This window comes from Carya illinoinensis, chromosome 1 (assembly GCF_018687715.1).
Source record: "Carya illinoinensis cultivar Pawnee chromosome 1, C.illinoinensisPawnee_v1, whole genome shotgun sequence".
Taxonomy (NCBI): domain Eukaryota; kingdom Viridiplantae; phylum Streptophyta; class Magnoliopsida; order Fagales; family Juglandaceae; genus Carya; species Carya illinoinensis.
Genome location: NC_056752.1, coordinates 34644245 through 34705192, shown reverse-complemented (window position 1 = coordinate 34705192; position 60948 = coordinate 34644245). Strand labels below are relative to the sequence as shown.

Genomic DNA, 60948 nt, shown 5'->3' with positions numbered 1-60948 from the left:
ACGTTTTATTCATCAACTATCAGAACAATAACAGTCGAAAATTTACAACACGTCCGTGAGAAATCATGCAAAGAGAAAATCAAAATAATCCGCCAGCTACGTCAGGCTCGATGGGGATCTTTATGGCACCATCGGCAAAAAGGGTGGAATCGATGGGGTCGTCGAAGAGGCACCATCATAGAACTATAGAGGAGCCACAGGACACGAATCGCTTGGAAGATGACCTAATGGGGAAGGAGTTGGAGGAAGCACTCAAGCTCCCAAACCACGCAACCGTCAAGAACAACCAAGAAGGGGGAACTACCTCAGTCAAAACCACTTTCACACGGCGTGAGGACCTATATGGAAGTGACAAATAAAGGCCACCCCTTTGTGGACTCCCCCAAAGAAGGCAGGGCAGCAGGGAGCCTGAGTTGAAAGTAAAACCCTTCGTGATCTCCATAAAAGCCCACATGTCGGTGCAAGGGCCTCCTCTTTCTCCTCCCCTAGCCAGCAAAGAAGTGCTTGAGCCTGAGTAGGCTCAGAACGTCAAAATTATCCTTCGATAACGGGGCCTAGGGGAGAAGCCCGGCTCCACCCCAGATAGGGGGACGAGCCAAGATGTACGGATAAAACGTGAACTACACAAGGAGCTTTAAGATAGAAAAACCCATCAAATGACCCAGCCACCGGGAGGAGAGCATGCCTTCTTTTCAAGGCATCTCCTGGTAAGAAATGATGACATAGCTTCCGGAAGAACATTCTCTAGAAGCCTAGAGAAATTGCCAAGCACATGTCTCCACAAAAAGCCCACTTCAAGATGCAATACCAGAAGGCTGGCATAAGGCCAGGAGATCCATCAAAACAAGAAATTGCCAGCGATAGCATAAGAGAAATATAGAGCTTTGAGGTGCTTGGAGAACATGAAGGGAGAACTAATGGCAAATGACGAGGGCCAAGAGGGCTATTTATAGGCAGGGGACAATGGTTCACTTTCCGAAGTTCAAGGAACCTACGCATTGAGGGCCTCCTCAAATCTGGCACGAATCTCGTGAAAAGCCTTACACAAATCCCATGGTGAACATGAGGCATTATCCAACACCATAAATACGAGGAGACCAACGGGCGTACATTAAATCGCTAACTACTCGGGATCATTGTAGATTCACAAACGGCACATCGATCGTCGAACTGTTCTCATGGGAAGACTAAAATATAGCGTACGGTAAGGGAACCAAAGGGGGGCAAGAACGCAAGGCGTCTCCTCAAAAGGAAAATGTCTATAGCATATGAGCGGATAAATGAATAAATGATATGAAACAAAAAAGGAAGCACAAATATCAGGAGGTAATTAGGACACAAAGAAAATATTTCATTAAATCAACAAGGCATAAAAGAGTAAAGGGACACATGACGTCCATAATCCTTATGAGTACAAACCCTGAGTAAAAGGCTACAAAAAGAAAAGAAAAAGATGACAGCGCCAAGCAAAGTCAAGATCAGGAAGCTCTACGATCTTCCCCAGAGTCAGAAGGGCACGTCCAGGTAGATCCCAGCTCTTGTCCAGGCTCAGCGGAGTAAACCCCGACCTCCTCCAAACTCCCTCCCCTTGAGTCGGCACCAACATCATCTCTAGAAGGGAGGTTGGGAGGATCATCATCCTTTGGACAAAAGGCATCTGGAATCAACTCTCACTTTATCTCGCCAGCATGGTTGAGATCAACCGCATCCGGCTCGAGGTCTCTGAATTCAATCCCCCACAAGTGCGTCTCTAACGCCCCGGAATCCCTTTGGGGATTAAGGATGACATGATCACGCATCCTCTCAAGGCCCTCCAGGTACTCGTGGGAACAGGCTTCAATACAGACGTAAAAAGCCTTTCCCAGTTGTTGGTTCAACCGTGTGGACTTCTTACACGTGTGACAAGTCACTCCGTAGGTCCCGGATGACCACGTCCTGGGTGGCAATCCTCTCGCGGGTCACCCCCAGGTAGGGGTGAGTTCGGTCCGGTCCGGGGAGGTTTTGTGGACCGGACTGGACCTATTCGGTCCAGGTTTTCCCACCCTGGACCGGACCAAACTCCCTCAGGACCGGTCCGGTCCGGTCCTATTCGATCCGGTCCGGTCCACGGTTGACTCTTTTTTTCTTTTTTTTAATCTAATGTCATTTTTTTTAATACTTATGTAATTATATTGTAATATATTTAATATATATACATATAGTATACTATTATATATATATTAGTAATATGCTAATACTATTAGTCTATTAGTAATAATACTATAACTAATAACTATATGTAATGATAGTAATACTATATGTAATACTATATTAAATAATAGTAATACTCTTATTACTAATACTCTATGTAGTTATAGTGATTTAATACTAACATATTATATATTAAGCTAACTATACTAATACTATTATAAATTTACAAATATATGATATATTATAATTTATTCTATAACTTTTATAATATGTTAATACATTAATATATATACTAGTATTATATATATTTTTTGGATCAGTTATACTAGTACTATATATTATAGTTAATAGTTATATATTAAAGAATATAGTAATACATTGATACTAAATATATATAGTTATAGACTTATAATGATTTAGTTATTATGAATTTATGATTAGTATAACTATATAATTGTATTAGTATTAGACTATTAATAATTCAATTTGGCTATATTATATTAGTAATATTAGTTATGTTGAATCAATTAGTTAGTATAACTATATTCTACATCATTAGTATTAATATAAATATTAGTATTAGTTATAACTATATAGCCTATATTAGAATTGAGTTTTAGAGTATATAATAGACTAATAGTATTAGTACAACTATATAAGTATATTGTATAGCTATATATTAGTTTTAATTATAGTGATTAGTATAATTATATAATAGTAGACTATTAGTATAACTATATATTAATATTAGTTACTGTTATGGTGATTTAGTATATTATAATTTATATATTATATTTATACTATAACTCTTATAATATATTAATATATACTAATACTATATATTATAGTTATATATTAAATAATATAATAATACATTCATACTAAATATATATAGTTATATTTCTAGTGATTTAGTTATTAACTTATTATGATTAGTATAAGTATATAAATTATAATAGTATTAGACCATTAATATAGCTATATATTGGTAATATTAGTTATGGTAAATCAGTGCTTTAGTATAACTATATAAGTATTAACTATAATGATTTTTATATATTCATTAAATATAAGTATAGTGATATTTAAATTATATTAATTAAAGTGATAAATATACTATATAGCTATACATAGTATTAATTATAGTGATTAGTATAACTATATAAATTATATAATAGTATATTAGTATTAATAGTAGACTATTAGTATATGTCACTATAGCTATTGTTGAAGTATTAGTTATAGTGATTTAGTATAACTATATTAGTATAAGTATAACTATAGTCTATATTAGACTATTAATATTTTTTTATACCATATATAATTATATAATTAATTATATACAACTATTATATAAATAATATATATAAATAATTTTTTTTTTTAATTTCTATTCGGTCCGGTCCGGGGTGAAAAACCCTCGGACCTGGACCGGACCGAATCCTCTCGGTCCCTTAAAAATTGGACTGGACCGGACCGGTCCCAATTCGGTCCGGTCTGGTCCAGTCCAAACAGTACCGGTCCGGTCGGTTTTGCTGGTCCGGACCGGACGATACTCACCCCTACCCCTAGGTTAGCCAAAGCCTCATCCTCACGAATCTTGGATGTGGACAATGGAGCTCTCAGGTCTTCCACAATGGGCAACAAGGCTGAGCGCTCATCTTCTAGAGTTCTAAATCGGTGGGTGTCGAAAACCCGGAGGCCCCTTAACTTTTTGCTCTCTGCGAGAAGCTACTCTTAAACTTTGCTTAACGATTCATGCGCTTTCACGGCTCACTCCCTAGCCATGGCTAGCTCCGTCTCCAAGCAACTCATCTCCTTCCTCTCTTGCTCCACCAGCGACCGAAGACCTAGGTTCTCTCTCTCTATAGCCTCCTAGCCGTTCACTATGTGCTCGGCAGACTTCCTAACTTCTTACGGATATCGAAGTTAAAAAGTAGGATGGAACTGAGAGAAAGAACACAAAGCATAGAATGTGAAGTAAGACAAAGGACCTTGGTGAGGAATCCCAGCAGTAGATTGGCCTCCCATTCTAGAGCCTCCTCCTTCCAGACCTCACCCTCTGGCCTAGGGGAAACCAGAGTTGCTTCATCCACTGCCTTTGAAGAGTGCAAATCCCCTCCCGCGGGCTCATCTCGAGCTTCCTCACAAGGCCCTCGGCTAGAAGAAGTAAGAGCACCCTTACCCACCAGCAGGGCAGGATGCATGACGAAGGGTACTCCATCCTCGCCCCCAAGATTACTCAGGTCTCCTTCCCTGGGGCTCCCTGCTGCCATCACAGCTGTCTTGGTATCCAGCGGCGTCAAAGTGGAAGGTGCGCCCACCATGGCCCCTTCAGGACTCAGCAAGGTAGAAATGTTGCCCTCGGCTGTTGGTTACAATTAAAAGTGTATCAGTGTCGTATAATTATTTTAAATAAAATTGAATAAATATAAAATTTATATAAAAATAAAAATAATATTTTAATAATAAATTTTATTCTTTTACAAAATAATTACACAATATTTACATATTAGAGAACCGTACCAAGCATTACTTCAAAAAAGGGTCGGGTTGAATCGATTCGTCTCTGACAAAGATATCCCCGAATATCGTATCCGTAAACCCCTAGTTCGTATAAATTTACGAACTTGAAAAAAAACCGCCTCATTCTCAGGGGTCTCTCAATCCTCTCACTTTCATACTTCTTTCAATCCCGCTATGTACGGACAGCCCTCAGGCTTCCGTCCTTCCGGCGGCGGCGCTGGCGGCTGGGGTTGGCAGCATCCACCGACGCAAGCGCAAGCGGCGGTACCTCAGAACCCCGATTTCTCTTACCAAAACACCGGCTATTACCTCCAAGCTCCCAACCCCCTTCTCCACCACCACCTCCTCCAAAACCAAAACGTTCCAATTCAAAACCCTAGCTTTACTTCCCAGTTACACCAAAACCTGAATTTCTCTGCCCAAAACCCTACGGTACAAGTTCAGCCTAGGCCTCCTCCCCAGAAGGGACCCAAGCCAAGATTCCAGACCCCTATTTCCTCGCCGAACAAAAGAGAGCTTCTCGAGAAGGTCGACCGCGCCATTGATGAGGCACGCCGCAAAACTATCGAGGCTGGAGAGAGTGTGACGGCGTGGAAAGTGTCTCAGGATGCTCTGTTGATGCTCAAGGTCGACTCGTGGAGCTCCTTGGGCTTTCCAATGCAAGGGGTTCCGAATCTTTTCCGCCTTATGGTAACGGAGGGAAAGGTAAGGTGGAAGCGCGATATTCCACCAATTTTTGTTATTTCTTTAATGCATTTTGCTTCCATTAATTCTTTTTTATTTTTATTTTTATTTTTTTTGGTTATTTAGATAAATGCATTTATCCATTGCTTTGTTGGGGTTAGAAGAATAACTTCATTGCATGATTTGGAAGTGGCAATCTGCGAGAATGAGGGTGTAGAGAAGTTTGAAGAGTTGGAGTTGGGCCCTTTGTTACGACACCCTCTTGTCTTGCATTATTTCTCTGTGAACTCAGATGTGACTGAAGTCCTTAAAATAACTGGTGAAGAGATAATTTCTTTCCTTTGGAAGTTCATCTATAAGTGTAAGTATAAAGAGATTAAGGTTGAAGAGTTTCTGGATTTCATTGCTAAGAAGCGATCAGTTGCGGGCAAGGAAAAGCTTGGGATACGAGTTCAAAGCTTGGGGTATGTGATACTCTATCCTACTCTATAATAAAAGGCACTAAATGTGTAATTAAAAAGAAAGTCTAGGAAGGTGAAGTAGTATGTTCATTCATGGACATAAAGCTTTCACAAAGCATTGCACTTTCTATAATGACTAATGCATTTTCTATGTTAGGTGAGATTTGTATGATACTCGAAGTTTGCAAGCTGTTATGTCATAGTTCATGTTGACTCTCCGCTAATTTTGTGTTTGGTTGTGCAATTGGTTTTTTTCGAGAATGTTGCTTTGTGCCCAAGATTGCTATTGCACAAATTGGGGTATGGCCCTATCTAGTGAAATTCAGCCTTGGGAAATTTGTGACAGTATCATCAACATTCTTCATTTCTTTTATGTTACTTTCCTTAAATTGTTGTCACTATTCTTTTTTCCAGTAAACTTCCCTTTTCTAAACAGTTCAAAATACTTAATTATATAATTGCCTTCTGAAAGTAATAGTGAATAGTACATGACAGTGTTGTCAAAGGCAAGCCAAATACTTTGAATAGGTTCTCAGGCATGGTGATGTGCCACCAAGGCCCTTTAAGCTCCAATGCTAGGAACCTTTACCAAGGCATTTTGCCTTTAACACTCATGTGAGAACCTTTTATAAAATCTTGGGTATTCAAGGTGACTCTCTAAAATTCCTACATTTTAGGGATGGACAAAATGGTCCCGTAAAAAATTCCTGTCTACAGTCCAATAGAAGAAAAACCTTGTCCACTTGATTAGTTTGCTTTGTTAAGCCATTAAGAGAAAAACGTATGGGCCATTAGAATTAATGAAAGCAATCTGACTGGGAGAAGATTTTTGGAAACTAAAGCATTCTAAGGACTGGAACCCTTCTTCTTCTCCTTTGTGTTTTACACTTTTCTAGGTTCCACAAGCACATATACCTTCTTTTTTCTTTTACTTTCTTGTAAAGTTGATTATTGTGCCTATCTAGGTTTTAAAACCATTTAATCTTGCTTTGTGATGCTGCCTTAGACTTTGCCCATGATAGTGAATCGAAGTTCTTTGTTTGCCAAAATCTCTTTAACATCTTCTTCTTCTTCTTCTTCTTTTTTATTTTTATTTTTTAATTTTAATTTTCCCTATCAACAGAAATATCTAACATAATATCCTATTTTGTCTCTAAGATTACACACAAATCTTGGTTTCTAAGAAAGCAATTGAATATAATGGATTTCATGTAGGATGTTATTACTCTGTTATAATTTGAGTTTGTAATATGTATACCATGTATCTCTTGTATATGAACCATGTACTTCGGCTATGCCTATCTATTGTTATTATTTATAGAACTTGCGATTACTTACCAAAAATAAAAAAAGGGTACCATGTATGCTTAAAAATTCCCCCTAAGGGTTGGTTCAAGTGATAAGAGCCTTGGTCTTGGTGATATGCTCCCTCTAGATCTAAGGTTTGAACCCCAAACAATTTTTAGAAGCTATCGGACTAGAGGAATTTTCCCTTGAATTACTTGTGGTGTACTTGTAGGAAACTCCTTGCTGAGGGCTTATACACCCTCAAGATTAGTTGAGACATTGTTCTTGACACCTGATGCCAATAAAAAAAGTAGCATGCTTAAACATTGGCACCTCTTTACTCCGAAAAGCACCTTTGAACATCTCGTCTTGGGCTTATGAAGATGTAACGCCTCAATGGAAGAGCCAAACTATATGGCCTATACTCCTAAGGACAATCAATGATATAATTGGAGTCTCATTGGAACCTTGTAAAGAGCAAGAACCTCTCTTTCCCAAGCAATTTAGGATCTCATGCACCACATATTCTTATCCTTATCATATGGAGTTTCACAATCTCCCCCCCTTCAATTCCTGAAGTCATCGTTAGGCCAGTCCATCATAAATAGCACGACTCAAGTCCCACATTTTTTATTGGGATAGGCTTTGATGCAATTTATAATGCACCAATGGAAGGTCAAAATTGCATGATCTATACTCCAAAAAGACTAGTCAATTATATAATTGGAGTCCCATTGGAACCTTACAAAGAGTAAGAACTTCTCATTCCCAAGCAATGTGCGATCCCATAAATCACTTACCCTTATTCTTATCATATGGGGTATCACAGATGAGTTGATGCCTAGAGGTTGCCATTTGCCTTTTGACAACATTTGTTCATGTATATGTGTCATATATGGGTCATGATTTTTTTGAGTAATGCTAAATATGAAAAAGGATGTGCAAGCTCCGGTCAGTCCTTTTGAAGAAAAGGGGGGCCCATCATAAAAGGTAGAGTTTTTCATGTATGGTCCTAGGTGTGCCCCACTTTTTTTTTTTTAATGGGACTGAGTGGGGTTTGCACACTCGAGAACTATACAAGCATTTTCCTTTCTTCCCCTAACTCCAATCACCATCTTTAGTTCTGATTTTATATTCTTGGTTTCTAAACTTGGCCTTAAAGAAGAATCCGACTTCGTGTTCTGATTGTCCTGTGTTAGCTAATCCACCCCTACTTTATTTCTGGTGTTTGCAAAGAAAGATGTGTTTTTGCTTTATTTGAATTTTAGTTTGTACGGCTCATCATACTTGTTGATTGTGTTCCTCTGACATATATTCAAAACTTTGGCTGATTGGGTGGATCCTTATAGATTTGCATAATTTGTAGTCCAGGCTTGAATAGATACTGCATCCACCTTAGACTACGTGCTTTCTTTGATCTTTCTTGAAAATTTGATTATTGTACCTAAGTAGGCTTCAAAACCTTTTATCTTGTTTTGTGATGTTGCCTTTAGCTCTCTTGACCATGGCAATAATTGTACTATTATGTATTCAGGACATCTAATTCTCCATTGGCTCTTATATGTGCTAAGTCACTTAAGTTTGCTTTTCCATTGACATCATTGAACTTTATGATCATAGGATGCATATTTCTGTTATTCGGAAATCGGGGAACTTAGAGAATGCCACGTTAAAGAAATCTGTAGAGGCATTGAAATCAGAATCTGATAAGAAATTCAGGAAGCGTCCTATTTTGTCGTCGGTTAAGAAGCAGCTGGATGAACGTTTCAATTCTATTTCGCAACGTATCGAATCATTTTCATCAGCAGAGAAGGATTTTTGTGGCAAACACACAAGATTTGTTTCATCAAGCTCAGATGATGAAAATAGTGATGATTGTACTTCTGATGATGAAAGGACTGACAATGCCCCTGGCAACCATTTTAACTTGCCATCACAAAATGCTAAAAGTTCTGACCGAGCGAGTAGCTGCCCTTACCCGTCTCAAATTGAAGAGATGGCACGGCTTGGGTTGAAAGGTGAAATATGCGGGAACCCTTGTCATGCTAGTGGCAGCCCAAGGCACAACGAGAGGAGTGGATCATCTAGAAAGAAAAGAAAATTGGGAAAAATGAGCTGCACCACATCTGCACCCTTTGGATCATCTGAAAAGAAAAGAAAATCTGATAATCTAGACTGCACCATTTCTGCAACCTCCAAATTTTCCAAGAGGTTCGAGGTAGAAATAGATGTTCATGGAGTAGATAATTACCGAAAGACTGACAGGTCTAGCAAGGTGAATGAAACTGATTTTTCAATTACTGATAACTCTATGAGGAGCTTTATTACAACCTGGAAGGAGGGTTGTCAGGAGTGTACGGTGTCTGAGGTATGTTCATTATCTTTTACAGATCATACTTTGCATCTGTCCATGGCTTTGTATGACTTGCCTGATGTTGAATTTTAGTTTGGCTTTATATATGCGCGGAAACTCAATTCTTTGTAATGATTTCACAAGGTTTCTGAAGGTTCTAACACTTTTAGCATCATACTACCTAGCATATTGGATTTTTCCTTGGGGGTCTCTCCTTTGATTTTATTGAAGTTTTAAATATATTTTTTTATTGAAACCTGCACTCCAATTTCTTGGATATCTGGGAGTGGATCATTCATGCATGGAAGTTATATTCATATCCTATTGGGTTGTTCCTAGACACCTGGTGCCAATAAAAAAAAAGTTATATTCATATCCTATCGGGACTAAAACTTTTTACTTCGTCACATAATAACAAATTTAACCAAGAAACCCACAAAACTACCAATCTTGGCAATCACCCTCTAAACTACAAAAAAATATGTACTTTTGCTCTTAAAAAAGTCTAAATTACCCCTAATGATTTTCAAAAAGGGAGTATAACTGTATTAAATTAAAAGAATTATAAAAAGAAAGAAGAAAAAGAAAAAAGTTAGACAGAAATGTAAATTAAAATGCATTGAGTTTTTTAATTTTTAATGAAGTGCATTTCTATACACTTTTAAGGTATATTGCAATTTTTTGTACTTTGGGTTGGTGACTTCCAAAATTGATAGTTTTGGGGTATGATTATTGTTAAGAATATAACATAAATAATTAAATCTACCTCTTCCTATTAGTTTAAGTTTTTGGGACAAGTGGTGATTACGCATTGTATTAGAGCAGAGGTTCTCAAATCGAACCTTGACTCTACACTCTACCCCATTTAATTAAATATTTTATGTATTGGGCCACCCATTGAAGGAGAGTTTGACCCACATGTGAGGAAGTGTGTTAAGAATATAATACAAATAATTAAATCTATCTCTTTCCATCAGTTTAAGTTTTTGGGACAAGTGGTGATTACACAATTACAAATGGCATGGTAATTTATGAGGGTTATGTGTATTTTCCCAAAATAAAATAGACTTAACCAAGCAATTACTTACAAGAGCTGTAAAAGTACTTCCCTATGATCAAGATCACCAATATATTAGGATCTATTGGAGTATTCATTGGCTTTGTAAATCTTCAAGAATGCCTCCCACATCATAGTTGTGTGGAAGAAAACTATTGTTTGATAGGTAATATAACTTTATTAATCGATGCAAAATGTGGAAGAAATATATGAAACTCCTCTCCCTCTCTCTCTCTCTCTCTCTCTCTCTCTCTCTCTCTCCCCTATATCTATTTTTTCTATTTAACCAAAGGGAGAAATTGTAAATTTCTCCTCTTTTCTTTCAACATATTTTTTATTGTGATTTTTGTTGAAATATGGAGGTTAAAATGTGCATGTTTATTTTGAATTATGCCTGTACTTATATTTGTGGTGCTACTGTTATGTTTCTAAGCAGGGATGGTCTCTTTGGTCCTCCTCAGTTTATTTGTGCTTATAAAAATGAATGTAATTTTGCAGGTGTTCAGGAGGATGCTTGACTTTTATAAAACACAAGGCCGGCGAAGAAAGAAATTCAAATTGATGCTTTCATCATTCCCCTTTGTAGGATTACTAAATGTTGCTGTAAGTTGAACAATTTGGATGTTAATACCATACTTTTGAACATTAAATTATCTTGGATGAGCAAACTCATTCATTGAAGGGATGCAACCCATAGTACATGGGATGTATATAAGAGATAGCCCCTTTGGTGATTTAAAGAAGATTTTGAACATTTAGTTTAGCTAGCGAGATAAAAAAAAATCTTAGTTACCAATTCATTAGAGTTTTAAGTAACTCCTAGTCTATTCATAAGGTGGGGAATCTGGTTTCTTGTTGGATCAATATAATCCAAGGTCCCTTTTATACTCCCAATGGCTAGGGTGTGATCTTTTCTTTCAGAAAGATTCATTAATTCATAATAATAATAATAAAAGAATTCTATCTGACATCATTTTGCTAGTTTGAGCTAATTGAAATTTGAATACGGAGAAATGATGGTTGATTTTGTAGTTTTAAATAGGATTGTGGACTGTGTAGTCTGTTTCTATCTACATCTATACTACTTCTTTGCATATAAAACTCAGGTTGAAAATATATTTTGTAGTTTTAAATAGGATTTGGAACTGTAGCCCATTTCTATCTAGTATCTTAGTATTACTTTGTATATAAAACTCAGGTTGAAATTACCTTATTTTCTTGAGTCCTTCTGTTGCTTGTGGTAAATTATCTGTTATGAAAAGTTTGAGAAGATTATTGTGGAACATGCTTGAACACTTGAACGAAGAAGTATAACACGTCAGAATCACAGCTATTAATCATTTAGCAGACATATTATTAATTAGGTTTATATATATTTGTCCTTCTACCAGAGAAGAAGGGAAAGAGCATGATTATTGACTGTCAACTATTCTTTTTTTTTTTTTTTTTTCCCTTCCCATGCTTCTTTGCCTTCTCCGTTGAAATTTAAGAGTGTTGGTTCTTTATGACATGTCTAAATTTTTTTCAATTTTCTTCTAGTATCACAAAAATTGATTCCATCTATATTGGTTAAAACTCAGAAGTGACCATAAAGTGCTTTTTAGTACTCCTGATAAGGTTTTTCTGAGATCCATAAGCAAAGAAGCTTGTTTGACTACTGGGCTTGGGTTTGATGGACATCTTGTACCCATCTTACATGCTTCTTTTGATATGCTTCGTTGCATACTGTTTGTTGTGCTACTATGTTTCCTGCTTCACCTTTGTTTCCCACCATCCAATATTTACACTCAGTGTTGACATTCTATGAGTTGGTTCATGATATGCAGTCGATTGCTGAGGCTAATAGTCTTTGGACCAAATGGCATCTCTTCCCATAAGTTACGGTGATGGTCAAGATTATTGGTTCAATCCTGTATCAGTGTTTCTGCTTATTTACTTTAGAAAGGATGGTGCTAGTCAGCCGCCTAGCGTTTACCCATGGGCGCACCCCTAGTGCAATTTTTTTTTTTCCATTTTCTTTTAAACATTTTTTTAACATCAATAACCATTAAGAAAAAATTAAAAAAATATACAATTTCACTAATAGTCACTTCCTTAATCATTAAGAAAATAATAATAATAATAATAATAATAATAATAATAATAATAATAATAATAATAATAAATACTCAAGCGTTAACTTTGAGAGGTAACTTTGAGAGGGCTAAGTATCATTTTCCCTTGAGAAATGTAGGTTGATATTGCTAAGTTTTTCATCTCTAAATCATTAGAGGTTTGACCAAATTTGAAGTGCTTAGAAAAGGATTGACCTCAATGTTGGGGACAAACTTGGAGCTTGTTTTATCAAAGTCACAGCTACTCTTTATTTAACCTTGTAGTATTCATGTGCAGAAGCATACAGGAGCCATTGTTAACTGTAGTTGCATTGCCTTGTAAATTTCAGATTGTGCCTTGAGAAACCTACTTGCTTATATAATTGTCTATGACTCATCTACTTATGAATTCCATGTAAAGTATGCGTTTAATGACATTTGTATCAGAACGAAGGTCATTGTTCGAGTCCAAATGGTTTAGGTGCTGTAACTTAATGTATCCTCTATTTGTTAGGGTCACTTCATTTTATTAATTGTCTTTTATGTTTTCTGCATGCATGTACTCGCCTATGAATTTTTGATATGTCTACATACTGTCTCATATTATTAATCGGAAGCTTGTTTTTGATTAGTAAATACTGTCTCATATTATGATCCTTGATGCTTCTATATGAGATCACATGTTATGATTTAGTTGCTTTTTCCATATTGCAGGTCTCATCCATCAAATTTGGAATGTGGGACAGTATATATGATACATTCCAAGCCATAAATCAGAATGAATTGACAAAGACATGTAACGAAAAATATTCTGAATATGAGATCATTGATGTTGAACCTAGTCTTAAGGATGCACCAGTCATAGCTGATGATCACAAGAAGCGTATACCCAGTAAGTAGCGTTCGCTTTTTTTTGGAGGGAGGGGGTGTAATTGTTTTAATTGCCAAATGAACTGTAAATTGGCCAACAATTAACAATTTTTTTTAAATGGTTGGTAGGCTTGCCTGCCACAGAAAAAAGGAGTAAAATGTTAGGGCCTGTACAACTGTACTACACATTTTGCACTATCTTGTATTTATAGTTTGACTGATAGCTAACCCCTAGGGTTGGCTCAAGTGGTGAGGGTCTTTGTCTTGGGGGTATGCACCCCCCACGACTAAGCTTGGGTGCAAATAATTTTTTTTTTCCCTGATAAGTAAGAAACTTTATTGAAACAAATGAAACTAGGTGATTTGTAGGGGCCACGTTCCATCGGTGAAAAAGCCAATAATTTACCTGATCTATATGATATGGGCGCATTACACAGGTATAGAGTATAACTACCATGTTGCATTTGTACGGTCTCCAAAGTTCCTCATCACAATGCCACTTATGTATATACATGCCTCAAAGTCCTAGGAAGATTATGTGGGACTTTCATATTCACCAATAAATGGCATATTTTCATTTGATCTGGTGGGTATAATTTGATAATATATACTTGTTAAGTGAATTTTGAAAGACATCAATATTTTGACCCTTTCTGCGTCTCCATATGTAGCATTTCTAATAACATATATGCCTTATTGTGATGTGTCATTACTCTTACAGGGGTTTCTGTTGAAGAAATTATCAGTAAATTAGCAACATATTTTGAGCTTGATTATGATATCAACAGCTATGGTAAATCACTCCTTGAAAGGAGAATCATCCTCTTGAGGAAGCTTTATCATTGTGAGTTTTGGCTGGCAGAGCAATTTTGTGTCAAGACATTTAAGTCCCTTGGTTATGGGGAGTTTTTAATGTTCCTAGAAAAGCATGCCTCTTTGCTACCTGATCAGATATACAAGTTCTTGATAGGTGATATATGTGAACAATCCCCTCTGGAGGTTTGCATGCTCCAGCATCAATTGGTTGTTTTAGTATCACAGGCTTTGAATGGCTTATGGGGAGATGAAATAATGACCAAACAGATGATTTCTTCACTGCTTACAAGGCAATTTCCGTTAATCAGTTTCAAAATTTTGGAAAGAGGTTGTATGGCTGATTTTCTAGATATTGTGGGGAAGCATGAGAGCAATGCAATCTCTAAAGCCGTCTTATTTTCTGTAACGTTACTTGGAATGTGTCATGTGGGAGACTTGTCCGCCTATGATGAAAATGATTCATTGGAAACCACCAAGGTAAGAATTGACGTCAACCAAAAAACTGGAGCCCTTAAATCTGTTACGTCTAAGGATGCAATTGAAGTTTTATGTAGGGCCCCGATGTTGTCAGATCTAAACTTGTGGACCCATTGGGACCTCATATTTGCCCCCTCTCTTGGTCCTCTTTTAACATGGCTGTTGAATGAAGTCAACATGAAAGAGTTTTTATTTTTAGTGACTAAAGATGGAAAGGTCATCCGCTTGGATCATTCAGCTACTGTGGATTCATACTTGGAAGCTGCACTTGAGGGGTGCTCTTTCCAAATAGCTGTGAAGCTATTATCTCTGTTCTCATTAGCTGGGGGAGAAAAACATGTGCCCTTGTCACTTTTAAAATGTCATACACGCCATGCATTTGAAGTTATTTTTAAGAATTTATTGGAGACTATTGAAGTAAATGACGGTTGGAACTCTCTCATTCAAGGAAGCACTAGATGGAAAATGGTTGATGAAGCTTCTACTAGTAATTTGAGTAGTGAATTACACATGAATTTATTCAAAATTGATAAAGTAGTGCCCGTTATATCCAGATTTGTCCTCGATTGCCTAGGCTATTTCCCTACTGAGTTTCGTGGTTTTGCTGCTGATGTTTTACTTTCTGGAATGCGATCTATTGTCAAGGATGCTGCTTCAGCCATTCTGTCTGAATGCAACCAAACAGAGCAGCGCATCATGCTGCATGAAGTAGGATTGTCTCTCGGTATTGTGGAGTGGATTGATGATTACCATGCTTTTTGTTCCAGTAATCCTACTGATGCGTTCTCACGTGGATCTTTATGCTTGAAAGCTGCTGGGCCTGAGAAATGCATCGACTCAAAAAATATGCAAGATGTGTTGGGCAAGGTTTCCACTCCTGAAACAAATATGAATGTACCTGCTGTGACAGATGGGCATAATGAAGATTATACTCAAGTTCAATCAACTGATGCATTAAACGTTTTTGATGGAATTGGCTCTGGTCAGATGAATTTGCCTGAACTTGATGAACATAAGAACGCAGCCATGGTCATTGAAGCTATCAGGCGGGATGAATTTGGTCTGGATCCAAATCTTTCTAATATTGAGAGTAGCATGTTGAAGAAGCAGCATGCTCGCCTAGGGAGAGCACTTCACTGTCTTTCACACGAGTTATATTCTCAGGATTCACATTTTCTTCTTGAGTTGGTAAGAACATAGCCTTTGCTTCTTTCATTTTGCTTCCATCAACTATATACGTGAATAATGGATAAACCGTATGTGTGCATAGAGTTGATTTTTCTATGTATTATGCTCTTTTTTATATGTAAATAACGGGATAAACCATATTGGTGTTGTGATCTACAATTGCCATGTGGGTTGTAGAACTTCTTTTTGGTGTCAATTGTTGGTTGAAAGCTAACTATCTTAGTAGTTGGAATTTTTGTAGGGCTGGTGTGATCTACAATAGCCATGTTATTTGTACCAACTTATTTTTGGTGTCAATTTTTGGTTGAAAGGCTAACTATCTTAGTATTTGAAACTTTTGTATGGCTGGTGTGATCTACAATTACCATGTTACTTGTACCACTTATTTTTGGTGTCGATTTGGTTGAAAGGGTAACTATTTAGTGTTTGAAATTGTTGATTTTTTTATTAAGTTTTTTTTTTGGGGTCTTCAGAGATGTGTTTTTTTCTTCTCTAGTGGTTAGGATTGCTGGCTACTCCAAAAAGTCCCAACTCCAACTCTAACTCCAATTTGAATGCATGAATATTCGATGAATTTTGCCGACTTTAATGAATTAGCCTTTAATAAATTGTGTCGTAGCCAGCCTATTGAATATTAGTTTTTGTTTTTTTGTTTTTTTAATTTTTATTTTATTTTATTTTTTTTAATTTTTAAAAAGAAGAAACAGGTTATAATGATGACTTGCCTTGGTCTCACTCACTTCCACATGGCATAGCGTGCTCTCTCTCTCTCTCTCTCTCTCTCTCTCTCTCTCTCTCTCTCTCTCTCTCTCTCCGCCCGACTTCTATATGCCCCATGGCCCACACCAAATCGGCTTCTTCCTCACTAGCAAAGCCTCGTGGGGCCACTTGTAGTGAAGCCTTGTGATCTCCCGATCTTCTTTCTTTCCCTCCTTGCCCCTTTCTAGGGTTTTCTTGTTGGTTATGGAATCTGCAAAGATTGAACATTGATGCTTTGTTTGGTTTGGGCCATCGATGACTAGTCCCTAGAGTAGGCTCTCTCCCTACGGCAAGATCACAAATCAAAGGTTTGTTTGACTGATCTAACCAATTTGGCTTTGCCCCCTCCGTTTGATTTGATATGCTCAATTTGTGTTACACATACTTTGTGTCGTCTCTATCTTTTTAGAAAGGGAAACATTGAAAATATATTTGTTGGGTTTCAGGCCTCTTGAACTTATGTTTGGTATTTGGGTGTAGTTTTTTTTATCCACTCCAACTCTTAAGGAGCAAAGTTGGTTTTAGGGCTAGGGCTGGGCAAAAACTCTTCGGCTTCGTCGAACACCTACTCCGACTCCATTAGAGTCGGAAAATTCGGAGTTTGGAGTTGGAGTTGGAGTTTTTGTGTAAAAAATAGTCAGAGTTGGACATATTGAAACTCCGAACTTTGACTAATATGTCAAAATAGCTAGGAAATCGAGAGGGAGGGTAGTGGGATAGAACTGGGACTAGCTCTCAAGAAGGGGCCAATAAGAGATTTAAGATATACATCTTCCTTTTATATTTTCCACTCACTTATCCTCAAAAACCCTAACCATCCTCCTATCTCCCCCAATTGCCTAACCCTAAGCTCTCGATCCTTCCATTCTCCCTCTTGCTTTCTTGAGAAAGTCCTAGCCCCAATCACACACTCTTTCTTTTCTCTCTCTGAGGGTTGTCATTTTGGACTTGCGGAAAAGGTTGGGGAGTCCTAGATGTTTGTTGTCTAAAGCCAGGTTGAAGAGGTTAAGAATTGCTCTCATCTCACATTTTTTATCCCGGGGTGCATTCTTGCTAAAAGAAACTGCTAACTTTGTAGCTAGATCAAAAGGAAGTAGTCCCTTCGTGAGCTTTTAGTGTGTAAAGGTTAGCTTTGCTTGTTGTGCCCCTTTCTTTTGAGCTTTTAGTGCGTAAAGGTTAGCTTTACTTGTTGTGCCCCTTTCTTTTGGCGCTTCCATGTTTTTTTGGCTGCTGGAATGTGAGGCTCATAGGCGATGGCGCTAGTCCTGGGTTGCTCTCTCTCTCTCTCTCTCTCTCTCTCTTGAATTTTGTTTGGTTCTCGGGAAAATTTTGGATCTATATGATTTCTTGATAGGTTTCTATTTACTCCTATGATTTCTTGGGGACCAGACGGGAAGAGTTGTTTGTTTTCTATGTGTTATCCTAATATCAGTGGCTCTGATGCTCTAACTCTTAACTTCGGCTACTCTAATCGAAGTCGGAATCTGCTCTGATTCGGAGTTGGAGTCGGAACTCAAAATGACCTCCGAACCAAATTGGAGTTGGAGGTCAAAGTTTCGGCCCTAATGGGGTCCTGTCCCTTGGCCCGTCTAGCCCGCATGGCACGAGGCGGTTAGAAGAAGAAGGAAAAAAAAAGGCGGGATGCAAGTAGGATATCCAGCCGCCTGCCCGCCCCACCTATAAATACGAAAAAGACCCTAATCGATTCATAGTTCATCTCTTGATTCTCTTCTTCCGCTACTTCTTCCACTTCTTCTTCTCCTCCCACTCCCAGCCTCTTTCTCCTCTTGTCTTCTTCGTTGTCGTCATTGTCATCTTCTTCTTCTTCGTTAGAGACCTACAGCCACACGATTGGCTAGGTTTGGTTTGATTTTCGTTGGTTGTTTGATTGGATTTTCGATTTTCGTTTGAGTTTGGGAGCAGAGGAGCAGCCGAGCCACATATTTGGTGGTTTCCATGTAGGCGGGGGGGTATACAGACGGTGTACTGAGCTGGCCATCTGCATGTCGAACGGACGGGGCTAGAGAGTATATGGGGGTGGGGACAAGGTGCGGGAAGGGTGCTACCAGCCCCCTAATTAGGGCCTTCTTGGTGGGAGTTGGAGTAGGAGTCCAAAAACGACTTCCAACTCCATTCGGAATAGGAGGTCATAGTTTTAGGTTGTGTTTGGATGTTGAGTTGAGTTGAATAAAATATTGTTAGAATATTAGTTTTAAATATTATGAGTGTGTTGGGATTTGAAAAAATTGAATTTTTTTATTATATTTTATATATAAATTTGGAAAAGTGTATGGGGATTTGAAAAAGTTGTAATGATGACATGAAGTGAGTTGAGGAGGGTTTGGTAACCAAACTGGTTAAGAGTTTTATTCTCCAACTCTCTCAAATTTGAAGCCCAGCCCTATCTACGTATGAGGGTTCAGTTACAAAGAATACTTTTGCACTTCATAGTTGGATACCATTTACAATGAGTGAAGCTGTAGCAGTCCTTAAAAGATTAAGGTCTGAAATACGTGATGGAAGTGGTGAGCATATAACAGGATGGGAAAGTGGATCTTCTCTTATATACATTGGTTGTCATACAGTTACTATTTTGCGAGGCTGCTAACTTGCACAAGATTAGTTGCTCATATATAGAGAGACATATTTGTACTTTTTTTTCCCTTGAATTGGTACATTATGCACACTCCTTGATTTTTGAACCCACAGCTGCATTCTCTACCTTTTTTACACAAGGGGAGGTAGTGCCTTTTGCTAAACACATATCTACACAGTGAGTCTGTGACTCTTGCACTGTCATATCCACTTGCATTGTGGATGTGGTCATTGAATTTGGAAGCAGTGCTAGAAAGCTGATAATAGCTTTAAACTAGAAATACCAATTCGTATGGTTTTTTATTGATTTATTATGATTACAATTTTTTTTCCTTTTCCTTTCTCCTTGAATTATTGCAGTCCTGTATGTGTAGCTAGTTGTCTGAATTTTTTCCATTATAGTTGTGGTTGGACTTGGCAAGAGAAATTGATTGTGTCGAGAACTTCTTTTGTAAAATCCATTTGTGTATCTGCATTTTATCTGTTTCATTGCTGGATAGACTTCCTACTAATGTGGCTTCTGCAGACCTTTTATTTTTTATTGTTGCCAAATAAGGTGCTTTTATAATTTTTTTTTATTGGCACCGAGTGTCCAGAACAGTGTTCTGACTAATCCTGGGGGTCTACAAGCACTTGGCAAAGAGTTTCCCGCAAGTGCACCTTGGATAATTCAAGGGAAAAATTCCCCAGTCTGATGGCCCCTAGAGATTGTTTGCACCTAAGGGGATTTGAACCTTAGACCTAGGGGGAGCATACCCCCAAGCCCAAGGCCTTTACCACTTGAACCTTAAAACTAGATCACATAATTTGAGGCATCGAAATCTATAGAAGTTATTAAAATTTGGAAACAGATTGTTAATCTATAATCTGTAAGCCTTGTATTATGGTGAAAACCAAAGAATATAGTTACTTTATTGTTCCTGACAGAGACCAGGATTGCATTGACTTTTTATGTTTGAATTTGAATTTATTGTAGCATACCTGTAGGATTTATATTCTCACTTACTAACATTTTTACTGGTATGTCATTTTGTGATGTGGAGTGGTAGATGAATATTTTAAGTATTGAACTTGGAAAATGTGATCCAGTTTATCTTTTTTCTAGTTTATCAATTGTAAAAATAGTGTACTTGTTTAATGTATGCAGTATAATCCCAATCTTATAAAAAATAAATAAATCCCAATCTATAGAAATCATATGTACAAATTCTATAAATGAATTGGATTATAGACTTTAAGTTCAAAATAGGTTGCATATAAGTCTATTTTTTCTTGAATTTATTGTTCATTTTGCTTCAGGTTCAAAATGCTGATGATAATATTTATCCAGAAGATGTGGAACCTACTCTGACATTCATTCTTCGAGAGTCAGGTATCATCGTTCTAAATAATGAGCTAGGCTTCTCTGCTCAAAACATTAGAGCGCTTTGTGATGTTGGAAATTCAACAAAGAAAGGATCTAACGCAGGATATATTGGGCAGAAAGGCATTGGCTTTAAATCAGTATTCCGTGTATGTTTGAACAAACCCTGTTATTATCTTTCTTTGATTTAATTTTTCTTTTCTGACAAGTAATAGGTAAATTATATACTAAGAAAAAAGGATGAAAGTGAGTTGCCTGAGTACACAGGTGGTTTCCAAGATAACTTTCTTTCTTAATTTTAAGTCTTTATTTTATTTTAGGTTAGTATATTTTTGTTAGATTTTTCTTAAATTTGTACTTTGTTAGCTTTGTTGCTATCTGTTTGTTTCTGCAAGTGATTCATCTACATATCTTAGAATTGTTAAAACTTTTACCAAAATATATCTGAAACTTGATTGCTAGTATTTTTTGCCCCAAAAGTAGAGGCCGCTGATTTCATATATTTAAACACATTTAATTCTCTTGCCTTTGAAAGAGTCTTTCTGGTTGAGCTTTGCAATTTTAGTGGATTATTATAGTCATATGGGGGATTTTGTATTCTCTCACATGTTGTATGGTTAGAGGATATACATGAGCCCAGCCCTAGCTAGAGCCACTTCAAAACCAACCTAACCATAGGTTGGCAGGCCAAATTAAGGCCTTTGCAAAAGGAGAACAGGTCCAATTTGACCTAGTGAAAGAAGCACCATAGAGTGGGAGGTCAACCAAATCACAGTCAGCCACGTGATCCATGAAATCTTCAATACCTCTTCTCTTATTTTCATCCACTAAGAACCCCTTGATATTTGATTGCTTAAGGCATTCATTTGAGTTTCCACTAATGCGCCAAGGTAGTTTGGAAACAGTACGGATGAATCTGAGCTCATTCCATAGGTCTTACTTGTGAGAAACTGATGCTGGAGCATAGACTTATGTAGGTATCCGTTCCAAGTTGTAGTCTAGGGATGTGGTATTCTATAGTGATGGTCTAGGTTCCAATGTTAGAGTTGGGACTACCATATTTCTTGATTTGTTTAAATTAATCCAAGAGCCACCAGCTGCACTTTTGGAAAGAACATGGCAACTGCCAGCATCGTTTTAGAAACTTTGACAGATGGAGTATGTCTTCTTGGGCAGGTTACTGCTATCACTTCCAGAGTATAAATAGCCTCGATTGCTTTAAAAACAATCAATTTTTTTACTTTATTGCATGGCCTTTTGTTTTCCCTATCTTTTGAGGCTTGTCTGAGTCAGGTCTGGTCTTAGGTCAGATAGTCTCTCTGTCCTTCCACTTTGAAACTATCTCCTTGAAGTTGTCCCTATTTACTAGCAATCAATCCCAACTCCCATTAACCACCGATTCAAACAAACTAAGACCAATCATCTACTTTCAAGGGGGTAAGAGATACTATAAGTTCGAAATTATGTGGTTAAGCTCGTAAAGATTTGTGGAGGGTCAAAGACCTCTTATTGCTTTCAAGGTGCCTCGAGCTGTGTTTTGGAGTGCAAGCTAAAGGCCTTGAAAGAAGACTTAAGAGCCTTGAACAAGGAAGTTTTCAGCGACATAGGTAGAGACAAGGTGATTTGGAGACAAAAATCAAGGGATTTTCCATAAGGTGGTTGAAACAGGGTGATAGGTGCATGAAGATTTTCCATAAGGTGGCTAATTAGCATGGGAGGAACCACACTATTGACTCCTTAAAAGTTAATGGCACAGTGTGCTCTAATACTCAAGAGGTGAGGCGAGTTATCATATTGTACACTTATATAAAGAGGTGGTACATTGAAGTAATTGAACAACTTAATTGGAGATTCAAATTGGATGGATTATTCGTGGAGGATGAGGCATATGAGGTAGTAAAGGCATTGAATAGAGACAATGCCTTGGGTCTAGATGGTTATTCCTTGGCTTTCTTCAAACATGTTGAGTTGGTATAAAAGATGACTTGATGAGGGTTTTGATGTGTTATGGAGATCAACCTCTTAAGGTGGCTTTCTCGATTCTCTTCAATGCTTTTTTATTGGTAGATAAGATTTTATTGATCATAAGGATAGGCAAAAGCCCAAGTACATGGGACATATACAAGGGCAACGCCTAAGAGTGGTGTTCTAGTGATACAAGAAATTCATAAATTTTCATCCATTAAAATCAATTACAATTGACCCCAATGGAACAAAGTACTAAAAAAGAAAGTTATAAGTTCATCCATTAACCTCTCATTATCTTTGAAACTTGTCTTGTTCCTCTCCGTCCAAAGACACCACCATAGGTAGATCAGAGCCATCTTCCAAATTCCGACAACTAAGAAGTGCCTTGGCATCACCCATGAAGCTAAGAGATCGATCACCCTTTTTGGCATCACCCAAGCTACACCCACCCTAGCAAATAGTCATTCCATTGGGGGAGTGCCATTAGATTGATCTAAAAGGTCTGCAATCGAGGCTTCCCTCATTCTCACTATACCATAGAATTCTGGATAAGCTTCTTTTAAAGGGCACACCATATGTCACGCCAGTTTTTGATTCAGGACCCATCACCCTCCTCAATACGGGTATAACAAAAATATTTAGTCGATCCTCTTCTGATGTGCTTCCAAAGGCCCACATTCTATGTTCCACTCACCTCATTCAAGCACCAACCTCCCCATACACTACCATAATTTAAGTCTGACGGTTCTCCACAAGGCTCCCCATTCTATGTGATATTTCCATGGATGTTTGCCCAACCAAGCGTTGCTAAAAATCTGCAAATTTTGGATACTTGGACCTCCTTCTGAAATTGGAGAATAAATCGTGGCCGATTTTACTAGATGAAGAAGCTTCTCCATACGGTAAGCCACCTTGGATGGAAGCAGAAATAATGAGAGGAAGTAGGTCGGTAAGTTGGTGAGGGTACTTCTGATACGTGTGACTACCACCTTTGAAGTACATCCTCTTCCAACTAGCAAGTTTCCGCTCTATTTTTTCTAGGGCATCATAAATTGGCAGATGAGATATCTTACATCCTAGGATAGAAGCCATACTTTCCACATTATGCACTTGTCCTACCCAAACTACGTCTGATTTGCCCAAGTTCACCTTCAATCTAGAAACGACTTCAAAGCATAGAAGAAGAGCCCTTAAGGTACAAATATGTACATGCCTAATCTCACTAAATATCAGGGTTGTGTTGACGAATAAGAGATGAGATATATTGAGAGAGCCAGTATTTGCCTCCCCTGCTGAGAAGTCGGATAAAAAACCACCCTCCACAACATCTAAGATCATTGTTAAATACCTCCATTACAAAAACAAATAGTAATGGAGATAAGGATCACATTGTCTCAATTTCTATGAGCTTTGAAAGAAACCTCTTGGTGTGCCGTTAATCAAGATAGAAAAGCATGTAGTAGAGATGCAATACTTGATCCATGAGCACCATTTCACCCCAAAACTGCATCCCTCCAGCATATATTAATTTCTCCACCACCATGCTTAACCTATTCACCAAGACTTCTGATATGATTTTGTACATCCCACTAACCAAGCTAATATGGTGATAATCTTTAACCTCAACCACACCCCTTTTTTTGGAATAAGACCAATGAAGGTTGCATTGAGGCTTTTTTCTAACCTTCCATTTTCATGGAATTCTTGGAAAACCCCCAAGATATCACCCTTGACCACTTCCCAACAAATCTGAAGGAATGCCATAGTGAAGCCATTTAGACCTGGAGCTTTATCGCCCGCCATGCTTTTTAACACTTGGATCTCCATCTCTTCAAAAGGCCTTTCGAGCCATCATTCTTTTTGTGAGTTGATAATTGATAGGGTCAAAAGTAAGTCCATCTAAGCTTGGTCCCCAAGAAAATTTTTCCGAAAGCAAATTCTAATAGTAGTTAACAATGTGATCCATTACCTTGGATTGGTTAGAGAGAGCCATGTGATACCCCTATATGATTAGATTGAAGGTAGGTTGTGTATGGGATCCCACATTGCTTGGGAAGGAAAAGTTCTTGCTCTTTATAAGGCTCCAATGAGGCTCCAGTTGTATCATTGACTAGTTCTTTTGGAGTATAGGCAATGTGGTTTGGGCCTTCTATTGGGGCGTTACAAATGGTATCGGAGCCTATTCCAACTAGAAATGTGGGACTTGAGCCGTGTCATCTACAACGGATAGGCCTGACGAGGACGTCTGAAATTTAAAGGGGGTAGATTGTAATACCCCTATATGATAAGATTGAAGGTATGTGGTGTATGAGATTCCACATTGCTTGGGAAGGAGAAGTTCTTGCTCTTTATAAGGTTCCAATGGGGTTCCAATTGTATCATTGACTAGTCCTTTTGAAGTATAGGCCATGTGGTTTGGGTCTTCTATTGGGGCGTTACAAGCCACCCCATCCACCACCAACGTCTTTATGGCGTTGTTCCTCCTGTGCGACTTAGCCACCCGATTAAAGAAGTTGGTACATTTGTCCCCCTCCTTCAACCTTAGGGCTCTTGATGGTTGTATGGCAGCATACTTATGTTCTTCCTGATTTAGATTTTTGGATATTCTTGATTATTGTACTCTTTCTAGCTAGGTGTATCTACCATGTACTTTGTAGCGCTTTTTATCAAATAATTAAAATATCTTATTAAAAAAAGATACATACTTGATTTTCATTTTTGCTTGCACCCCTAGCTTTATTGTGGCTGTTGGGTTGACAAGGTTTATTAAAATGGTATTTAATATGGGTCTGACTTATGCTTTTGTAGCTCCAGGAGTGAATGATATGAATTGCAATAAATTCTGAAGCAGATTATTTAATCTAGTGTTATGGTTTCCAAAGCAAATGGTTTAATATAGTTTTGAGGCTCATCTCCAATATAATCAATCACTCTGTTGACTATGATCATCTTTCATGTGCACTCCACTGCTTTATTGTGGTGCTTGGGTGGTCCATGCAAGGTTGTTCGGTTGTATTCAACTTAAAGAATTAAATATTTTCATGCGGTTTTAATTCTGTACTCCATATGCATGAATATAATTTTATTTGGTAGGGTATTGTTTTGGTTTGTTAAAATAGTGGTTACGCTCCATAAGAAGTAAGCTTTTTGAATGTGGCTGGTCTTTCTGCAGGTAACTGATGCTCCGGAGATTCATTCTAATGGATTTCATGTCAAATTTGACATAAGTGAGGGCCAGATTGGTTTTGTTTTGCCAACAATAGTACCTCCATGTGATATAGACATGTTTAGTAGGCTGGCATCTTGTGATGTTGGTCATTTGGATCCTAAAATCTGGAACACTTGCATTGTACTTCCCTTTAGAGCGAGATTATCAGATGGAACTGTCATGAACAGCATTATGACTATGTTCTCAGATCTTCACCCATCTTTGCTGCTCTTTCTTCACCGGCTTAAGTGTATTAAGTTTAGAAACTTGTTCAACAATTCACTCATAGTTATGAGAAAAGAAATCATGGGGGATGGCATTGTTAGGGTTTTGCATGGAAAGGAGAAAATGACATGGTTTCTATCATCTCAGAAGTTGCGAGCAGATGTCATTCGTCCTGATGTGAAAACAACAGAAATCTCAATAGCATTTACATTGCAGGAACCAAATGATGGGGATTACGCTCCACTTCTTGAACAACAGCCTGTTTTTGCATTTCTTCCTTTAAGAACATATGGTCTGAAATTTATTATACAAGGTGATTTTGTCCTTCCGTCATCTAGAGAGGAAGTGGATGGAGATAGTTCCTGGAACCAATGGTTATTGTCCGAGTTTCCAGGTTTGTTTGTTGGTGCAGAGAGATCCTTTTGTGCTCTTCCTTGTTTTAGAGAGAATCCAGGAAAAGCTGTGTCAGCTTTTTTGAGCTTTGTTCCACTTGTTGGGGAAGTTCATGGTTTCTTTACTAGTCTTCCCCGGTTGATTATTTCTAAATTACGTATGTCAAACTGCTTACTTTTGGAGGGAGGCAATGACAGATGGGTTCCTCCATGCAAGGTTCTAAGAGGTTGGAATGAAAGAGCTTCTATTCTTTTTCCTGATGGTTTGCTTAGTGGTCATCTTGGCCTTGGATTCTTGAATAGAAATATAAAAATGTCTGATTCATTAGCAAGGGCACTGGGTATTCAGGAGTATGGACCCTCAATTCTACTACAATTTATATCCCGTTTAAGTCATGTGGAAAATGGCATCAATTCAATGGGCCTGAGTTGGTTGTCTTCTTGGCTAAATGAACTTTATATAATGACATTCCAGTCTTCTGGAAAAACTCTGTTGAACTCTGATACAGAAACAGACCTGATAGAAAACCTTCGAAAAATAAAGTTTATTCCCCTTTCGGATGGTACATACAGCTCTGTCGATGAAGGTACAATCTGGTTACCCACTGATGCAATAAGCACTGGGTTTGATGGTGCGCAAGGTCTCGAAGCTTTCCCAAATTTATTTGCTAAACTCCGGACTGTCAGTCATGCCCTCCTTTCTACATCAACTTCTGGTGCCTCTGATATGTCATGCATGGACATGAATTCGGTGGACAACCTTATCAAGATGTTTCATAGGATTGGTGTCCAGCGGTTGTCTGCTCATGAAATTGTGAAGGTGCACATCTTGCCAGCTGTATCAGATGCCCGAGTTACAAATAGGGACAGAAATTTGATGACAGAGTATCTTAGTTTTGTTATGATCCACCTGCAGTCTAGTTGCCCTGATTGTCGTGTTGAAAGGGAGTACATAGTCTCTGAATTACGAAATAACGCTTTTATTCTAACAAATGATGGCTTTAAACAACCTGTAGAGGTATCAATTCATTTTAGTAAAGAATATGGAAATCCAGTCGATGTAAATAAGTTGGCCAATGTTGTAGATATGAAATGGCTCGAGGTTGACCCTTCCTATTTGAGGCATCCGGTCACTGAATCTCTCACTTCTGGGCTGATGAAATGGAGGGCATTTTTCCAGGAAATAGGTGTCATGGATTTTGTGCGAATACTTGAAGTTGATAAGACCGTTGCTGACATATCTCCAACCATTTTTAAGAATATAATGTGCGAAAGAAATCTGATTTCCCCTGAATCAATTGTCAAAGACTGGGAATCTCATGAATTGGTCCATTTAATAGCTATGTTGTCCAAAAGTGGCTTGCAGCAAAGTTGTATTTTTTTGTTGGAGGTTCTTGATACACTATGGGATGGTTATTTTAGCAACAAAGTTACAGGTTACTGCAGTCCGAAATCTGGTGGAGATAGTAAACCCTTCAAGTCTTCTCTTTTGAGCAGCATTTGTGATGTCCAGTGGATAGTATCTAGCATGGATAATGAGCTTCACTATCCCAAAGATTTATTTTATGATTGTGATGCAGTACGTATGATTTTGGGTGCATATGCTCCATATGCTGTCCCAAAGGTTGGTATGATACACACTGGATGCTTTTTTGCTCTTATCATTTATTTATTTTTTTAAATTCTGCTTTGTTCTTAATGGGAGTCTATCTAATTCATGTAGTTACTCTTTACAGATTCTTTTTGTTATTCATAAAATATCACGAAAGATGCCTTATAGTTACACACTTCTAGACTCGTGAGGATTCTAGTTTGTTTCAGAGATGGCCTATGAGTTGGTTTTTTAATTGGATTGCCTTGGACATGCTTTTGTCAAATGTAATTTTGTAAGAGAAATAGATGTAAATATAACCTAAAGTCAATCTGTGATAATTTAACCTTTATTTCCTTTTTTTCCCCCCCCTTAATGAGAAGTATAATCTTTTTTATATTTCATAAAACCAAGAATTATTGAACAAATGAAGTCCAAATTTATCAAGTGATGGGTTGAGTTTTATGCCCTTGCTTGTTTGATGGAAATGGTCTGGCAATGCAATGCAAGAGTGAGAGAGATCCTAAACTAAGAGCTATATGCTCTGTTTGAAAGGCTCTCTCTTTGTAGCAACATTTGTTTCTGTGAGTGTTTTTTTTTTTTTTTTTTTGGGGTGTGTTGGGGGGGGGGGGGTGTTGAGAGTTTATATTTGTGTATTTGAGATTTTGTTGCAAGTTCTCAAAAAAAGGAGAGAGAGAGAGAGAGAGAGAGAGAGAGAGAGAGAGAGAGAGAGAGAGAGAGAGAGAGAGAGAGAGAGAGATTTTGTTGCGACACACCTACATAAAACAAATTTTTTTTTTTATAGGTAATCAAGAAGTTATATTCATAGAAATAGGCAAAGCTCAGGTACTAAGGAAGTATACATGAGAAACACCTAACTAGAGGTTACAATAGAAAGAAGGTCATGGACCCTTCACCCGTTACAAACTATGGCCCCCGCCCATAATAACAATGACTTAAAAAAGAAAGATTTTAGCTCATCCATAGTTCTCTCTTGATCTTTGAAGCTTCTGGCATTTCTCTCTCTCCAAATACACCAACATATACATCTTGGGACCATTCTCCAGATTGCCACTACTTGTGAGTTGCCATGAAGTCCTCTCCAACTTGCTAGGAAATCCACCAATCTAAGCGGCATGACCCAAGACAAACTGATTCTTGAGAAAAAAATCATTCCACAAGAACCTGGCCACCTCAAAGTGTAAAAGCAGATGATCTACTGGTTCCTCATGCTTCTTACACATACAACACCAATCCAACACAATTACCCGTTGTTTCCTCAAATTATCTGCAGTAAGGATCTTATCTAAGGATGCTGTCGATACAAAAAAAGTTGCTTTTGAAGGAGCTTTCGTTTGCCATATGCTCTTCCACGGGAACATAGTCCTTATAGGGCTCGTTAGCGCTTGATAAAATGAGCTAACAGAGAAAACACCTTTCTTGGAATGGCTCCAATGCATCTTGTCTCCGGTGCCCCCTGAAATACTTACAGAATACAATGCCGCAAAAAACTTTGTAACAGACTCCAATTCCCAATCTAGGCTGCCCTATTAAAATCAACATTGCATTGAGGGGAACTATTTGGAAAGGCCAAAAGATCGGCAATCGCAACATCCTTATCTCTAACAAGCTCAAAGAGAGCGGGGAAGTTGTCTCATAGGCAATGGTTACTGCACCATTTTTCATACAAAAAATTGACACGAGATCTATCGCCCACGACAAAATGTTCATGTCCTCGAAAGGACTTCGAAAGACTCCTAATGTATTTCCACAACTCCACCCCATGCATACCTCGTACCTCATTCGAGCACCATCCTCCCCAAACCTCTCCAAAATGTGAATCAATAACCGACTTCCATAAGGCCTCCCTTTTGTGTTGGTACCTCCATAACCATTTACCTAATAGGGCTTGATTGAATTTCGTCAAGTGGCGAATCCCCAAACCTCCCTCAGGAATTGGGGTACAAACCGTTGACCAATTAACCAAGTGGAATTTGAACACTTCCCCCAATCTACTCCATAAGAAATCCATTTGTAACTTCTCAATGTTGTTAGCCACCTTTGTGGGAAGCGGGAACAAATACAAAAAATAGGTGGGTCAGTTTGAAAGAGTGCTTCTAATCAAAGTCAACCTACCACCTTTCAACAAGTATAGCCTCTTCCAAGTAGCCAATTTGTGCTCCACCTTTTCGATCACGTCATTCCAAACCCTTTCAAATTTAAAGGAGGCACCCAAAGGTAAGCCAAGATACTTCATAGTTAGTGAAGATATCTTGCACCCCAAGATTGTAGCTAAATTCTTTGCTTCATGGACAGCTCCCACTGGCACTAATTCGGACTTTGCAAGGTTGATACTCAGGCCTGAAGTAGCTGCAAAACAAAGGAGTAGCGCCTTCAAGGCTTAAACTTGTCCAAGTTGTGCTCCACAAAAGATGAGAGTGTCATCAGCAAATAGCAGGTGCGAAATGTTGAGCTCGCCATTCCCCACCGGAATCCATAGAGTAGCCCCTCGTCCACCAGACCCTCAATCATTTTACTGAGAGCTTCTGTGACAAATAAAAAAAGAAGAGGAGAAAGCGGATCTCCTTGCCTCCACCCACGAGAGGAGTTAAAGAAATCCATCGGTGAACCATTTATCAAGATAGAGAAGCGAACTGAAGAGATGCAAAATTCTACCCATTTATGCCATTTTCCCCCAAAACCACATCTGTCAAGTAAGTAAAGTAAGAACTTCCAGTTGATATGGTCATAAGCTTTCTCCGTGCTAGCTTATAAAGTAACCCGGGTTCTCTAGACTTCAATTGACCGTTCAAAACTTCACTTGCAATAAGTACTGAATCAAGGATTTGTCCACCTTTGACAAACGCATTTTGTGGCTTTCGAGATTAGTTTTTCCACCACTGAGCTCAATCTATTTGTGAGCACTTTGGACAGAACCTTATACACCCATTTCACAAGACTAATGGGGCGATAGTCTCTCACATCCTAAGACCCCGCCTTTTTGGGGATGAGGGCTAAGGTGGCATTTATACTCTTTTCAAATCTAGCATCAGAATGAAATTCATGAAAGATTTGCATAAGATCCTCCTTGACCACCTCCCAACAAGCTTGAAAGAAGCCCAAAGTAAAGCCGTCCTGACCGGGAGCCTTATCACTTGCCATACCTCTGACTACCCTATGCACTTCCTCTTCTGCAAATGGCCTCTCTAGCCACCCTGCACTCTGTTGGTCTAATGTTCAAAAAGACAAACCATCCACTTTTGGTCGCCAATTTTGCTCTTCCGATAGGCGTTGTTGATAATAGTGTTCAATGTGGTTGTTGATGACCATCTGATCCGAAGAAACTGCCCCCATCTACCATTAGTGTATCAATAACATTGTTCCTCCTATGGGAATTAGCCATCCTATGGAAGACTTTCGTGCACTTATCCCCCTCCTTAAGCTAGAGTGCCCTTGATTTCTGTCTCCATGAAATATCCTCTATCAAAGTTACTCTTTCAAGCTCTGCTACTACCGAACTCTTGTGAGTTTCTTCAGTTTCAGAAAGAATTCTGACCTCCTCCTCACCTTCCCGATCCTGTAACTCTTCTACGAGACCACGCCTCTGTTGAAGCACATTGCCAAAAACTTGTTCATTCCATTGCTTCAGATCCTGTTTCAGCGCTTTCAACTTCTTTGCCATGATGAAAACTTGGGGAGCCGTGGACATTGTAAGAAGTCCACCATAGTCTGACCCTATCTACAAAACCGTCAGTTTTAAGCCACATACGCTCAAATTTAAAATACCTTCTAACCCCTTGAATGCTTGAGGCCTCCACAGTCTAAGATGATGGGGAAGTGATCAAAGCACAACCAGGTTAACCTTCTTTGAACTACATCCGGGAAGTGAGACTCCCAATCAAGAGTTATAAAAAATCTATCAATCCTCCATGAAGATGGAAATTCTCGGTTGTTGGACCAGGTAAACGTGCCTCCTGATAGTGGAATGTTCACAAGCTTCTGTTCTGAGATGAAATTAGACAGATCTCTCATGGCTGGAGTGATATGGCATACACCCGATCTTTTGCTTGGAAAGCGAGATATGCTAATGTCCCCCCCAATACAACTTGGTAGCTCCCACCAACTAAGAAGTCCCGCCAATTCTTCCCACAAGAATCTTCTCTCCAAATCAAAACAAAATTTATATTAAAAAAAAATTATATAACAAAATTTATATATAAACTAGTTGTTGGTGGCAATGCTAAAACAAAATTTATATATATAAACTGGTTGTGGCGATGGGCTGGAGAGGTACATAAAACAAAATTTATATAACCCTTGATGGCATTCTATGTGTTGGTGGCAATGTTAATTCCATTTTAAATGGTTGTCCTCCCTCAAATGCAGACCTTAGTAACTGCTTATTAGAACCTGGAAGATACTCAGTTTTAGACTCTTACCTTACATGCCCAGGTCGTTTTATTATGAATGTGCAAAAGAATTCTTCTCTTTCCGAACTTGCAAAGATTTGGATGTGGTTATTGGCTCATCTTAGGTGCTAGTCGTTGATAACATCTAGAGAGGACTTCTATCATCTGTTTCTCAATGGCAACTGACATCTTGAGTAGGGTGGGTGACCAACATGCATCACAAACAGAGTCCCTGCCATTTTGAGTTCAGTTTTTCCATTCTAGTGCTACATGTTGGAGATATTGGGCAATCTAATAAATTAGATAGTGCCTAGAATGCATGTATAGAAAGTTAGTAAATTATACTTACAAATGTAGTTATCACTTGAAACTGCTGCGTCTCCCTGTATACTTGGAGGACTTGGATGACTTAAATTTCTGCAATTTCTTTATTATGCTTTTGTTTCTCTTACTGAAACAGGTGAGAAGTGGAAACCTAGTTAGCAATATTGGGTTTAAGATTAAAGTTATATTGGATGATGTTTTGGAAATTCTGAAAGTATGGAGAAGATCCAAGACACCTTTTAAGGCCAGGTATTTTTGCATCTTACAATTTGATATTTCATGTTTATTATCTTATAATCTGATAGTTGATATTTGTTGTTATTAACTGTTCTTTCCTGTTCGTCGTGTGCTCGCATTTTTTACTTCATGGGATTTTATCTTTTATTCTTTATCTTTGATTGGACTCTTCATAAGTATTTTCTAGTGTTCCCTCTTTTTCACATAAAAATTCCCTTATGTTGTCCTACTATTTCTTTGTTAGTAAGAACAACATTTGTAAAGTTTATCAACATCTTGTGTTTATGTTCTGTTGTGGCATGTTATTGGTATATCAATCGCACTTCTAGATGAATATTGGACCTATATAGGTCTTGCCCAGTATTTTCTGTCAGTGCTTTAACCACGCGATATTACGTAATTATCGATTATGGGCTGTGTGCACTTGACACTACTCTTCTAATCATTCTGTTACTCCATTTTCTATTTTCTTTTTCTTTTTTTGATAGGTAACGCTGTCTGTTTTTTCTTTGAAATGGATCTTTCAGTTTCTTATGAAATCTATTCCCAAATCTTTTTTCTGTCAATGGATTATGTTTCTTCCACATATTTTTTTCCACTTTTTCAATACTTTCTTTTGTTTTATCACGAGAATGACATTTTGTTATTCAGAAGATGAATATTGTTGCTTTTCAAGATTTCTTGTGGTACTACTTGCTGTAGTGTATTAGTTGTTTCATCTATTTTTTTTTCTCCTTTCTTTTCCCACCTGTGGCGATGATATCTTTTCTACCCATGGAACTCTTGTTTCCTATATATGCTTTTTACATATACTTCCTCAGCATTGTGGCATGGCTGTGTTACGTCTACTATCCCTTTATCATCTGTCGAGACTAGAATTCTGAGATACTGTCTCTCTTAGCCAACTAGTTTAACCTCTAGACCGATATCTGTAAATTACTTTACCACTGTCTATCATCTGGGGTAAGTAGCCTTGCTGTTTAGACATGCATTTTGAGTCTGAAATGATGTAGTGTACGTTTTACATGGTTGATTGAATAAGAACTCGTATCAATTTGGACGTTTGTTTTGATTTGTCATGGCATTTGCCCCGCATGCGATCCTTTTGTTCTCTTCACATTGTGCTTTTCCTATTGATGGTTCCATGGAATGTTTTTCGATGAATCCCATCCCCATCACCCCTTTTCTTTTCCTTTTTTTTTCCCCTCTCTGGGTAAGCAAACCTGCTCATCTAAATGGGAACCGACATTCTTTTCATGCCAGCATATCACAAATGTCAAAATTGTACACATTCATTTGGAATGAAATGGCTACTTCAAAGCAGAAAATTAAAGAGGAGTTGCATTCAGGACCTTTTATATTTGTTCCATATACCTCCGGCTCTAGTCTTGAGGAGATGTTACCTGGTATATTTTTATCTCCTGAAGAAGTATGTTGGCATGATTCAACTGGTTCTCTGGATCAAATGAAGGAAATCCCTCATTGCAGTTTGACAGAAGTTACTCATCACCCCTTGAACAAGACGCTGAGCAGTACTTATCCAGGACTTCGTGACTTTTTTATTGACGGCTGCGGAGTACATGAGACCCCTCCTCTCTGTAGCTACATACAGATTTTGATGCACTTATCTGCTATTTCTTTGCCTTCACTATCAGCTAATGCAGTAGGTGACCGGCTTTGTAAGCAAAACTTTGCCTTTGATAATTGTTAGTTCCAGTACAACCTAAATGTTCCTTTCATATCACAGGTTTTTCAAGTTTTTCTCAAGTGGAGTGATGGATTGCAAACTGGAATCCTAACTCCGGAAGATGTCATTTACTTGAAAGAATGTCTTTTGAAATTGGAATTAACGGTGCTTCCAACTGAACAAGATAAGTGGGTTTCCCTGCATCCTTCTTTTGGCCTTGTGTGTTGGTGTGATGATAGCAAGTTATGGGAGCAATTTAAGAATGTTGATAACATTGATTTTCTGTACTTTGGCAAACTCAATGAGGTTGAAAAACAGATACTTCAGACAAAAGTTTCTGTACTCATGCAAGCCTTGGGGATTCCAGCTCTCTCAGAGGTGGTCTCTCTCTCTCTCTCTCTCTCTCACAGAGTTAACACTCTCTTAGTTAACACTTCAATGCTTGTACTTACAGCTTTCTTAACACTTCCTACGTCATTTAAATGTATTCCTGGAATTTTTGGAAGTTTCTTCATGGTTCCAAACTACTTGTATAATCTAATAAAAGCCTTGTATGGATATGATACAAATAATTGCATCTTATGTTGTGCACAATGATATACTGGGCTAATCTTTGAACTATTTTGGATTTATTCTCCATGCTCAGTTCATTCCCCATACACTTTTTTCTAATAATTTATCAATCCATCTTATTTTTATTTTTAAATTCAACTTGTTTAAAAATCCTTTTTAATAAATTTAGGACTTTGTTTATTGTAAGTTAACAGAACTCCGCTTAAGATATGGCTTCTGCCTAAAGCATATCCCGAGAAAGGGAATGACCTAGACTGGAACAATTAAAGCTCTGATGACTTCATATTTTCTTAAGGAAAATGCAGTCATATGCTTGGGGTAGTAATAGAGAATGATTTATTTATTTATTTTTTTATAGGTAATCTAGAATTTTTTCCATAAGAAAAGGAGGCATAGCCCAAGTACACGGGATGTATACATGAGAAATACCTAACTAGGGTGTAATAGAGAATGATATAGTTGCCTCTACTTTGATTCTGACACTTTTTCATTTCCTTTCCCTACTAAGGAAAAGCTGAATATCACGTGATGTAGTCTTTACCTACATAACTGTCCTCTCAGATTAACTTTCACCATAAATCAGACTTAAGATATTTAATTCTGAGTGAGAGTTGACATCATCCAGTGTTAGATTCTGTTGTTTTAAGAAAATAGAGTGCCCTATATTGTCAGTCTGGAGAGGAGAGGAAAAACAAGGGCTATATAATGTGATTTTAATTTTCCTTTCCGCATTGTTGCATTTATGTGCAGGTTGTAAGTCGTGAAGCAATATATTATGGTCTGGCAGACTCTAGTTTCAAAGCTTCATTGGTGGGCTGGGCTCTTCCTTATGCTCAGCGCTACATCTGTAGCGTACACCCGGATAAATATATTCAACTCAAACAATCTGGATTCAATTTTCTTAATCATTTACAAGTAGTTGTTGTTGAAAAGCTGTACTACAGGAATGCTATAAAGAGTGGGTTTGGTACATCGAAGAAGCGAATTGAATGTGGCTGTCTTCTGCAGGTCCGTATTTAAACCAGCTGTTTTTTGTTAATGTTCTGAGGTTTAAAAAGACAATCTTTCCAACCCCTAGTGGTTGGCTCAAGTGGTAAACGTATTGGTCTTGGTGGTATGCTCCCTCTAGGTCTAAGGTTTGAATCCTCTTGTGTGTGCAAACAATTTCTAGGGCTGTCTGACTGGAAGAACTTCCCCTTGAATTACCTAAGGTGAACTTGCGGGAAAGCCAATGGCCTGTACACCCCCGGGATTGGTCAGAACTTTGTTCTTGAACATCCAGTGTCAATACCCACAAAAAAATAAAAAAAAAGAATAAAAAAAGCAATCTTCGCATGATATGTGGCATGATTGTGAATAGTAATATATTGTATGCATACTTTCTTAATTACATCCATATTTATATGATTTTTGTAGGATAACATTTTGTACGCAACCCGAGATTCCGATTCTCATGCCATATTTACAGAGCTGTCTTGTTTGTTATTTAATGGAACTCCTGATTTGCACTTGGCAAATTTCCTTCACATGATCACGACCATGGCTGAATCAGGTTCCACTGAGGAGCAGACAGAGTTTTTCATCTTGAATAGCCAGAAGGTGCCAAAGCTTCCTGATGAGGAATCTTTGTGGTGCCTCTCATCTGTGCCTTCTTTAACAAAGAATGATGATTCACTCCAGACAAGTTTTGACTCAGAAAAAATGGAAGAGCAAAGTTATCAAAGGTCCAAAAGGAAAGCAGAAAATAACCCAAACTGGCCGCCTGTGGATTGGAAAACTGCACCGGGTTTTAGTTATGCTCGTGCAAATGGTTTTAGGACACAGGCAACAAGTGCACAGCATGGTTGCGGCCCACAAAAGAAAGACGAGGATGATTCTGAAGGCAGAGTCATGCGAACTGATAATGTTGTTCCTATCTCAATCGATGATGATTGGATCATTGAAGATGATTCAGCCACAGCTTCAACAGCTTTAGTTTTGTCAGATAACAATTTGGAAGATCAGTCTGACCAAGCTTACAACCAGACTGATTCTGGTATGGAAGTTGAATTTGATCCTACTGATTTTGATATTACAGCTGATGACCCTGAGTTGGATTCATCCAATTTTCACAAGAGAGACCAACTTAGAACTGGCACACCCAATGCAATGCAAGCTGCACGTACGGGGAGACTGGGTGAGCTAGTCGCTTTCAAATACATTATTGGGAAAGCTGGTAACACAGTTGTGAAATGGGTTAACGAAGATAGTGAAACCGGGTTGCCCTATGACATTGTCGTAGGGGAGGAGAATTGCAGAGAGTACATTGAAGTTAAAGCAACTAAATCCCGTAAAAAAGACTGGTTCAATATATCAACAAGAGAGTGGCAATTTGCGGTGGACAAAGGTGAATCATTCAGCATTGCACATGTTTTATTAAGTAATAATGCTGCCAGGGTTTCCGTATACAAAAATCCAGTAAAATTATGTCAGTCAGGCAAGCTACAGTTGGTTGTTATGATGCCAAGGCAGCAAAAGGATTTCTCCATTGTTTCCTAAGGTGCACTCGATTTTATCTGTGCTGTCTGCAAAATTCACTTACTAACTACGACTGCCTTCACAGAGACTGACTGAAATTACAGGTTTTAGTATGTGGAATATTTCTTTCGATGCCGAGGAAAGGTATTGCCATGTCACTTCAAAACTGGACCAGTCCAGTTGTAAGTGCATAAACACTCTTTTGGTGTTGCAAAAGAAAGCATGAGTATAGGATTTGGAGGAGCTCCCAGGTGGAATTTCTTCAAAATGGTTGCCTTTGCCGAAATCAATGGGGTCCTGTGAAATGAAGGGTCCTAACAAATAAAAAATTGTTCAGTGTTCATAGATGAAAATTTGTCACAGGCAACAGTGTATACGTTTATGTTGTAAACTTTCATCCTTCAATTTAGACATGAGAAAATAATTCCGGTAATAAAAATTAAAACGTATAGAAGTTGTTTGTTGCTTTTAGCTTGAACGATTTTCTAATTGATCGATCTCTTGTTAGAATACGTCATTGGTGATTTGATCAATCTTTCTATTTCGATTTTTTTTTTTTTTTTTTTTTAAATTTTGTATATATTTCGTAGGTGGTTTAATCTTGTTCTCTGAATAAGCTCTATCGGAATTACTTGGGGACCTTTTTTGTATCATCGGATGAACAAACTAACCCTTGTAGGACTGTCCGCTTGTTCAGTTGTGGACGGTGTCTGGTGAGATTATCGTGGCACCCTGTACGTTGACGAGCCACCGTATACACTTGTTCAGGACCAACCAGGAGCGCTGGACCCAAAAAGACAAACGGGCTAATTAAGGCCCAATCCATTAGGTTTGAAATAAACCCCCAATGCCAAGCATCCCACCACATCAGCATTGTAAAGCCTTCAAATATAAGATATCGTTGTTACTTTAAAACGTTTTTTGGATAAACGGTTAACATAATGTGTTCTCTGGCGATTCAGGAAACGGTTTCTTGCAATTACAAGTTTGAAGTTTGCTATGGTGTTTGCTTCTTTCTCCCATGGGTCAATGGGAAGAAAGTTAGTGTGTTCATGAAAAGTGTTGTTGGTCTATGTGTTTATTGTTTCTCCGTTGGATAGTGTTATTTTGTTTGACTTAACGGCTGAGGATCTTACATCCTTATAGGATAAGTTATCTCTTATAGAGAAAGAACAGAGAGATGTCATCGTGGAGAGCGATGATATTCATGCTACCCTCGAAAGAGGGAAATGCTGTTTCATTGAGAAGATTGTGATTGATAAGAGAGTTAATCGTTAATCATTTCAGAGTAATATGTTGAATTTTTAGAAGGAGGATTTTTGCATCAAGTTTATTGAAATATGACTGAACCTATTCTTATTTGAATTCTCCTCTGAATTGGATCTGTTGCGTGTTTGGGATGGGCAATCGTGGTTATTTGACCACTGCCTTTTGTGTTTAAAGTATTTTGGATGGTCTCACCCCGCCTAAGGATCTTATGTTTACATGCACATTCATGTGGGTTCAAGTGCATAACTTGCCTTTTGACTGCATGAATTCTTATGTGGGATTTGGGGTTGGTGTTTTTGTTGGAAAGGTTCTTCATGTGGAGATTGATGCTACTGGAAATGGGTGGGGCAAGTTCCTCAGTATTCTTGTGGAACTGGATTTCTCCAAGCCACTTGTAAGAGGTAAAATGATGGTTATCATGAATCAGAGAATTTTTGTGCAGTTTAAGCATAAACGTTTGCCTCAAATTTGTTTCCATCGTAGGATGATTACTCATTCAACAATGGGCTATTCAAAGAATAAGAATATGGTTTCTGATGAGGAGTTGCCTATAAGGCAGCATGGGGCTTGGTTGAGGGCGTCTGTGTCTAATCCAACTGTTGCCTTGAGTCGTTTTGTAAGTGTTTATTCGACAGGGTGTGTTTCATTTTCCTTTGATGCATAAGTGGCTATTTCTTATCTTCATTCTGATGGTGGTAACTGCATTCATAAGGAAAATGCTTGTCATGTATCTGCTAATAAGAGTGCAAGAGTCTCTCCCTAAGCCCTACTTGTAACAAACTAATGCGCCATTTTCTGATGACAGCAAGACTGATGTCTATCCTAATGGCCCTTTTACTAAATGGAAGAGAATGTTAAGGAATCAAGGGAGGACTACTGTTGGTGTGTCTTCCAAATCTCCTACTTTTCGCAAGAGGAAGAATTCTATAAGTTGTTCTAGTCTGGAATCTGAGTCTTCCTTCCGTTCATCAAGGAACACTTGATCTTCAAGTCCAAACCATATTGTACCATCAGGAGGAATGACGCTTCTTAGTTGGAACTGTTGAGGACTTGGCAATCCTCGAACAGTTTGAGACCTTGATCACTTGATCAAGGTTAATAAGCCTAATATTATCTTCTTAATGGAAACTAGACTTTGTAAGAGCAAGATGGACAAAATAAAATAGTTTCAGGATATCAATGTTTATTTACTGTTGAAGGTGTTGGATAGGGAGGGGGTTTGGCTTTGATGTAGAAAGAAGAGATTAATTTGCATATCCATAGTTACTCTCAAAGACATATCAATTCATGGGTGAACTCCTCAGATCATGATGCAAAATGGATGCTAACGTGTTTTTATGGACACCCGGAAGTTGAAAAGAGAATTGAAGGGTATAATGTCTTAAGATCCTTGAATTTGTTGCAGCCAAATATGTGGCTTTGTGTAGGTGACTTTAACTAGTTTCTATATCAATCTGAGAAAAGTGGAGGACCTTGTTGATGTGCTAAACATATGCAGTTATTTCATGATGCTCTACTTGATTGCAATGTTTGTGACTTGGGATTTTCTGAAGGTCTTTTCACTTGGTGCAATAACAAGGGAGATAACACCTTCACCAAAGAGAAGTTGGACATGATTGTTGCATCTAAGGATTGGAGTGAGATTTATGGGGATGGTGAGATCAAGGTCCTGGCTACTTCTTCATCATACCATTATCCCTTGCTTCTAACTATTCAATCGAGGGACAGACCACCTAGACAGTTTACTAAGCTGTGCAGATATGAGTCAACTTGGTCTACTTATGATGATTGCAAGGAGTTTGTTAAGAATGTCTGGGCTGCTTCCACTACAACAAGGGGGAGACTTCTGTCATCTTCAAAACAAATTGGAGAGGTGTATGCTGAATTTGACTAGGTGGAGCAAGGGCAAGGATCTTGTTTCTGATTCCTCCCTGAAGGCCAAGTTGAGAAGGTTGGAATTGCTATAACAATCACTAAATGCAGCCTTAGTTGGGGATGTACAAGCGCTTTAGAAAGAAATTGATCAGTTACATGAACGCCTCAACCTGAAGTGGAAGCAAAGAGCAAATATTAATTGGCTATAAAAGGGGGACGATAGCACTAAATATTTTCACTTGTGTGCATCTCAACGAAGAAGAAGAAACAAAATCTTGAGGGTAACTGATGAGGAAGGTGTAATGCATACAAAACTTAAGGACATTGGGAATGCCTTTACCAATTACTACCAGAACTTATTTACCTCTTCTAATCCATCAAATATAGATGAGTTCCTTACTGCTCTCCCAGAGAAGGTGACTCCTGCTATAAATGTTGAGTTTCTTAAACCATTCACTATGGAGGAAATAGAAACTGCACTCTTTCAAATTGGGCCTTACAAAGCTCATAAGCCAGATGGTTATAGAGCTTGCTTCTATCAAGAGCATTGGTCTTATGTTAAAGATGAGGTTTGCCAAGCTGTCCTTTCTTTTTTGAATTCAAATGGTAATATTGCAACTATAAACTATACTCATCTTGTAATGATTTCAAAGAAGAATGACCCCAAATATATAACTAAATATCGCTCTATTAGCCTTTGTAATGTTTTGTATAAGATAATTACAAAACTATTGGCTAAAAGGCTTACGATCGTGTTGAATGGAGTTTTATTGCAGCTATGTTGAAAAAATTTGGCTTTGCTTCAAGAATGATTCATCTGATTTTATAGTGCATCACTTCATCCTCATTTTCAGTATTGGTTAATGATTCCACTCATCAAAAGTTTAGACCACAAAGAGGTCTACAACAAGGTATTTCCATTATCTCCTTACTTATTCATAATTTGTGCCCAACTCTATGTTGCTGAGCAACAAGGTGTCTTATTAGGAGTGCCTATTGCTAAAGGTGTAATCAAAATGAGCCATCTCTTCTTTGCTAATGATAGCCTCTTGTTTTGTAAAGCTAACATGACTGAATGGGCATAACTAAACAACATTATTGGGAGATATGAGGTTGCTTCTGGACATATGTTTAATAGAGAGAAAACATCTATTTTTTTAGCAGAAACACAAAGTTAGCAACTAGAAGTTTTTTTATGGAGATTGCTAGGTTAAGAGCTTCAACTAGTCTTGATAAATATCTTGGTCTTCCTTCTTTGATTGGTACATCCAAAGTTAGTGCTTTCAAGGGTATCATTGACAAGGTTCGCTGCAAACTGAATAATTGGAAGACAAAATTTCTCTCACAAGCTGGTAGAGAAATTCTCATTAAGGCAATTTTGCAATCTGTACCTACCTATTGTATGAGTGAATTTTTGTTACCTAAGGTTCTTTGTTAGAAACTAAACTTTTTGCTTTCCAACTTTTGGTGGGGAAGCACAGACGATCAATCTAAGATTCATTGGAAAAAATGGAGTGTATTATGTAAAGGGAAGTAGCATGGGGGTTGTGGTTTTAGAGATTTATCTAGTTTCAACCTAGCTCTTTTGGCAAAGCAAGCTTGGAGACTTCTCACATCACCTAATTCTTTACGTAGCTGAATTTTCAAAGCAAAGTACTACCTTAATTCTTCTATATTACATGCTGGTCTGGGATCTAAATCATCATTTGTGTGGAGAAGTATTTGGCAGTTTATTGAATTGTTAAATGAGGCATCATTTGGAGAGTGGGGACTGGGAGACAAATTCGTGTATAGCAAGATAAATGGTTGCCGAGCGTGAGTACTAGTAAAATACAAACTCAAATTCATGTCTTACCAGATGAAGCTATGGTAGCAAATCTCATAGATGAGCAGAGAGGTTGGTGGGATATGAATTTATTATAGATTGTTTTTACTGAAACTGACATTTCTGCAATATTAAAGATACCCATCAACCTCTTTAATAGTGCAAATAAGTTAGTATAAAAGAGCACTCACAATGGCATTTACTCTGTTAAGAGTGCATATCATTTGCATATGCATCTACAAACTATGAGAAAAGGGAACTCTTCCAATAGGTGAGATTGTGATCTCTTATGGAAAACTATTTGGGCTATGCCTGTTACAAATGCTTTCAAGGTCTTCATGTGGCATGCTTGTACTACTTCATTGCCAACAAAACAGACTTTGTTCAAAAGGAATGATGTTGTTGATCCCAATTGTCCCATTTGTCTAAGAGAAGATGAAACTCTAGGTCATGTGCTATGGTACTGCCCTGCAGCAAGTGATGTTTGGATACTTGGCAATAAAGCAATCCAAAAGGCTTCAATTATAGATACTGAATTTGGGTAGATTTTACAACAGCTCATATCACGATGGTCAATGCAAGATTTAGCATTATTTGCATTTGTTGCTAGAGCTTTGTGGTATAGGAGGAGTAAATGGATCATGAAGAGGTGTTTTTACACCCAATTGGGCTATTCAATCATGCTAAGCATGATCTTGGTGTGTTTCATGAGGCACTACATATTTCATAGAACACCTCTTTCCCATCATTGTCCATGAATCTACATTGGTAAGCTCTACTAGATGCCTGGATTAAAGTTATACTAATCCTGATTCTAATAAGATTGGCATTGGTGTGGTCCTACGTGAATGTGATGGTATGGTACTGGCTAGTCTAATGAAGCCATTGTCTTGTTGTCAAAACCATGTTTAGCTGAAGCTCAAGGTCTTCTGCAAGCTGCCATGTTATGCACAAAATTGGATTAAGGTCTTGTGTGTTTGAGGGTGACTCACTTCAAATTGTTAATGTTGGTGTGTTTCATGAGGCACTACATATTTCATAGAACACCTCTTTCCCATCACTGTCCATGAATCTACATTGGTAAGCTCTACTAGATGCCTGGATTAAAGTTATACTAATCCTGATTCTAATAAGATTGGCATTGGTGTGGTCCTACGTGAATGTGATGGTATGGTACTGGCTAGTCTAATGAAGCCATTGTCTTTTTGTCAAAACCATGTTTAGCTGAAGCTCAAGGTCTTCTGCAAGCTGCCATGTTATGCACAAAATTGGATTAAGGTCTTGTGTGTTTAAGGGTGACTCACTTCAAATTGTTAATGTTGTTAATGCTGTTAATGCTAAGGAGACTAGTTTTGGAAGTATCAGTCCATTGGTGCATAATATAAAATGTCTCTTTGCTAATTCTAATTGGAAGTTATTACATGTAAAGAGAGAGGCCAATAAGGTAGCACACACTCTAGCTCAAGAGGCAATGAAGCTTCATTCAGAGTTACTTGACATAGATGTTGTGACACCTTGTATTTCTTCACTTGTAATGGCTGACAACCAATTCATTATGTGAATGAAATGTTTGTTTGTATAAAAAAAAAATATAAGATATTTAATAAAAGAATAATTCTATTTAAAGTCATTTACATCACACATTAATTTGGATTATAAAATTTGAAATGAAGAAATGTCTAAGACTCACCCATATACCTAGAATAACAACTAGTTCAATGAATCCAAGGTGTGCAAAACAATTAGGTAACAAACATACTAAAAAATGTATCTTAGATGTGTAGCCTCACACACTCCCTTTAAAAAATTGACATTCATCGTTAAAAAGAGAAATGATATTTGTAGTCGTGAGTGTGTCACATAATCACTTTTAAAAAAAGTAAATAAATATAGGACCCACATAAAAAGAAAATTAATTTTTTAATAGTAGATTCTACTCTTTTTCAAAGTGACTGCACGACGCTTGCACATTTCACGAATGTACGTAGTATTACTTTTAAAAAAATAATTTTTTATGTGAATCTCAAATTTATTTAAATTTTTTATGTAGATCTCTAAATCCGTAAATATTATTTCTCAAGTTTATAGTACCCCATTTTGGTTATTCTCTTTTTACCTTTTTTTTTTATAATTTCTTTTTACTTATTATATGATACCAAAATAAATGAACAGATAATAATTTTTTTTAATATAAGGAGTGGAGTTTCAAATCTATATTTTTTATTTAAAAAATTAAATCATTTACCATTAAACTGTTGGCATGAACATATATTATAATTAAAATGAAAATAAACAGTACTTTCTTGGGGGAATAGAAACGTGAAGCCCGAATCGACGAAGCCCAAACATGTTCAAAACCTCGACTCCAGTGGATTAATAACTGATCCAACCCCACATTTTACCACACGCTCTGTGGCTCTGTACACGAGAAGCCAAGCCCCAATGGCCATTTGTGGCACCCTCCTCCGTACAAGCAGCCAAGTCTCTAGACATCTCCTCCGCAACTTCTCCACTACTGCCAACCCGCCCTCCCACCGCAACAACCACCAACACACCCACGAGTTCCTGCAGCCCAATGACTTCGTTGGCAGCTGGTGGCACTCCGACCCTCCCAAGGACCCCAAGGATGCCGAGCGCAGGCTCGCTCTTCTCCGCCGCGACTATGCCAAGCAGGTCAAACTGATCCGCAAGGAGTATATTCACGAGGTTGAGCTCATGCGCCTCGAGCAGCAGCGCAAGGACGAGGCCCACAGAGAAGCGCTTAGGCTCGCCATTGAGGAAAAGAAAAAGCTTAAGGCCGAGGCCGCCAAGCTCCGAGCCCAGGAGCGCAAGGCCGCCCTCGAAGAGTTCCGCCAAACCCTTGTACGTCTTCTCTTCCCCCTTCTTTTTAAATTTCTTATGGTTTCTATCTGGTTTCTTGGGGAATGTTATTTTTCGATGCGAGGGCTTAATGTATATGTATAGATTTGAATTTCTTATGGTTCCTGTTTGGTTGCTGTGAGAAGGTGGAAAAACAATCGGAATGGTTGGATTTCTAGTTTTTTCATTAACTGGGCCAAAACAAAACGGAAACTTTAACTGCTGTTTGGATTAGTTGAAGTCACTTCCTTTTAATTTATTAAATCTGGAGAGACAAAGGGAAAGAAGATAAACTATAACTAAAGAAATGTTGGAAAGTAGGGAAAGGCCCTTTAAATTACTACTGAAGATACTAGGTGATGCTCTTGTATATGCCCCGTCTACTTCGGCTATTGCCTATCCTTGTCATCAATAAAATTTTGTTTGCTAATTTACCGATCAAAAAAATTTTTGTTTGCTATTCAAAAAACATGACTGGAGATGAAATTTTTCTTTCTTTCTGCGATTAAATTGGAGGGCGAAGGAAACATAGGAAAATTAGAAAATTGAATTTGGAGAATTCTCTTTTTAACAAGTTAGAATTTATTAATATCAGTAGAAGTGGCCAAGCACACTGAATTCCCCCCAACCACTCCCATATTTGGAGCCCTCCATAATGACTCCCCTTCTTGATGGTACTACAACAACCATTTCCCAAGAAGTGCCTTATTAAAAGTCCTCAGCTTCCGGGCACCCTAGCCTCCACATGGAGTTGGGGAGCAAACTGTATCTGCTAATCTTGCTGCTTGTAAGGACGTTTTCAAAGTTTAAGTGCCCTTTACCCCCCTGAGTTATGCTTTTTTCTTGATAAATGAAAACTTTATTAATAGAAATCTAGGCGGAGCTTTACTTATATAAAAAAAAAGAAATCTAGGTGGAGCTCAAGTACACGTGACGGACGTATATAAGAGAGCTCAAGTCGTAATTAATGGTACTAAGTTAATCTTTTTAGTTATTTGCTGCCTTTATTAGCTGATTTTTTAAAGTGCCATTATTATTTGCATTGAGAATATGATCCGTTCTATTTAGGCAATGGCTAGCTTCAGTAGTGGCAAGTAGTGCCATGAATTCCTCAAGCCCTTCCCATGATATCAACAAAAAATGTCTAAAGAAGTTCTGCAGAATGCATAACCCGGGCTGATGTTTCCATCCCTCCCTTCAGGCTGGTCCTGTTCTTTGGAAGACAGAAATTCAATAGCTGACAGCATAAAAGTTCCTCCTTGGAAGGCTTGCTAGCATACAAATTAGAACCTGCATTCATATTTTGATCGCATCCAATCACTAGGGGCAATTCACTCTTCTTGCTTGAGTTAGCACTCCTCCCCTCCCGCCACCACCTTCTTTCTCAAAAAAGAACTGAGGTCTCATGCCCAAAGAAATTTCCCCACCCCCTCTAACACCACTGATCTGTTTCCTGACTCTGTTCCCACTCATGGGGTTCCCCTGACTCCGGGCCCCCCATTCCCAAACCAGCGGAAACATCAGTCTCTCAATGCCCAGTTATCACCTCCAAAATCCCTGTATCAGGCACCACAGAGATCGAGGGAGAGAGAGTGTCTGAACTGAAGTATTGTGGTTTCACACCTTGTGAGTGGAGCTTTTGACCAACCAGGCACATCCTTTTTTCTTGATCGCCAACCAGCTGAAAAGTGGCAATGCATCCAGGAACTATTTCAATTCTGTAGGGGTGTAACCGGTCCGGTTCGATCCGGTTTTGTACAAATTTTGGGACCGAACCAGTAAACACCGGTTTTGCATTTTCAAGAACCGATCCCAGACCCTTCCTAAACCAATACTTCCGGTTTTCCAGTTTTAATACTAACATATTAAGTTTTTTTTTGATAAATTAATACTAACATATTAATTTAACTATACTATTATACATATATTATGCTATAACTCTTATAATATACTAATATATACTAATACTATATATTATTATATTCAGTGCTTCTACTACATATAATATATATATTATATAGTGATATAGTGATATTAATACTAATATATTAAGTTAACTATACTATTATACATATATTATGCTATAACTCTTATAATATATTAATATATACTAATTTATAAAAAAAAAAAAATTATATTAATATATACTAATACTATATATTATACTATTATAATGTTACTACTACATATAGTATATATATATTAGTGATACTAATACTATATTTTATGCATATTTTATTAGGCCATAAAATGTAATTAATATATATATTTTATACTAATAACATATGATCAAACAAATGTTCATATTTAAGATTAAAATTATATGTTATAAATTATAATATAAAATTATTTCATATTATTATATATAAAAATATATATATATTTTATAATTGGTTCAGGCCGGTTTTCTGGTTCAAATTCTCACCCCTACAATTCTGGCTTGAAAAACCCTTTGTGAATAGGATCCCCCCCCCCCCCAAAAAAAAAAAAAAATTAGTATCATTTATTGCCCATCTTGAAAACCTTTGCAAGAGATGACCTTGTGCCCTCGGGTGAATGTCTAGGCTTTAGCCCCAGACTAGGCTCCCCATCAAACCCAATAAGGTGGACTGTGTCTGGCCTGGCTTCTACTACCATCCTGCTAGGTAGCACCTTCACCTTCAATGTATATTGCAGAATGTAAACACACACACACACACACACACACACACACACACACATAGAGAGAGAGAGAGAGAGAGAGAGAGAGAGAGAGAGAGAGAGAGAGAGAGAGAGAGAGAGAGAGAGAGAGAGAGAGAGAGATCCTATGTTCCTTTTGAAGATCCTATGTTCCTTTCAAGTAATTTAAGAGATTATTGAATACTGTAGGAAGTTTCTGTGCCAATGCAGCTGTTTGTCGTATCATGAAAATCTGATACAACATGGTCAAAAGCTTGATGCCAACCTCCGCAAAAAAGCGCGTGTACTTACTAGTATGCATGACAGATAATTTTAAATCATTAGGCATCCATCTTGTTTGTGAACTGTATACACTTGAACTCGACAATCCAAGTCTTCCACATGTTATGTTGGGCGCAGAATTGTAAATATATCTCCTACTTCATTTGTGTCCAAACAAACAGAAGTTATGTTCTCTTTCTTCCCTTCTCTGACCTACTATATTATATTATTATTTTTTGATTGGTATAAATGCAGTTGAAAGAAAGAACTGAGAAACTTGAAAATTGGAGGATGAAAGAAAAAAGAAAGGTAGAGAAGAAGAAAGAGAAGAATGAGCTGCTACGCCGCCAAAGTTCCTTGTGGATTGATGAACCTGAGCTGGAGAAGAAGCTACTGCAGGCTATTGTTGATATGATACGCCTCTGAGTCCCTCTCGGTTACTTAAATTTTTTTTATGGATGACGCAACTTTAGCTTGTACTTCGAATATAGGGTTAAATCCATCAAGGGTAAGTACGTTTTAAAAACATTTTGAGATATCAACCCAATTTAAGCTAGATATGCTGCCTGAGTGTGTTTCTGTAGGTACGTTGTAGCCTCTCCTCTTTTATGCGGGATTTGATTGAAGAGGGTGGTTAAATTTCTCTTGGCAAAAGAGGAAAGCTAGATGTCCTTTTCTTTGCGTTGTTCTCTAGTTTTTGTTTCAATACTTAAATCTGTTCCCTCCCCTTTCCCTATAAAAAAAATTTCTTCAATAGTGCAGAAAGAAACATGATCACTGCTTCACCGCTCTAATAACATGGCAGAAGCTCATTTATAAGAGAAAATTAAGATTTTTTCAATTCAGCATATGATAAAAGGAGTGTTGTGGAAGACCCCACCCCCCTTCTGCGGCAAGTAGGGAGGATCCTTGCTTTTGGATTCCATCCCAGTTGGTGAGTACGGCAGAATATCAAGAAAGTGTTTGCAAAATAAGAATTGATCCCCATGAAGACTTGCCAAAAAGCATGACCCTGTGGATTAAGGTACCATCAAGAGACGTCCTCGCAAAACAAACAGTCCGAAGGAATATGGTGGCCAAGCATATCTTTGCAAGCTGCTTTGCATAGATGTCTTTCGTGTGGATGTAGTACCTTCAATTTGACCACCATGCTAGCAAAGTTTTTACTTTGCCTCCCAATTTGAAACATAAGTTGAAATTTACCCTCTTGTTTAAGACTTAACCGTTATATGGATGAAAAATAAGTGACATAGCACAAGCATAAGGGTCAGATCTTAGGGGAAATTGCAAGAGAAGTGGTCGTTTAGGGGTAAAATGACATCTTTGATAGTTTGGTAGTCATATCGCCAAAGAACTGATACCTTGAATGGATAAAATGTAAACTCTCGGAAAACAAAAAAAAGGTTTTGGCACAACATATTATTGTCTTTCCTCATTTACCTAAAAAATTGTAAGTTCATTACTTAAAGGAAGGGATAAATGAGTTTTTTCTTCTACTATAGAAGCACCCAACTATATAGTAGAAGAGGGAGAATAATGCTCAGACTACACCTTCACAGTACGTGTACTATCCTTTGGGCTGCACGTTTGAGATATAAGCAGAGCAGTTGGAATGAAGGCACGAATGCAAAGGAGAAAACATAAAAGGTTATTTACACGCGTGCAAGGTAGCATGGTATAGCCTGCTTCCAATGGCAAGTGTGATGTTAGATAGGTCAATGAGTGCATCTATAAGGCCAATGAGTGGCAGAAGGATGCATGGGATGTTCGGTGTGGTGCGTTGGAAAACTTCGGAATATAAGAAGAGTAGACAATTATTCTCACACCGCTCATGAGATGTGACAGGACTCCAAAAGCTTGACAATTTATCAGCCATTATTAAATTCTAAGCTCGTTCATTGATCACTCATGATTTTTAAAACTTCTCTCGTTCTGCTCCAAAGACTATAAGCAAATTGAAACACATCTTTCATATTGTAGTAATCTGGAAACTGCCTTGAAGGCCTCCATGAAGTTAGGAGACCAATCACCCTTCTTGGCATCACCCAAGCTTAATCTACCCTAGCAAAGAATTCATTCCACAAGGTCATGACAATCTCACAATGAATTTGTAGATGATCAATAGACTCCTTACTTTTCTTGCACAAACAACATCAATACATGATTATAATTCGACATTTACTTAAGTTATCTAATGTGAGAACCTTCCCAAAGGAAGCCATATAAAGAATGATACCTATATTCGAAGGATTTGTAGATTAAACAAGTTTTTTATGAATAAAAAAGGGCAAGGGCAACCCGAGGTATCTTCCCTACTTGGTTGTGACTATAATAGCATCCTACCCATTGGAAACCGAACAAGAAGAGCCTAGAGAGCAGGAAGCTGCATGCGCTCCCTCAAGTCAGATTTTGAACCGTAGCTTAGACCCCAGCCCCACTAGGGAATTTAATGAATCTTTAGCTGGCTAAACTAATAGTCTAAGGTGAATCCATGTTTGAATTTTTACCCACATCCTAGTAGATGCTAAACCACTTTGAAAGAAACTCAAAAACTATTGAGCCACCACCCTTGATGGTAGATTAAAACAAGTTATTGCTTTGCTAAAAAGAACTCTACGATGATAAATGATAACCCAAAACATAAGTGATTAGTAAAGGATGAGTGAAGTTGATCAAGATCTAAGAACAAATGTGACCAATACGGGCGGAAAATAAGGAAGAAAAAGCATTGTTGTCATACAACATTAATTCCCACCAAACTAATGTAGAACCCTAAACTTCTCAGAGGACATTAGCCTATGGGATAAATAGAAACCTATTTCAATCTTTTTCCATTTTATATTTACACAAACAGGAAAAATAAAAGATAGTGTTTCAATGAGATTTTGAAATAGTTAGGATAGAATATCTTGAGAACTTTATAAAATACACATGAAAATATAAGAAACATAAAATAAAGACAGTTCCACATGGTATTTATCAATGTTGTGGCAGCTATCTCCAATAGTAACTAATATGTGTGCATCATGATAGTGAAGTCACAGTATATTTTTTCACACTGCAACAAGTGGATCTCCCATTCCCTTGTCATTGAAGATGTAAGTCTCAAGTGAAATATGTGCAGATCAAACTGCAATAAATATGCATGGAAGCATATGTGATCAAAGGAGACGACGTTGAGCTAAGATTTATCCACTACTTCAAAGTATGATAGCATGCATAAGTATCTTCTATGAGGAAGATGATTATAAGAGTCTCAGCCTCTAGTTTATGAGAACATGTTTAAAAATCTTTTGGCGGATTCTAGCAGCTGGACATTCAACTTATGATGTCCCAACAGCCATCAATTGATCACTTTGAAATTTAAGCTTGCACAAGAATTGGAGCTAATATCCTTCAATGTTCACATACATGGAAAAAAACGTTGGAAGTTAGGAAACACTATAGAAGGTTGTTCCATCTAACTTTTTTTCTGTCAACATGCTCATACAAAGCCCAATTACAGCTTCTTTAGAAACTTATATGCAGTTTCATGCTTTTAAGAGCCAAAATCAATTCTATTTTGTAGAAACTATGGCGCTATATGAACACCATAAAAGATGGAAGAGTTGCAACTTAGTGCAGCATGTTGTACACCATATTACACAAGTTTCACTATTTAGGATGAAACAAGTGAAATGATAAGACAATTACTTGGTGGCTGATAACTGGCGTTAACTTAAAACTACAAAACCTCAATCTCTCTCTCTTGACATGTTGGTGCAAAAGGGGCAGCAAAAGAAGAAAACAGTGAAAGAAAAGAGTTTTTATTTTTATTTTTATTTTTTTAAAGAGATGAAAGTCACCTTTCTATGAGTGACCGCTTCCCAATTTTATTAAAAATATCCTCACTTACGGCGGAGAAATACTATGGTAACAAAATAACAAACGACATAAACAAACCATCTCCACTAATATCTTACATAAGGAATACCCAACCTATCAGTACGTATAAGTCCCTTCAATTTACCCAAACCAAATTTCTCACCAAAAAAATCCCAAGTCCCACCACTTGCCTTATATTTAGCTAAAAAATCCTCTACCATATTAGCTTCTCTAAACACATGCTTAAACTAGACATTTATCAAGGAAATAAGAGAAAGAGCTTCCTCCCAAAAATCCTACAAATACCAATATTTACAAGTCCCCCACATAAACCATCTTGTCACTACACTAGAATCTAACTCTACTAAAAAATTTTGCAAACCCAGCTGATGACAGAAATAAAGCCCATCAAGCACTGCTCTACACTCAGCAATATTATTTGTAGCCTGACCATAAGAATGAGCAAAACTCCCAAAAACCCGCTCTTGCACATCCCGGACAACTCCTCCCCCACTGGCCATCCCAGGATTTCCAAGGGACCCACCATCTATATTAAGCTTTGAGAAATCTCTTGTTGGTGGTGACCAAGCAATCAACTTCAAATTCTTAACTTTAGTTAGCACAACGGAACAATTAAGCTCCCTTAACACTCTCCAATCATGATCCTCCACTACTTTAAACCTTCACATGGACCCCAAGATATCCAAAATAAAACCTTTAACCATCCGAATAATGTCATTCGACTCAAATTTAGTATCTTCCATCTGTGCCGCACATCAAACTTTCCGAAGAGCCCAAGAGATCAATATAGGAATAATACCACGAAACCAATGAACTTGCGAGACTAGAGAAGCCCAACACCACCATATATTCAAAACATCAGTCCATATGCGAGCCTGTGGTAGTCGGATGCCAAAAAGCAAAGCAAAAAAATCCCAAACCTTCCTCGGTCCCTTCCCAACACAAAGCACATGATCCAATGTCTCAACCTTATTAGTGACACAACAATGACACTTAGAAACCACTGGAATCCCAAGTTGTTGGATAGTAGCATCAATGGGAACAACATTTTGACGTGCCCGCCAACATAAAAAAGACATTTTCTTAGGGTCATTTTCTTCTAGGGAAAAATACTACTGCACAAATGAATGATTTGCCAAGTTGATTTCGTAATAAAAACCTCATCCACTGTGTGCTTCCAAACCAACCTATCCTTTCCCCCTAAACACAAATAGTTGATTGAATAATTCTTTAGAATATATTCTCATCAACCAATGACCGAACCTCATCATATTTTCAACCCACCCCAGCCCATAAATGCTGGGCAAGCAATTTATGATCCCCCACAATCGGCAGAAAGTCAACAATAGGTCCATCACCAAGCCAATTATCATATCAAAAATTTAAGACACCCTCCCACACTATTCATTGCGAATTTCATATGAGCAAAGGCAGGACGTGTAAAGTTTCTTTCCAAACAAAATCCCCTTGATACCGCCCCAATTAAGGCAAGTGGCTCCTCACCCACATATTTGTTTTTTGGAAGAAATCAAACCAAAGAGAACCACCCATAAGTAGCTTCCAAGCAAACTTAATAAACAAAGATTTTCTTACCTCCAAGAGGTCACGAATCCCCAATCCACCTTTGTCTATTGGCAAGCATATGCGCCACCAAGAAACCCATTTCCTTTTATTAACATCCCCACTTGAACCCCAAAGGATATTGGAAAAAAATTTCTTCAACTGAGCAACAATTCCTTTCGGCAAAGACAACACAAATAGCAAATAGATAGGCATGCTATTAAGAACATGTTTAATAAGGATGAGTTTACCACCAAAGGAGAGTAACTTACCCTTCCAGCCTGCCAATTGCTTTTGCACTTTCTGTAATAAAGGTTCAGACATGTGCAACCTCTTTCTTCCTACATGTACCGGCATCCCCAAATACACACAAGGTCGTGCGCCTTTAGCAAGCTCCAAAATATGTTTCATTTGCATTCTTTGATTATAAGGAATAGTTGAGGAGAAAAAAATAGAAGACTTACTTGGACTAACCAGTTGTCCTGATAAACTTTTATACTTGTGAATCACCCCCATCAAGTTCCGAATAGAACCCTTACCAATGCAAAACCCGTGCATAGCCATTTGAATTAAAGTATTTAACTTGTCCCGACTGAAATGCATGGTTAAACATATGAGAGAGCAACTCTTCGACAACATAAACAAATATAGAGAGAGTGGGTCACCTTGGTGAAGTCCACGAAGGCTTAAAAAAGCCTTTGCAACTACCATTCAGCATGACTAAAAAACTTAGAGAGAAAATCGGATTAGAAATTAATGACCTCCATTTATCCGAGAATCCCAAACGACGTAAACCTTCCAACAAAAAAATCCAATTCACACGGTCATACACTTTAGCCATATCAATTTTCAGCATGACATTTGTCACTCTAGCCTTCCGATTCACGTAATTCACAAGTTCTTGAGCAATGGACATATTGTCAAAAATACTTTGACCCCAAACAAAAGCAGCCTGCTCCGCCGACACAATTTTTCCAATAATTGGTGCCAGTCTAAAAACCATAATTTTAGCTATAATTTTATAGGCAACTGAACACAAACTAATAGGCCAAAAATGTCCAAAATCTTCTAGTGCATCTACCTTCAGAATCAAAACAATATTAGTTGCCCTGAAAAGAGTAGTGTGAGGAATACCTTAAAAAAATTCCCTAGCTATATCAAGCAGATCTTGCTTCACAATCTCCCAAGCAAGGACAAGAAAGTTGTTGAAAACCCATGAGGCCTAGGACTATTATCCTAAGGTCTATCAGGACTACTATCCTAAGGTATAGACCACAAAGCATCTTTAACTTCTTCTAGAGAGGGAACCACACACAGTAAGGAATTCTCACTCTCAATAACTATTGGAGACAACAATTGAAAACTCTCCTCATGTGCTTCAATTGGTGCTGCTGAAAGTAGTTCTTGAAAGAAGGTCACTGTTGCATCATGAACTTCTTCAGCAGAATGTAACAAAGTTCCATCCCATAGCTTCATACCATTAATGACTTTATTCTTCTTTTTAATACGCGAAGAAGCACAAAAGAAAGCCGAGTTTGAGTCACCTTCAGTTAACTACCTAATACGTGATTTCTGACAATCCAAAATTTCCTCACGATGTAGCCATTGGAGATGTCACTGCTTACACAACAAAAGTTCACTCTCCCAATCCTGGGAAAAATCAACGTTAATAATTTCTTTGAGCTCCATGATTCGGGATTCAAGACCTTTAATCTCCAACTCAACCCTCCCAAACATATCAACATTCCACTTTCTCAAGAGCTTATTTAGACATTTTAATTTATAACTCACCCTCACCATAGCACATCCATCAACCTCTTGATTCTAATACTCCCGGACCAATAGTAAGAAACCTTCATCAGTCCCCCACACACGTTGAAACTACAAATACTAAACCCCACCCCTCCTTCCCTATTTAAGAAAATTAACATAGGGCAATGATCCGAAGAAGTTCGTGGAAGATATTTCATACGTGCATCTTGAAGAACATTAAGAAACAAAGAGTTCACCAAAATCCTATCCAATCTAACCCAAATCCTCCTCCCTTCGAGCCTACCATTATGACATGAAAATTTTTGTCCCCCAAAAGGCAACTCTATAAGCCCACAATCATGAATACATGTATTAAAATCCTCTTTTGCCCGAGAAGCACTCAACAACCCTCCCACCTTTTCCTCATCACAACGAATAATATTAAAATCGCCCCCAACAAAACACAGCCAAACACCCTCATCGAGAGCACACAAATACTCCCACAACTCCCTACACTTCCTTTGAAAAAAAACTAGCATAAACTATAGAAACCAATACTCACACACTACCTCTAACAAACCAGCCAGACAAGATTTGATCTGACATTGAAATGAAGTCAAACTCCAGACTAGCATCCCAAAATAGCCACACTTTGCCCCCTACTTCAGCATTATTCAAAAAATTCAGCAGGTTTAACCACCTAGCCCATCATCGACATTTATTAGAAGAAAGAAAATGCTCTAAAAAAGCCACCACCAGCGACCAACTTTTATTCATAAGGCGTTGAAGTTTACTTTTCAACAAACGAATACGTCTAATATTCCATATAAGTATCTGCATAAATAATTTAAAAAAATTAGATTGAGTCCTTCTATCCAGGACTGCCAATTTCTCTTTCTTCTTCACGCCCCGTAATTTTTTTAAAGGGACATTCAACTCCGAATCAGAATCAAAAAATTTATTTACAAAATCCGACACATCTTCTTCGAGTTTGCCCTTAGACAAAGAACACCACTTGTTAATACCACCATCCTCAACCCCCACCGTTGAAAACCGTGACAACTCAAATTCCAACAGTCTCGTCCACCAATTTTAGTGAATTACGTGGCGTTTCCTTCATAACCTCCAAAACCTCTAGACATGTCTCAATATCTGAAACCTCTTCAGATAGTTCAAACCAATTGGCCAAGACTTTATGAATCGAATGACCACTATTCTCTGCAGCGTCGCGCCCCCCAGACAAGGCAATAGCAGCACCTACCAACCCACCACTATCAAGTTCCTCCTCAAATTGTCTCCCAGTAAGAGCCTCGCCCTTTGAGTCCACATAAAAAACTCCATGGCTGCCATTTCCATTGCATGCCTACGCTGATTTATCCCATTCAGAACATCGACTGGAAAAATTGCATAAAAAACCTCCTTTGCAATCCTCCCCTCTGGTGCTGAGACTTCCAAACCTTTGTTGCCATTCAGAATATCGGCTGGACAAATTGCATAAAAAACCTCCTTTGCAATCCTTCCCTCTGGTGCTGAGACTTCCGAACCTTTGTTTCCCACCACTTCCCACCACCTAGTGCTAGCCTTCTCATGCCCCTCATCTTCATTAACACCATTCCCAACTCCATGTTTATCAGGCTAATTTCGACGACTACACTTGCTCTGCTCATGTCCCTGCTTTTGACACAAACGACAAAACAAAGGAAGATAATAAAAAATTACCTCCTAATAGTGGCTACTTGCATGCCTTGGAACCCCCAACCAAAAAGCCCGTTTCAAAGGTTTGGAGACATCAACCTCAACGCAAATTCGTGCCGCCTCAGGTAGTGTCGCACACGTCGTAGCATTGTCCCCTAGCTATAACAACAATGAAATCCTCTTCATTCGAAAACCGGACTAGAATACTTCGAGGGTTCCTCAACTGACCAACAACAGGCAAAATGTGTAATCCCCAATGAGATTTAATGAAGCACCAAAAGTGATCAAGTGAAGGCCGTTGACGCAAGAACTTCAGCACGACAAAGAACCGAAATGGTTTTGCAGATTGCTTGATTTTTGATCTAGAGAAGATAAAAAACATCTTCCCATCTGAAAACTTAGGGTCCCTAAACGGAATCTCAATCTCAGGCAAAACTTGAGGTTGATCCATTACAACATCCACAAAACCCCTACCAAAACTAGACCTTGTTGTTTTTCCAACTCAGTGACCAGATTCGCCTTCGCCTGTAGATCCAGCCCTTCATAGAACCACCTTACCCACTCCACATAGCCATGAGGCCGACAGCAATGACGGTCACTACCCTAATAGCCCTACAGAGTCGAGAGAAATATTTTGGGTGCCACATTAGCAAGTAAGACTTTTTTTCTTTTTAGGTGCCACGCCTTGTTACACTAATATGACACTAATGCATTTGATTAATCTAAAGCCCACTACACTACACTATAGCCCATTCCTGGCAACCCAGCCCATTACACGAGCCTTACCTTCTTTTCTTCCTTCTAGACCATCCTTTCATTCATAAAACCCTAGCCATAGTAACAAACCCTAGCCGTAATAACATCTCCCCTCTCAAAACACCTTGCCCACAAGGTGTGGGAAGGCTATCACCAACGCATGGAACTCCTCCCAGGTAGCATCCTCTGCAACCTGTCCTTGCCAAAGAACCAAGAGGTCAACAACTGATCTTTTGTCAAGGATATCAGTGGGTTATGACTTGATGACACCAAATGAATCAACGGGAGGTAACTAAGGCAAAACCACCATTGACGATTCAAACTTCTGCTTCAATTGGGACACATGGAACATAGGATGAATCCGAGTTGAAGCTAGGAGTTCCAATTGGTAAGCTATAGTCCCAAACTTCTGAAGCACTCGAAAAGGACCATATAACCGAGGAGTGAGTTTAAGAGAACTTTGTTGAGCTACTGAATTCTGTTTGTATGGTTGCAACCGTAGGTAAACAAAATCCCATTCTAAAAAACTTTGTTCCTTCCTTTTGAGATCTGTGAATTTCTTCATATGATCCTAGGCTTTATGCAGGTAATCCTTTAATAATGGTAGCATCTAATCTCCACTCAACTTTAGCAACCCAAGTTGTACCCGGCATGTAAGATGCAAGCCATCGTGGTGGAAATCCATACAAAGCTTGGAAAGGAGACATCCTTGTGGATGTATGCACTAAGGTATATACCAATACTCTACTAAAGACACCCATTGACCCAATCTTTTGATCTGTCTCCAATGAAACATCTCAAATAATTTTCTAATACTTTGTTAACAGCTTCAGTCTACCCATCCATTTGGGGATGGTAAGCAGTACCATGGCACAGCTACACATCATGGAGCTTAAATAGCTCTCTCCAAACTGTGCTAGTAAACATAGGATCCCTGTCCAAAACAATAGACCTAAGAAATCCATGTAGTTTAAATATGTGTTGTAGAAACTGTTGTGCAATTGTTTTAGATGTGTAAGGATGAGACAAAAGTACAAAATGACTGTACTTTTTCATTCTATCGACAACCACCCACAACACTGAGCACCCTTTCCAAATTGACAGACCCTCAATGAAATCCATTGAGATATTTGTCCAAGGCAAATAAGGAATTGGTTAGGGTTTTAGCAACCCATTAGGTAGAGATTGCTCCACTTTGATCCTTTGACAACTATCACAACCCTTCACAAACTGTTTAACAACAGACTTAAGCCCCGGCCAAAACACCTTTCTTTGCACCCTGTACATTGTCTTACCAATACTTGAATGTCCCTCTTCTATGCTACTGTGAAGCAGTTTTTATATTTTTTGAATGAACATAGGGTAATTAGGCAAATATAATATTCCTTTATAAAACAACAACCCCTCCCCCCTTCACATAAAAGTTAAAGGAACAAGCTTGCCCTTCAGTCACCTTCTTAAGTAACTCTTGTAATTGAGCATCGCTAGAATAACTCTATTTAAGCTCTGCCAACCAACTCACAGTAGGAAATGAAATGGGGAACAATGAACCCAACTCCTCACCCTGCCTTGAGAGTGCATCTTCCACTCGATTATCCACACCCCTCTTATACTCAACAATAAAATCGTAGCCTAAAAGTTTAGTGATCCACCTTTGTTGCATAGGGGTGCTCACCCTTTGCTCCAATAGGTACTTTAGGCTTTGATGATCAAACTTGATAACAAAAGACTGTCCAAAAAAGTAGGGTCTCCACCTTTGAATTACTTATACTAGGGCTAGCAATTCTTTCTCATATGTCGACATGGCTAGAGCTCTACCCTTAAAGTTTGGTTGAAAAATGCCACAAGTCTTGATTCCTATATCAAAACAGCTCCAGTTCCTATACCTGAAGCGCCACATTCAATAACAAAACTTTTAGTAAAATTAGGTTGGGCCAAAACAGGTGGTTTAGATACTGTCATCTTCAACTTTTTAAAGGTCTCTTCAGCTTCCACTAACCACTCAAAGTTGTTCTTCATCAGCAAAGCAGTAAGGGGAGCAAAAGTATTTTCATACCCCCTAATAAACTTCCTATAATAGCCCATTAGCCTAAGAAAACCCCTCAAGGACTTAATGAAAGTAGGAACTAGCCAATCACTTATAGCGTTCAGCTTAGTAGGCTTTACCCTCAGCCCATACATAGACACCAAGTGTCGCAAATAATTCACTTCAACACAGCCAAATCTACATTTACTCAACTTCACAAACATCTATTTTTCCTCAGAATATCTAGTGTAATCTGCAGATGCTCAACATGCTCAATTTTATTTCTACTATACACTAGAATATCATTGAAGAAAACTAAGATAAATTTCCTCAAATAAGACTTAAAAATAGAATTCATCAATGATTGCATTGACTGGAATGTAGATCGTGCATTAGTCAAGCCAAAAGACATGACTAAAAATTCATAATAACTCTCATGGATCCTAAATGCAGTTTTAGGAATGTTTTCATCTTTCACACAAATCTGGTGGTAACCAGATCGTAAATCCAACTTAGAATAAATTATCGGGTCACACAATTCATCAAGTAACTCCTCCACAACAGGGATATGAAACTTATCTTTTATGTCTCATTATTCAAAGCCCAATAGTCAATACACATCCTCCAGCTTCCATCTACCTTCCTCACAAGTAAAA

The 60948-nt window shown here is 38.1% G+C and overlaps 2 protein-coding genes across 2 annotated transcripts; both read left to right on the top strand.

The window, feature by feature from the left end:
* Nucleotides 1–4763: 4763 nt before the first annotated feature.
* LOC122316018 (protein NO VEIN) lies at nt 4764–38362 on the top strand. The gene is made up of 13 exons (XM_043132438.1): nt 4764–5421; nt 5527–5864; nt 8769–9516; nt 11057–11161; nt 13366–13543; nt 14243–16002; nt 20656–20868; nt 25860–28136; nt 32973–33085; nt 34337–34736; nt 34821–35138; nt 36084–36341; nt 36750–38362. Exons 1-13 carry the CDS (start codon nt 4891–4893, stop codon nt 37869–37871), a joined length of 8361 nt encoding a protein of 2786 aa, XP_042988372.1. The 5' UTR covers nt 4764–4890; the 3' UTR covers nt 37872–38362.
* A 6826-nt stretch (nt 38363–45188) lies between these two features.
* Nucleotides 45189–49311, top strand: LOC122315978 (MAP7 domain-containing protein 2). Its single transcript, XM_043132371.1, has 2 exons — nt 45189–45681; nt 48874–49311. The coding sequence occupies exons 1-2, from the start codon at nt 45262–45264 to the stop codon at nt 49042–49044; spliced, it is 591 nt and encodes a 196-aa protein (XP_042988305.1). The 5' UTR covers nt 45189–45261; the 3' UTR covers nt 49045–49311.
* Nucleotides 49312–60948: the final 11637 nt, after the last annotated feature.

Coding starts and splice junctions, on each gene's coding strand:
- LOC122315978 (XM_043132371.1), top strand. CDS start 45,262: ATGGCCATTTGTGGCACCCTCCTCCGTACAAGCAGCCAAGTCTCTAGA. Junction 45,682..48,873: donor AAGAGTTCCGCCAAACCCTT/GTACGTCTTCTC, acceptor GTATAAATGCAG/TTGAAAGAAAGAACTGAGAA.
- LOC122316018 (XM_043132438.1), top strand. CDS start 4,891: ATGTACGGACAGCCCTCAGGCTTCCGTCCTTCCGGCGGCGGCGCTGGC. Junction 33,086..34,336: donor AAGACACCTTTTAAGGCCAG/GTATTTTTGCAT, acceptor TTTTCATGCCAG/CATATCACAAATGTCAAAAT. Junction 34,737..34,820: donor CTTCACTATCAGCTAATGCA/GTAGGTGACCGG, acceptor TTCATATCACAG/GTTTTTCAAGTTTTTCTCAA.